The sequence below is a fragment of the Neovison vison genome, chromosome 2 (assembly GCF_020171115.1).
Source record: "Neovison vison isolate M4711 chromosome 2, ASM_NN_V1, whole genome shotgun sequence".
Classification (NCBI taxonomy): Eukaryota; Metazoa; Chordata; class Mammalia; order Carnivora; family Mustelidae; genus Neogale; species Neogale vison.
This window is the reverse complement of record NC_058092.1, coordinates 155,374,384-155,445,932: the sequence shown is the minus strand read 5'-3', so window position 1 is coordinate 155,445,932 and position 71,549 is coordinate 155,374,384. Positions and strand designations below refer to the sequence as shown.

Sequence of the window (71,549 nt, the reverse complement as noted above, 5' to 3'; positions counted from 1 at the left end):
GTTATCAGGGCCATCCCAGGGGCATTATTTACGCTAAGTGTTCAAGTTCCAATCCAGGCGGTCTCTTGTCCAAGCCTCTCGCTCCCACTCCCGTCAAGTGTGCTGTTGCATGCTGTATTATGCCCTTGAAGACACTTCTGTTTGTGAGAATAAGTCCTCACTAAACAAAGTTGTTTTTAAAAAGTTTTGACAGCTGAGTGGCTCAGTGAGTTCAGCATCTGACTCTTGATTTTGGCTCAGGTCACGATCCCTGGGTCGTGAGATGGAGCCCCAAGTTGGGCTCTGTGCACGGTGCAGAGTCTGCTTGAGATTCTCTCTCTCCCTCTGCCCCTCCCTGTGCTTCCTCACTCGGGCACTCTCTCTCTCTCTCAAATAAATAAATAAATTTGACAGTAGGTGTTTACCTCACAGCCCTCCTCTCCAAGATAAATTATTTCGGCAGTCGTACTTTGTCCAGGAGTAGAGTGTGGTTAGCCTTTAAGGAAATAATTAACATTTTTTGAAGTGCTTATATGCCAGGACTGTGTCAAATTGTAATCAGAAAGAGTAATTCTGGATCTTCGCTAGTCTTAGTCAAGGCTTTCTGGTTGCAAGTCATGGAAATTCTCTCAAACTAAGTTACACAAAAAGAAGAGAAATGAGTGAAATGAGGTGAGAATATTCGTGGAACCAAGTGCAAGACATGAGCCTCATGTGGGACTGGAACCAGGGCCTGCAAACCCAGAGAAGGTTCTTCTCTGTTTCTTTTTTGGAAGCTTTTGGTGCCTCAGCTCTGCTTCTCTCTGAGGATCTACCTGACTTTTCTCTCCACAGACTCAGTTTCTTTACTTCTGGAAGAAAATGGCCCACTTGGTCCTCTAAATGTTCTCTCATTTCCTGTACCACCAGCCACTAGGAAGGAACCCCCTCGTCCCAATGGAAAATCTCAGGAAAGTAAACTCTGCTGGCTCAGCCTATCGATGGACTGCTCCCCTCTGGTCAGGGTGCACCCCTGCTTGATTTGGGAGTGACCTTCTTATCAGTTGAGGTTTTGTCAGGGAAACAGAAGTCTTCCTTTTATGTGGGGATGAAGGGTTTTATGACATGGAATTGGAGCACCACCCAGCTCTTGGAAAGAATGGAAGCCGGACAGTCAGGCAAAAAACTGTCCATCACCTTGGTCTGCACAGCTAAGCAGTGGTTTTCAACAAATTACCCCAAAATCATTGTGAATCTCAGGACCTCTGGGGCTACTCTCCTATCGACCTAAGTCCACAACAGAGTGACTCTCAAGAAGTTTGGCAAGGAGCAGCTCCCATGATCAAGAACCTCCTAGAAGCTCCCACTCCCTGGGAGCCTACAGCATGGATGGGTGATTCACAGCTCTTCCCTACCTGTATCTCCCGAATGGTGATTGATAGGAACTTGCCCAGAAACTGCTGTGAACCTCACATCTGCCTACAAATGCTCTAACAATAACTACTTCTTCTCTTCCCCCCCGTCTTCCTGAGTGCCTCTTACTGGCAAGCTCTGACCAAAACCCTACATGGAGGGGGATTCTGGGAAATGCTGTTCCCTCTTGCATTATATAGAGGAGATGGTAGAAGGGGACGGTGGAGCTGAGCCCCACCCCAGACAATCAGCACAGCCACGGAACTACCTGGGATAAGCCTGGCTCCATGCGTACACACACGTGTGTGCTTGTTTGTGGGCAGGCACGTGTGTGTGTCTGTGTGTGTGTGTGTGTGTGTGTATCTTATCTATCTATCTATCTATCTATATCTCCTATTTTGTTTATCCATTCACCCATAGGTGGACTCTAGAGGGTTTAATTTTTTGTTTAATTTTTTGATGTACCCTGCACTGTTTTCCATAGTGGCTATAACATTTTTTTTTCCTATCAACAGTATGCAGGGTTCCAGTTTCTCCACATCCTTACCAACACTTGTTATTTCCTTTTTTCCTTTCAGAAAATAGCAGTCCTAATGGTGTGTGGTCATATCTCATTATGGTTTTGATTTGCATTTCCCTAATGTCTAATGATGCTGAGTATCTTTTCATGCGTTTATTGGCCACTTGTATTTTTTCTTTGTAGAAATGTCAATTTGAGTTCTTCACCCATTTTTAAATCAAATTGTTTGTTTTTCATTGTTGAGTTATAAGAATTCTTTATACGTTCTGGATATTAACTTCTTATCAGATACATGATTTGCAAATATCATGTCCATTCCACTGGTCATCTTCTAACTCCATTAATTGTGTCGTTTGATGTATAGAAGTTTTTAATTTTGGTACAGTCCAATTTATTTATTTTTTATTTTTTTATCTGCTTATAACATCATATCAAAAAATTATCAAATCCAGTGTCATGAATCTTCTCTGTTTTCTTCTAAGAGTTTTACAGTTTTAGCCATTCAGTTTAGGTCTTTGATCTATTTTGAGTTAACTCTTGCATATGGTGTAAGGTAAGGACCTAACTTCATTCTTTTTGCTTGTAAATATCCAGTTTTCCCAAAATCATTTATTGAAGAGATTGCTCTTTCCCCACTGAATGGTCTTGGCACTCTTGGTGAAAATCCTCTGACCTCATTTGCAGGAGTTTCTTTTTGAGTTCTTTAGTCTATTGCCTTGCTCATCTCTGAATTTCTGCCACTACCACACTGTTTTGATTACTATAGTTTTGCAGTAAGTTTTGAAATAAGGAAATGTGACTCCTCCAGCTCTGTTCTTCTCTTTCAAGATTACTCTGTCTATTCATGGTCCCTTGGGTTTTTAAAATGAATTCTTCTATTTCTATAAAAACTGCCATTAAGATTCTAATAGGGATGGCATTGAATCTTCGATGGCTTTGAGTAGTACTGACATCTTAACAATATTAAGTCTTCCAATTCATGAATATGGGGTGTCTTTTCACTTATTTGTGTCTTCTTTAATTTCTTAGCACCATTCTGTAGTTTTTCAATATATGTCTTTCACCTCCTTGGTTAAGTTAATTCCTAAGTATTTTATTCTTTTTGTTGCTACCGTACATGGAATTGCTTTCTTAAATTCCTGTTTGTATTGTTCATTGTTAGTGCATAGAAGTGCAACTGATTTTTGTGTGCTGATTCTGTATCCTGCAACTTTATGAATTCACTTATTAGTTTAATAGTTTTGTGTATGTGTGTGTGGGGGGTCTTTTTGGTTTTCTACATATAAGATTATGTCATCTGTAAATAGAAATAATTTTGCTTCTTCCTTTCTAGTTTGTATGCCTTTTATTTATTTTTCTTGATTTATTTATTTTTCTTTCTAATTGCTCTGGCTAGGACTCCCAGAGCTACGTTAAATAGAAGTTGTATAAGTATACATCTTTTTCTTATTCTTTATCTTGGAGGAAAAGCTTTCAGTCCTTCACTACTGAGTGTGGTGTTAGATGTGGGCTCTTCATATATGACCTTTATTATATTGAGGTAAGGTAGTTTACTTCTATTCCTAGTGTATTGACTGTTTTTATCATGAAATGGTATTAAATTTTGCCAATTACTTTTTCTGCATCAATTGAGATGATCATGTGCATTTTTTTCTCCCTTATTCTGTTATTGTTGTTTTACATTGATAGACTTTTATAAGTTGAACAATCCTTGCATTCCAGGAATAAATTCTACTTGGTAATGGTGTACAATTCTTTCAATGTGCTGTTGAATTTCATTTACTAGTTCTTCATTTAGAAGCTATCCCAGTTTTTACAGATGAGGAAATTAAACCCCAAAACGTGAGACAATTTCCCCACAACCACTCATCTAGTAGTAGTGGAGTTGAAGTTCAAACCTAAGCCTGTCCAATTCCAGAATCCATGAATCCATGAATTCACAAATCCATGCCATTTTCACTATGCCAGGCTGCCTCATATCGCCCCACAGTGGGGCAGGGAAGGGAAAGTGTGGGCTACCAAATACTAGCTCTGTGACTATAAGAAAACTGTGACTTTATAAGAAAAAATAAACTGTGACTTTAAAAGAAAAAGAAAGATTCAATCATTTCTGAGCCTCAGTTTATGCATCTGTAAAATAGGGAAGAGGGTGCCTATTTTCAGAGCTGTTTGTAATGTTTAGATAAGATAAGGAATGTAACACCCTGAAACATCCTCAGTTTTTTTTTTTTTAGATTTTATTTATTTATTTATTTATTTGACAGACAGAGATCACATGTAGGCAGAGAGAGAGGAGGAAGCAGGCTCCCCAATGAGCAGAGAGCCTGATGCGGGGCTCGATCCCAGGACCCTGAGACCATGACCTGAGCTGAAGGCAGAGGCTTTAACCCACTGAGCCAGCCAGGTGCCCCACATCCTCAGTTTTTAATTAACGGCGGCATGTATGGCCTCAGCTACTGAGTCGGGCCTCCCATCTCAAATGCAACTTGCTCCCCAACTTTAGACAGAGGCTTCATGTGTGGCTTTTTGGCCAAATTACTACTGATATCTTTTCTATAAATGTTCCAGAAGGCTTAAAACCTTCAACAAGTTGTCCTGTGACTTTATGTTCTGGCCCCACAAGGAGGTTTTCATTTCCCCCTATGACTCATCTATTCCTTTTTGCAGCCCCCCCACCCAAATACCTTCGGCCATTGACAGTTCCAATATCCTTGTCTCTTGGCTCCCCTTCAGCAGCCTCAACTCATGTCTTGAATTCTTTCACTTCATTTTCTTCTTTTTTGGCAGGCTCGGTGACCAGAGCATGGCTGGTAGAGAGACCTAGCATTTTTAGGAGTGTTTCCCCACGTTCTTCACAAATTCGGGCAGATCATTTCTGAACCCAGCCTGCACATGGGGTAACTAAAGCTTGTAGTGATGATGTTTTTCCAAAACACCCTAATGAGAAAAAGAGAACAAAAGGATGGAAAAGGCAGAAATTCTACTTTCAGCTTTCTGGGCTACACACTCTTCCATTTAATGAGAATTGGCCCATCTCCTTGGAAATGAGAAGCACAGAGCATGAACCCTGAGAAAACCTTCACAGCGCACTTGGGAGGGTACAGGGCACTGACCCAGAGGTATGCAGGGACGGGAGCTGTGTGCTGGCCATTCAAGTTCACAGAAGGTGGCTGTGGGCTGACCACAGGGGAGCCAGTTATGACTTTATCTACAAGGGTGGCAGTCAGAACTGCTATTAAACTACACTTTATATGCAGGAACATATAGACAACTGAGCTCCAAGAGCTGAAGTTTACATAGTGTTTTCCACCCCAAAACCCCAGAGCCCTCAATAAAGCTATAAATACCAGAATCCCATCATCTTTGAAATATAGCCAGTTCCAGGCCTGCTCAAATAGCCTGAAGCCGGAACACACAATGCATGTGTGTATGGTGAAAGAGGTCCTTATGCGTTTTCCGCTGTGGGAGGCCAAAGAGAAGGGTGAATGGAATGTACTGGAATGTCTAGCAAATGACAGAGGCAGATTCTGGGGCTGAACTGCGTAGAGGGCCCCATGGGGCTGAGTTCTAATCTCTGGGACCACAGGGTGGCTAGCACAGCTTCTGTCCTCATCTCCATGGTACCGGTAGTTTGCCTGGCCCCAACTCCAGAAAGAACATGGGAGGCGCCCTTTTCTGGCCTGCCCGGGGGGGGGGGGGGGTTGGGCCTTCACAGCCCTAGCTCTTGCTCTGGCACCTTCCCAAGCCTGAGAGAAGCCCTCCCCACCCCACCACCCCACCTCCTTCCTCCTAGATGGTGGCTCAACCTTCCTCCTTGTGTTCCAGAATGTAGGCTACACACATGCTCTGAACAGGGAGGGCCCAGAGCCGGCACTTCATCTTGCGGACTTACCTATCCTAAGTCACACACTCCTTTCTTTTTTTTTTTTAAGGTTTTATTTATTCATTTGACAGAGAGAGAGCCCAAGTAGGCAGAGCAGCAGGCACAGAGAGTAAGGGAAGCAGGCTCCCTGCTGAGCAGAAAGCCCGATGCGGGGCTTGATCCCAGGACCCCAAGATCATGACCTGAGCCATAGGCAGAGACTGAACCCACTGAGCCACCCAGGTGCCCCACACGCTCATTTCCTAACACTGTTTAGGACCTACTATGTTTAGGACCTACTCTACTCTGTGAGTAGAACTGAGTAAGACCGGCTGATTTCTATCCTCTGTCTAGTCAGAGAGCGAACCACAGAAAAGTAAGTACACAGAAAGCAAGATAATTGCAAACTGTGAAACACTGTTTAAAGAAAAAAAAAAAAAAACAGGTAAAGAGCAGTTTGGAGGAGGGTCTGTGCTCCTTGTATGTGTGGTTGGAGAAGGCTCTCCAAGAGTCAGGTGGGTGCTGGGGGGCATTCCCGGTCACAGGGAGCCTCCTGTGCACACCCCTCCTAGCACAGGGAGTGCTGGGGCGGGAGGTAGGAAAGTGCTTGCACTGTTCTGGAACAACAGCAAGGAAGCTGGGAGGGCTGGAGCCCGTTAGCAAATGATTTCAATGACTGGAAGTGTAGCACTCAGTGTGGGCTGTGTTCTCCTAAGACTTGTGGTCCTAAAAGGAAATTGAAATGTATTGGAAGAGCAGGGGAAGCAAAGGAAGGAGGTTAAGCAGTGATAAGAGCCATGCCATGTGTGAGTGTGTGTGTGCGTGTAACCACCACAGCTGCTGCATGGAGAGTGGAGTAAGGAGGCAACAACGAAGGGAGGGAGATGAGTTTGGAAGCTACGGGAAGAGTCCAGGGGAATGGGGAGCCAGAGAGAGAGAAGGAGACTCCCCACTGAGCAGGGACCCTGATGTGGGACTCAGTCAGGCCCCTGAGATCATGACCGGATCGATGCAGACGCTTCACTGACTGAGCCACCCAGGTGTCCCAATGGCGTAACTTTCTGATATGGAAAAGCCTAGAAACAGGGCAGCTTTGAGGAGTGGAGGGGATGACATCTTAGTCATCAGTGGGTCTCTGGGGTGATGTCTCCACCCACTCCAGCCCAATCCTTCCCTGCCCTCCAGCACACCTGGGCAGAGCTGCTCCACCTGGCATGTGTTTCCCCTTCCTATCCCGCCCTGGCAGCCTCTTCCCTCCTTCTTCGCCATCCAGTGCTCCTTCCCAGCGCATTCTCTCTGCAGGGGGAAGGGTGGGGCACCTCTTGGCACTCAGGTATGTTGGTGTCGCCTTCATTTTTTTCTTGACCCTTAGTTGTCAGCCCTCAGAGGGACTAGACCAATCTGAGATGGGGCAGTGTAGGATAGAGGAGGAGCTTATCCTATATGAAAAGGGCCCCTGGAGTACAACCACCAGCAGAGTACCAAGAGTATGAAAAAGTCCAGCCTTGGAACTAAGGGATACAAATCAGGCATGGAGCAAGGTCAAGGTGTGGTAAGCACCCTGGTGGTTCTGAGTGATGGTCTTACTGGAAGAAGAACTCTAGTGAGCAGCCCTAAGCACAGGAAACTCGTCCCACCCCAAGGGCAGAGGAAAGGGAACAGGCAAGGGCTGGGTAGGGAATAAAGGGAAGATACACAGATCGGTCAACAGCAGAGGACAGAAAAGTGATCTCCCGCGTCTCCAAAGAAAGCCACCTCCCCCCACCCCTTGCCACAGGACAGCCACACCTCCCCACCAGGTATACTGAAGCTCCCGTTTCCTCAGTGCTCAGCACTTGCTGGGGTGTCAAACACAGCAATGTCAGGTCCTGTTCCCAAACACCATAGGAGGATAGCACTACCAGCACTCCCGTTATACAGATGTGGGCAGAGACTCAGAGATATTTTATAGCTGGCCTCAGTGCTCAGAGTTGCCGAGTGGTGGATCCAGGAAGGGTTCCCCGGTGTGTGTCACTCCAGAATCTTTACCCTTTCCATGGGAGTACCTCACCACGGCTGGCTGAGCTTGGGGTTCGACAGGGCTCATTGGTTAAGGCGTCAGTGCCGACACCTGTGGGGCCCTTGGGGACAGGTGGGCCAGGCAGCCACCGTAGCAGGCAGCTCGCCATTTAGCCGGCTCTGAACTCTGGTCACAGTCCTGTCCTGTTCCTCCCTCTCTGGTCTGCAGATCAGTGGCCTCTGGTCCTATTAAATTTAGGTCCACCTAAATCCCAGATCTCTCTGCTGCTTTGTAGCTTAGAAAAGACAAGCCAAGCACTTCTGAGGGGTCACAGAACAGATCCCATCCCAGAACTCTTCTTTATGAGATGTGATTCTGTTCTGCCTGGGTCTTTTGTGTTCTTTCTTACTTCTGGAGGAGTCTTGTCTTAATCCCCAGACCAGGGCTTCTCAACCTTTTCACCCGAGAGCACATCTCAAAAACGATGGCCCAGGTGGAAGTTTGCAGGAATAAAGAGGAGGCTTCTCTGGCTTTATCTGACCGCTGACACCTGCAATTCATCGGAGACACTCCAGCTGAGAAGCTCTGCCCCCGCCCCCAACAAGACACCTCGGTGGGGGCTACTTACAGTTCCATCTCTATTGCCCCTTGACTTAGGTTCCCTTCTTTTTCTTGTTGGAGACAGAATCCCAGAATGACCCAGTTTTGCTTTCTGGTATTTCCACTCTCAACTCTGTGCGTTGGAAATGGCGCCTGCTTTCCCTTCCCCTCTACCCACTCTCCCATCATCTCCTTTGAATCAGAGGCCCTTTGATGCTTTATTTATGTAAAATGTCTAGCATGTGTCTGGCACATAGTAGATATTCAAAATATGTTAGCTTCATCCCTCTCAATCCTATCCTAACATATGTACCAGGAAAATAACTAGATCATATGGCAACAATATATACCAGATTTTCTGGGACAGTCCCAAATTTAAATAATTTTATCTTTTTCAAAAAGGCAACATGTTAAATGTATAATTACATGAAATTTAATTTTTAAGAGAGATTTATTCAAGTATCGTGGCAGGCAGAAGTCTATGATGGTCTCCAGGAATTCCTGCCCGCCCAGTGCCCCCACCCCCCACCCTGTATTTGGCCTGCATAATTCCCAGGACTGTGTGTATAATGGATTTACTCTCATACTCAGGTTATGTTACATGACACAGTTGATCTGAAAATAGTGAGATTACCCAGGTGGGCCTGACCTTTCTTTTTAAAGATTTTTTTAATTCATTTGAGAGAGAAAGAGAGCAAGCGTGCGCATGAGTCAGGGGGGTGGGGCAGAGGGAAAGGGAGAAGCAGGCTCCTAGCTGAGCATGAAGCCTAGATCCCAGGACCCTCAGATCATGACCTGACTGAAGTCAGACACTTAACCAACTGAGATGCCCAGGTGCCCCAGGCCTGACCTCTTTATATGAGCCCTTTAAAGTGGGGTGTTTTCTCTGGCTGGTCAGTGTAGCAAGTCAGAGATTCAACGTTGGTGGCTTGAAGATGTGGAGGGCCATGTGGCAAGGAATAGGGGTGAACTTTAGGGACCAAGAACTGACCCAGCTTACAACCAGCAAGGAAATGGGGCCTATGTTTATGGTCGCAAGGAATTAAATGTTGTCAATGACGTGAATGAGCTTGGAAGTGGGTTTTTCTTCGGAGTATCCAGACAAGAACTCATCCTGGCTGACCCCTGGTTTCAGCCTTGGGATGCCCAGGCACAGAATACTGGACATCTGACTTACAGAACGGTGAGCCCAGTGGATGTGTGAAGCTGCTGGTTCATGGATGGGTGAACCCGGTGGTGGGTAGTAAGGAGAGCACAGATTGCACAGAGCCCTGGGTGTTCTACGTAAACAGTGAATGAATGAATGAATGAATGAACACTACACCAAAAACTAAACTGTATGGTATGGTGAGTAACATAACACAATAAAAATTTCAAAAAATTAAAATCAATTTATCATATATGATGCAAGGTAATGATAAGGGTTTATTTTTGCATACGAATATTCTGTTGTTCCAGAACCACTCAGTAAAAGAGGAACCTCTCTCCATTGAATTGCTTTTGTGTCTTTGCAGGAAAATCAAATGTGAGTCTATTCTGTTCCATTTATCTCTATATCTATTTATTAACCATACTCATTGTCTTGATTACTGTAGTTTTACAGTAAGTCTTTAAATTATGTAGTGTGAATCTTTCAACTTCATTCTTTTTTCAAAATCCTTTTGGCTATTCAAATCTTTGGCATTTCCATATAAATTTTAGAATCAGCTTGTCAACTTCTGTGGAAAAAAAAAAAAAAAAACAACTCTCCAGAAATTTTTACTGAGATTGCATTGAATTATAAACCAATTTGGGGAGAAATTATATCTCAACAATATTGAGTTTTCCAATCCATGAACGCAGTATATCTTTCTATTTATTTCTTTAATTTCTGTCAACTGCATTTTATAGTCTTCCAGTGTACTGGTCTTACACATATTTTGCTAAACTTTTCCCTAAATATTTAATTTGTTGATGCTTCTCAAATAGTGTTTCCATTTATTTTTCCTTTTTCTTTTTCTTTTAAAGATTTTATTTATTTATTTGACAGAGAAAAACACAGCGAGAGAGGGAACACAAGCAGGGGGAGTGGGAGAAGGAGAAGCAGGCTTCCAGCACAGCAGGGAGCCTGATGCAGGGCTCAATCCCAGGACCCTGGGATCATGACCTGAGCTAAAGGCAGATGCTTAACAACTGACCCACCCAGGAGCCCCAGGTGTTTCTGTTTCTTAATGTCCATTTACTTATTGTTAGCATATAGAAATACAATTCATTTTTATATCTTGGGGTGCCTGGGTGCCTCAGTTGGTTAAGCAGCTGCCTTGAGCTTAGGTCCTGATCCCTGGATCCTAGGATCAAACCCTACATCAGGCTCCCTGCTCAGCAGTGAATCTGCCTCTCCTTCTCCCTTTGACCCTCCCCCCTGCTTATTTGCATGCTCTATCAAATAAATAAGCAAAATCTTTTTAAAAATTTCTTTTGTATCTTGACCTTTGCAACATTGCTAAACCCACTTAGTTCTAGTAGTTTTTCAGTAGATGCCTTGAAATTTTCAGTCAATGATCATGTCATAAACAAATTAAAAAGTTTAACTTTTTCCTTTCTAATCTGTAGGCCTTTAATTTCTTCTTCCTGGCTTACTGCACTGACTGGGACCACAAGTAAAATACTGAATAGAAGTAGTAAAAAAAAAAATTCTGTCCTTGTTCTTGAGGTTAAGGGGAAAGCATTCAGTTTTTCACTGAAGTGTGCGGTTTTCCATAGATGTGCTTTGTCAGGTTAAAGAAGTTCTTGCCATTCTTAGTTTGCCTAGAATTTTTAATCGTGGGTGGGTCCTACTTTTCTTTCTTTCATGCTATTTCTTCTTCTATTGAGATAATCATAGATTTTATCTTTTTTAGTATTACTGATAGAATGAATTGTACTGATTAATTTTCTAATGTTAAAACACATTTGCATTTTGGGGAAAAGCCCCTCTTGGCCATAAGTACTGTTCTTTTTATATATGGAAGGATTTGAATTGTTCAAATTTTGTTAAGGATTTTTGCTACTGTGTTCATGAAAGATATTGGTCTGTAACTTTCCTAAGATCTTTGCCTTGTTTGTCATCAAGGTAATGCTGGTCTTAGAGTATGAGTTGGAAAGTGTTGCCTTCTCTTATATTTTCTGGAAAAGCTTATATAAAATTGTTATGATGTCTTAAAATTTTGGTAAAATTTCTTGCTTACATTTTTGGTAATATTCACCAGTGAAGGTATCTAGACCTGGAGTATTCTCTGTGAGAAAGTTCTTAACTATGAAGTCATTTTATTTCACGGACACAGGTCTAATCATTTATCTACCTCTTCTTGCTAGAAGAGACTTCTCTTCTTGAGACTTTTAAAGAATTTGCCCTTTTCATGTAAGTTGTAAAATTAATTGGCATAAAATTGTTCATAATAATCACACACACACCCTTTTTTTAAACAACATGGGGCTTGAACTCATGACGAGATCAAGACCAGGCTGAAATAAAGAGTCCTATGCTTAATTCACTGAGCCATCCAGGTGCCCCAACCCTTTTTTTCTTTAATGACTAGGGATTTATAGTGATGTTCCCTCTCTCATCCCAGAGCCTGGTGACGTGTTTCTTCTCTCTTTTGCAGATGAGTTTTTCCAGGAGTTTATCAATTTTATTGATCTCACGGAAACATTTGGATTTTAATTTCATCTATTATTTTTCTGTAATCGGTTTTACTGATTTCTGCTCTCATCATCATTATTTCCTATCTCCTGCTTATTTTGGCTGTAATTTGCTCTCCTATTTCTAGTTTCTTAAGGTGGAAGTTTATGTCATTAAGATGTTTCTTCCTTTTTGATACAGCCATTTGGTGCTGTAAGTTTTCCTCTAATCACTGCTTTCTTCTCTGAGTTGCATTCCACAGCTTTGATATGTTGAATTTTATTTCCATTCAGTTCAAAATGTCAGTTTCTGTTTTGACTCTTCTCTGACTCATGGAATTAGAAGTGTGTTATTTAGATGCCAAGTGTTTAAGAATTTTCCAGAGATTGGAACCCCTGGCTGGCCCAGTGAGTAAAGCATGTGACTCTTGATCTTGTGGCTGTGAGTTCAAGCCCCTCATTGGGTGTAGAGATTACTTAAAAATATAACTTTTTTTATAAAAAGAAGAATTTTACAGAGCTCTTTCTATTATTCATTCTAACATAATTCCATTGTGGTTGGAGAAAACAGTTTTTATGACAAGAATCTTTTTTTAATGTATTGAGATTTTTTTTTCTTATAGTTCAGAGTATGGACTATTTGGTAAGTGTTTTATGTGCCCTTGGAAAGGTACTATATTCTGCTGATGTTGGATGGGGTATTCTATAAATATCAGTTAGATCACGATGTTAATAGTATTGTTCAAATTGTCTATATCCTCTCTGGTTTTTTTGTCTATTTGCTTTATTCATTGGAGGAGAGTGTTGAAGACTCCAATTATAATTGTAGATATTTTGACTATTTCTTTTCAATTCTTTCCATTTTTTATTTATATATTTTGAAGCTCTGTTAATACACTCTGCATACACATTTAAGAGTGTTACATTTTCTTGAATTTATCATTTCTAATTCTATAATATTCCCCTTTGTTTTTTTTTAAAGATTTTTATTTATTTATTTGACAGAGAGAAATCACAAGTAGATGGAGAGGCAGGCAGAGAGAGAGAGAGAGAAGCAGGCTCCCTGCTGAGCAGAGAGCCCGATGCGGGACTCGATCCCAGGACCCTGAGATCATGACCTGAGCTGAAGGCAGCAGCTTAACCCACTGAGCCACCCAGGCGTCCTTTCCCCTTTGTTTTTGCTGATATCTCATTCTGAATGTACTATATCTGAATGGATATTGCCTCTAATTTTTTAAATTAATTTTTAAAATCCCAGTATCATTAACATACAGTGCTACGTTAGTTTCAGGTGTACTATGTCTTGATTCAACTGACTCTGAAGTTTCATCTATTTGTGTGTCTTTGCTTTTTTTTAAAGATTTATTTACTTATTTATTTTAGAGAGAGAGAGAAACAGAGCACAAGTAGGAGGGGCAGAGGGAGAGAGAGAGAGAGAATCTCCAGCAGATTCCCTGCTGGTCATGGGGCCCAACACAGGGCTCAATCTCATAACTCTGAGATCATGACCTGAGCCAAAACCAAGTCTGATGCTGAGCCAACTGTGCCTCCAAGGCACCCCTTTTTGTGTGTCTTTAAATTTAAACTAGGTTCCTTGCTTTTTTAAGTTCAATCTGTCAATCTTTGCTTCTTATTAGAACATTGACCTTTAATGTAGTTGTTAATATGATTGGAGTTAAATCTACCCTCTTGCTATTTGTTTTTTTATTTGTCCCACGTACCATTTGATTCTTTTTTCCTCTTTTCTTGTCTTCTTTTGAATTTTTAAAATTATTCCCTTTACCTCCACTGTTAACTTAGTTATTCCGCTTTTATTTCATTTTTAGTGATTGCCCTAGTGTTTCCAAAATACAACTTTGAGTGATCACAATCTGGGCTGCTCTTTCTTTTCCTTCTGCACCTCCAGTTACAAGTGTTTTAGATCATGTGACTTTGTCCCACAGCGTTTAGTATCCTATCACCTGGGTCTAGACTCTTATGTGAGCTGAACCACTTGTTCACATGAAGACAGAGTGGATGCAGATGAGAGGAGCAGGGTCATGCCACAGCAGCACCAAGGTCTTGACCCCTTTGGTCAGGACAGCAGTTCAGAGCAGAAGTTCAGCCATACCAGCAAAGCACAGGTCCAAAGGACTCAAGTCTTGTGTCAAACTATTAGCTCAGAGCTGGAGAGAGGGAAGAAGGGGCATTTAGGAAACATAGGAAGAGCTGGGTATCGTGTTCAATTTGACATGGGCCAAGACCAAGAGAGACTTGTGCTTTAGCTGATGGTCACAGTCAGAGATGACATTGAGAATGTCAGCACTCTGTGAGTTCCATAAAGAGATTTGAGCTTTTAAGAGACACAGAATCGCCAATTTGAATAAAAATATCTAGATTTCAAGGGACAAGCATGCTCCAGCTGATATCTGTTACACATTTAAAATTACTATCTCATCCAGAGTTAAGATGGCAGAGAAGTAGGGAACCCTAATTTTGTCTGGTCCCTGGAATTCAGCTAGATAGTTGTCAAATCCTTCTGAATACCTGCAAAATTAACCAGTGAGCTGAGAAAAGAATTGCTGCAGTTCTACAAATAGAAAAGCAACCACTTTTTCAAGGGAGAAGGTACAGAGATGTGACTCCAAGGTGATATATATCAGAAGATTAACTGCCCTGGGGAGGGAGCCAGCTTAAGGAGGCTACTGGAAAGTGTTATAAGCAGCAGAGTGAAAAATCAGAACTTTTAGAAGTCTGCTCTAGTAAGGAAAATACCTGCCTGAAAGGTGCACAGGAGGTGAAGCTGGGCAGAATCCTAGGTGGGACAGTGTGGTCTCAGCATCCCCCAGGTCACAAAAAGAACAGGTGTGCCTGAGTGTGGCAGAGTTCCCAAGCATTAGAACGGGGAAGCCAGTTGCAAACAGTGAGTCCAGGTGCTGGCTTTCTTGCCATATACTATGAACAACAGCCTGGTCAGGCTCCAAGCAGGGTCCCGACAAGAGACAGAACCTTGGCAAGACCCTCCTCACTCCCCCAGGAGAAAAAGCATGGGTGCAGGATGCAGGAGTCTATAAAGTCTGGAGAGTCCAAACAGGGTTGCATGCCTGAGATAAAAACTCTCAGTCACTGGCTAGATGAACACAGAGTGCAGTGGGAAGCCAGAAAGGCAAGAATAATTGACTGCTTTTCTGTGAGGGTGTGAGGAGCTGCTATTTCATCCCCCAAATTTGTGCTGAAAGCCTTCAGGCAGCAAAATAGCACCACACTGTACAATCCAGAGCCACTTTCACTGAGCCCAGCTCCCTGGCAAGGGGGTGTAATACCACTTGGGACAAAGACACCTGAGAATCAGTGCAACAGGTCCCTCCCCAAGAAAATCAGCAGGAATATCTGGCTAATACCAAGGTTACCGATCACACAGAACTGAAAAACTCCAGTGCTTGGGGAAAAGAGTATATAGAATTCATAGTTTTTTCTTATTATTCTTTAGTCTTTTAAGTTTTATTTTTTCCCTTTTCCTTATTTTATCAATTCTTTTTAAAACTCTTTTTTAATGTTCATATTCACATTTGCATTTTTATATATTTTTTTCATTTTTTGTTTCCTTCCATTGTATTCAATTTTATTTTTGTATATGTGTAGGTTTTTCTTTCCTTCTCATTTTGGGATCTAGTTTTTTTTTAACAAACAGACCAAAATACACCCAGGATCTAGTTTATTGTTGTGTTCTGTTCAACCTCTTGTTGGATTTTTTTCCTCTCTCTATCTCTTTTTATAATTTCTGTTCTCTTCTGCTTTGCTTAGTGTATATATTTCTGGTGGTGGTGTTGCTATTTTCGTATTTTCTCTCTCTTTCATCTGTTCTTTTTTGGACATAATGATGAGATGGAAAAACTCACCCCAAAAAAGAACAGGAGGCAGTACTCAACTGCCAGGGATTTAATCAATATGGATATAAGTAAGATGTTGGAATTACAATTCAAAACAATGATAATAAAGATACTAGCTGGGCTTGCAAAAAGCATGGAAGACACTAGCAAATCTCTTACTGGAGAACAAAAGAACTAAAATCTAATCAGGTCGAGATGAAAAAGGCTATCACAGAGATGTGATTAAAAAAAACATAGGTTCTAACTGCTAGGATAAATGAGGAAAAAGAGAGAGCCAATGATATAGAAGACAAAATGATGGAGAATAAAGAGCTAAGAAAAAGAGAGATAAACAACTACTAATTACAAGGTGAGATCAGTGATACCATAAAGCAAGAACAATATTAAAATGATTGAGGTCCCAGAGGAAGAGGACCTATTTATTAGTTCCCTTTATTTATTCCCTTAACCTGGAGGAGGAAACAGGCATTCAAGTTCAGGAGGTACAGAGAACCTCTCTCAAAATCAATAAAAATAGGTTAACACCTCCATGTATAATAGTGAAGCTTGCAAATTTCAGAGTTAAAGAGAAAATCCTGAAAGCAGCTTGGGACAAGAGGTCCTTAACCTACAAGGGTAGAAACATAAGCCTGGCAGCAGACCAGTCCACAGAGACATGGCAGGCCAGAAAGGACTGGCATGATAAATTCCATGTAATGAATGAGAAAAATATGCAGCCAAGAATACTTTATCCAGTAAGGCTGTCATTCAGAATAGAAGGAGAGATAAAGAGTTTCCAGGAGAAACAAAAGCTAAAGGAATTTGTGAACACTAAACTAGCCAGGCAAGAAGTATTAAAGTGGATCCTTTTAGAAGTGAGGGAGTGGATAGTCATTTATCATCCTAGTGGACACCACAAGAAAGCTGGGATAACAATCCTCAGAGAGACTAGATTTTAAACCCAAAACTGTAATAACAGATGAAGAAGGACACTATATCATAATAAAAGGGTCTATCCAGCAGGAAGATCTAGCAATTGTAAATATTTATGCCCCTAACTTGGGAGCAGCCCATTATATAAACCAATTTATAAAAAAATTAAAGGAACACATTTATAATAATACAATAATAGTAGGGGGCTTTAACACCCCACTCACAGCAATAGATAAATCATCTAAGCAGAAGATCAATAAAGAAACAAGAGCTTTGAATGACACACTGGACTAGATGGGCTTCACAGATATATTCAGTGCATTTCATCCTCAAGCAACAGAATACACATTCTTCTCAGGTACACATGGAACATTCTCCAAAACAGATCACATACTGGGTCACAAATCAGGTCTAAACTGGTACTAAAAGATTGAGATTATTCCCTGCTTACTTTCAGGCCAAAATTCTTTAAAACCGGAATTCAGTCACAAGAGAAAAACTGGAGGGAACACAAATACATGCAGGTTAAAGAGTATCCTACTAAAGAATGACAGGGTCGACCAGGAAATTAATGAATCAAAAAAATTCATGGAAACAAGTGAAAATGAAAGCACAACTCTTCAAAACCTTTGGGATGCAACAAAGGCAGTCCTTAGAGGACAGTATAGCAATACAAGCCTTTCTCAAGAAACAAGAAAATTCCAAATACACGACAGAAATTTACACCTGAAGGAGCTGGAGAAAGAACAGCAAATAAGCCTATATCCAGCAGGAGAAGAAAAATAATAAAGATTAGAGTAGAAATCAATGAAACAGAACTCAAAAGAACAATAGAACATATCAAAGAGCTGGTTCTTTGAAAGAATTAATAAGATCAATAAACCCCTGGCCAGACTCATCAAAAAGAAAAGGAAAGGACCCACAAAAAATCATGAATGAAAGAGGAGAGATCACAACCAACGCTGAAGAAATACAAACAATTATAAGAACATATTATGAACAGCTATATGCCAACAAATTAAGCTATCTGGAAGAAATGGATGCATTCCTAGAAACACATAAACTACCCCAAACGGGAAGAAATAGAAAATCTGAACAGACCCATAACCAGCTAAGAGATTGAAGCAGTAATCAAAAATCTCCCAACAAATAAGAAGAGTCCAGGACTAGGTGGCCTCCTAGTGGAATTCTACCAAACATTTAAAGAAGAGTGAATACCTATTCTTCTGAAGCTGTTTCAAAAAATAGAAATGGAAGGAAAACTTCCAAACTCATTTTGGGGCCAGCATGATCCCAAAACCAGACAAAGACCCTATCAAAAAGGATAATTATAGACCAATATCCCTAGTAAATATGAATGCAAAAATTCTCGCCAAGATACTAACCAATAGAGTCCAACAGTACATTAAAAGGATATTCACTGCAAGCAAGTGGGATTTATTCCTGGGTTGCAAGGGTGGTTCAAAATCTGCAAAGCAATCAATGTGATACATCACATTAATAAAAGAAAGGACAAGAACTGTATGATCCTCTCAACAGATGCAGAAAAAGCATTTGACAAAATACAGCATTCTTTCTTGATTAAGACTCTCTGCAGTGTGGGGATAAAGGGAACATATCTCAATATCATAAAAGCCATCTATGAAAAACCCACTGAGTATCATTCTCAATGGGGAAAAACTGAGAACTTTTCCCCTAAGGTCAAAAACATGGTAAAGATATCTATCACCACTGCTGTTCAACATAGTACTAGAATTCCTAACCTCGGCAATCAGACAACAAAAGGAAATAAAAGACATCCAAATCAGTAAAAAAGAAGTCTAATTCTCACTCTTTGCAGATGACATGATACTCTATGTTGAAAACCCAAAAAACTCCACCCCAAAATTGCTAGAACTCATATAGGAATTCAGCAAGGTAGCAGGATATAAAATCAATGCACAGAAATCAGTTGCATTTCTATACATTAAAAATTAGACAGAAGAAAGAGAAATCAAGGAATTGATCCCATTTACAATTGCAACAAAACCCATAAGATACCTAGGAATAAACCTAACCAAAGAGGTAAAGGATCTCTATTCTGAAAACTATAGAACACTTACAGAAGATATTAGAGAAGAACACAGAAATAGAAAAGCATTCCATGCTCACAGATTGGAAGAAAAATATTGTTAAAATGTCTATGCTACCTAGAGCAATCTACACATTTGATGCAATCCCTATTCAAATACCATCAACATTTTTCACAAAGCTGGAAGAAATAATCTTGAAATTTGTATAGAAGCAAGAAAAGACCCCGAATAACCAAAGAAATGTTGAAAAAGAAAACCAAAGCTGGCAGCATCACAATTTCAGACTTCAAGTTCTATTACAAAGTTGTGATCTTCAAGACAGTATGGTACTGGCACAAAAAAACAGAACCACAGATCGATGGAACAGATTAGAGAACCTAGAAATGGAACCTCATCTCTATGGCCAACTAATCTTTGACAAAGCAGGAAAGAATACCCAACAGAAAAAAGACAGTCTCTCCAACAAATGGTATTGGGAAAACTAGACAGTCACATGTAGAAGAATGAAACTGGACCATTTTCTTACATCATCCACAAAAATAAACTCAAAATGGATGAAAGACCTCAATGTGAGACAGGAATTCATCAAAAGCTAGGGAACACAGGCAGCAACCTCTTCAACCTTGTCTATAGCAACTTCTTGCTAGATATCTCTCCAAAGGTAGAGAAATAAAGTCAATAATGAACTACTGGGACTTCATCAAGATAAAAAGCTTTTGCACAAAAAAGGGTTTGAAACAATGGACAAAAGCAAAAGACAACCAACAGAATGGGAAAAGATATTTGCAAATGTCTTATCAGATAAAGGGCTAGTATCTAAATGTTATAAAGAATTTATCAAACTCAGGATGCTTGGGTGGCTTAGTTGGTTAAGCGGCTGCCTTCCACTCAGGTCATGATCCCAGGGTCCTGGGATCAAGTTCCGCATCGGGCTCCCTGCTCAGCGAGGAGTCGGCTTTCTCCTTCTCTCTCTGTGTGTGCTCTCTTTCTCTCTCTGTGTCACATAAATAAATAAAATATTTTATAAAAAAATTTATCAAACTCAACACCCAAAGTACAAATAATCCAGTCAAGAAATGAGCAGAAGACACAAACAGACATTTCTCCAAAAAAGACAAACAAATGGCCAATGGACACATGAAAAAATGCTCCTCATTACTCAGCATCAGGGAAATACAAATCAAAACCACAATGAGAGGGACGCCTGGGTGGCTCAGTTGGTTGGACGACTGCCTTAGCTCAGGTCATGATACCGGAGTCCCAAGATGGAGTCCCGCATCAGGCTCAGAGCTCCATGGGGAGTCTGCTTCTCTCTCTGACCTTCTCCTCACTCATGCTCTCTCTCACTGTCTCTCTCTCAAATAAATAAATAAAATCTTTAAAAAAGAAAAAAACCCACAATGAGATACCAACTCCCACCACTCAGAATGGCTAAAATTGGTAAGTCATGAAACAACAGATATTGGCAAGTATGCAGAGAATGGGGAACCTTCTTAAACTACTGGTGGGAATGTAAGCTGGTACAGCCACTCTGGAAAACAGTATAAAGTTTCCTCAAAAAGTTAAAAATAGAGCTATCCTGTGATCTAGCGATTGCACTACTTGGTATTTGCCCAAAGGATACAAACAGTGATTCAAAGGGGCTCCTATACCCCAATATTTATAGCAGCAATGTCCACAATGGCTCAACCATGGAAAAAAATAAAATATTAAATAAATAAATAAATAAAACCCTGCCCTCAAAAGAAAAGAAGGTGGTTCAGAGTCACATTTTAAAAAAGAAAAGAAAAGAAATCTTATCATTTGCAACAATGTCTATGGAACTAGAAGGTATTATGCTAACCGAAATAAGTCAGTCAGAGAAAGACAATTATTGTATGATTTCACTCATACGTAGAATTAAAGAAACAAAACAGCAGATCATAGGGAAAGGTGGGGAATAAAATAAGATGAAATCAGAGAGGAAAGCAAACCATAAGAGACTCAACTATAAGGAAAAAACCGAAGGTTGCTGGAGGGGAGGTGCCGGGAGGGATGGGGGACCTGGGGGATGGGCATGAAGAAGGGCACAGGAAGTCATGAGCACTGGGTGTCACATGCCACTGATGGTTCACTAAACTCTACCTCTGAAACTAGTAATACACTATGTTAAATCATTGAATTTAAGTTAAATTTAAAAAATAAAAATAAACTTAAAAAACAAAATTTCTATCTCTTCTACATGGCCCGGAAGTTCTATGAAGATAGCAATCATATCTGTCTTTTTCACCAACGGTGCCTGACACAAAGGAGGTACGCAAGTACCTTCAAATGGACGATGATATGAAATCAGGAAGTGTGTGTTAAATTTCAGTCCCACCACTGAATGGTCAAGCACACTTGAGTAATTAATGTTTTCCATTTTTTACATTCCCTTCTATAATGTAGAGTAAGCGTAATCCCATTTTATAGGAGTTTTGCGATGATTAAATTGGGGAATATTTGACTAGTATATGATTCTCATGGCAAACACTTAGGGGAACAAGAAATGTGACTTTTTGTTGTCTCAGCCCCCATTCTGCTGGATAATAGAAATTTATTATCTACCAGCTAAGTGTTTTTTCAGTCATTTCCAGACAAATACCCCTCCCCCTCCCTCCTCACCTCCCCGGAGGTAACCTGAGTTCCACAGGGCTTTGCTCTATGAGCGCATGTGTCTGTGAAAGGGCACTAAGCCTCTAGTCTCATGTAACCATCATCTTCACACACACTGGCATCTACTGACATATCTGGTTTCCAGTCTGACTTCTGGTCATATGGTTCTTGTAGATTCTGACTAAAAGCTTTAAGTTTGCCAGCTTTCTGGGGGTAGATCTGAGCCACACAAAAAAACATTCTGGTGCTTCTGGAACACTTGTGGGGAGCTCAGGGACCCAACTGGGCTGCCTTGCCTTGTCCATCTGGACACCACATATAGCTCTTTCAGCTCTCCTGCGTTTTCACCCACCTGGAACCTCCATGAAGCTCATGGCTTCTCAGGCTACTCCTGAAAATTAAAGCTCTGATTCTCTCTGCTTTCAGATCCTCTGATCTCCACGAAGGGTCTGTTCTTCCCATCCCTTCTTGCGGGACCGGTATGGGGACAACAGACTGCAACACCTTCCTAGTGACAAGCCAACACTCAACTCTCCAGCTCTCCTGATTCTGTGTTGTCTTCTTCTAAGGACACTTCTGTTGTTTGGTTATTGTTTCTTCCTAAAGCAGGAGAAACTGATTCCAACTGCTCTTATAGTCTTCTAAAAACTATTGCTTATGACATAAATTAGGCACAATGAGTTATTTCAAGCTCAAAACTTTCTTACTCTCAAAGTTTGAAAATTATTCTTTTTCTCTTAAAATATTGTCTTTGCCTTGAATTCAAAACCTCACTTGGAAGTCACAAGCTAAGACTTCACTCCCTTTTTTCTCGGTCCTACCATGACTACCATCCCTTTAAGATGGGTATGGAATTTCAATGAAAGGATCTTGAGATAAAGAGAAATAACTGAAAAGAAATTATTAAAAATATTGAGATTATTTGACTAATGTATCAAAATATCACCCAGTTAAACGTACATAAAAGATGTGTATGAGTTGGTCACAATTTCTTTATTTAGCACTGTTTCACTAAAAGCTTTCAAATCAATGCTCTTAAACTTTAATCAATGCATAGTGTAAGCACTTAAAAGTCTCTCTTTGCTCCCTTTGTTTAAAAACAAAAAACCCTGTTCTCTATTTTTAGCAAGTCCATTACTTCTGTGTTTTTTTTTTTGCTCTAACTTTGATACCTGCCTTAGATATTAAGTTCCTCTCGAGCAGAGATAGTATTTTTCCTAAATACTACTCCATTTCCTGAGAGATTGGTTCTGATAGCTCTTCCATCTTCCTTTGTCACTCACACAAAGACATGTGGCTCACTTTCCCTCCTATTCTCATATCCAGTCCTATATTTGAGCCCAAATAGACTACTTTCAGTTCACTTATTGCCAATATCTCTAGACGATAACATGTAACACATGTTGGGGCGGCAGGAAATCGAGAGTAATAATACCTAATGTTTGTTGAACACTACATACTGCACACTGTTCTTAATGTTTTAGGTGTGTTACTTCACGAACTTGTCCCAACTGTTTGAGGTTATGCTGTTATTATCTCCACCTACAGCTGAGGAATCTGAGTCTCTGAGAGATTGAGTATCTTGTCAAAAATTTCCCAGCCGCAACCAGGATTCCAACCTGTATAGTCCAGCTCCAAAGCCCATAATTCCAACACCTACACTGCCTCAAAACTCAGAAGGCTTGTCAAATTTCTCTTAAAACTTGAGGGATCCTTAGGTAGAAATAAGTCCAAATATGATTGACATTAAGAAGCTACAGTCTGGGGGCACCTGGGTGGCTCTGTGGGTTAAAGCCTCTGACTTTGGCTCAGGTCATGACCCCAGGGTCCTGGGATCGAGCCCCGCATTGGGCTCTCTGCTAAGCGGGGAGCCTGCTTCCTCCTCTCTCTCTGCCTGCCTCTCTGCCTACTTGTGATCTCTGTCTAATAAATAATCAAAATCTTAAAAAAAAAAAAAAAAGAAGCAGCAGCAGCTACAGTCCACTTAAGTGTATGGTGACTTCCTGCTGTAAGTGGATTGGACAGGTGACATGGTTTTGAGTTATCTCCAGCACTTTGCCATACAGAAGACTCCCTGCCTGGTGGCCTATGTGTTCTCTCCCCTTGTGGTATATCTTTGCTGGGGAGATGGGTGAATAAAGCTGAGTTTGAAAGCACTTTCACATAATGGTCTACAACTTCTTCTCTGATCTTTCTTTTTTTTTTTTTTTTAAAGATTTTATTTATTTGACAGAGAGAGATCACAGCAGGCAGAGAGGCAGGCAGAGAGAGGGGAAGGGAAGCAGGCCCCTGCTGAGCAGAGAGCCCGATGCGGGACTCGATCCCAGGACCCTGAGATCATGACCTGAGCCGAAGGCAGCGGCTTAACCCACTGAGCCACCCAGGCGCCCTTCTCTGATCTTTCTTATTCCTACCAATTAACCAACTTGTTTACAAACCTTGAGCGTTGGCCCTTTGTATTATTATGGGAGACTGTTAGACTTCGAGGCACTACCAAGTACATTCTAGCATCCCATTGATTTCCTGTCTAAAAGAATATTGACTGCAGCAAATAAGGACACCATGGAGCCATGACTTCTGCTGTGGTCAAACAGAGGAAGCACGGAGCCCAGCAAAGGAAGTCAGTGGCCCATTCATGTTGGTGGTTAGGGTGAGAGCAAAGGGAGAGGTGAAATTTAAGAGGTCAAGCTATGGGCAGAAAACAGACTCCGAGAATTAAAAGAGCAAAAATAAAGAGTCGTCAAGGCTATTATTCAATAAAAACAGCTTGAAACCATGTCAACATCCAGACAGAGTTGACTGAAGTCCCCAACTAAACAAGGGCATTACCTTAATCACTTGAATAAGCAGATGGGTCAACCCAATATTGTCTTTTTGAACTCTTTTCTGAATGCCTACCTTTTCTGAAAGGAAAAGAAGGACATCGTAATGTCATAAAGGCAGAGGGTATTTCATGCAACCTAAAGATAGGAGCGTAGCTGGGTCTCAGAAATACGAAAGGTTGCGGGCCCCTGAGAAGACCCTCTTTCTTTTCTGTCTCTGCATTTCTGCTGGACTCACCACTTGTCTGCTTCTTTTGCTTTCTCTATGATCACAACAGCTCATTAACTTTGATGTTGGAGGCCCAGCTCATCTGGATTCTTTCTCTGGATTCCTGTGCTACATTCTGGGAAGAGAAGAATCTGATCGACGCAGCCTGTTCAGGTGACTACCCTTGGACTAAACAACTGTGCCTAGGTTTGGGGTCAAGTTGTGTTAGCATTGCTGATGAGACTCCACCACACAGGCCAGCGCCTATCCTTCAGTCTCACCATCTCCCAGGCCACTCTGCGCTGCGGTGAGGGTAAGATTAGATCGTATATATGAAAGGGTGCCATGAAAATGTAAAGCACTATTACAATTTTCATGGCTGAAATTTGTAACCATGGGGAAATATTTGAAGTTGTTTTTATGGTAATATTTATTTTTTTTTAGCATATGTACTGGTATTTTTTTTTCTTTTTTCCAATTTATTTATTTTCAGAAAAACAGTATTCATTATTTTTTCACCACACCCAGTGCTCCATGCAAGCCATGCCCTCTATAATACCCACCACCTGGTACCCCAACCTCCCACCCCCCCCCCCCCGCCACTTCAAACCCCTCAGACTGATTTTCAGAGTTTTTATGGTAATATTAGTTTCCACGCAGTATAAAGATACTCTGGATATATATATATAAAGAGCCCTGTAAGTTGGAATCAATTTGTTTCATCTGACATTTTGTTCTGAACCCTTTTGCTTGCAAAGGATGCAGCGAGAGAAGGTGGGGCTTTCCAAGACCATCCTGATCTGTAGAGAAGAGACTCGGCCTTGGAGGAGGGGTGGGGCAATCACCATGTAATCACCACGTGGTACTCACTTGAAACAGAGACTGTTAAGCACCAGTCAAGGGTATCTGAAGAGGGAAGTGGCTGGATTTTTAGATTCCTGTATAGAATCCGTCTTCTGGAGAAGAGGCCAATTGTATGCCCTGGAGAGATGCTTTGTGTTGCTAGTGGTAATTGTTCCTCATTAACTTTGCCACAAAGCAGCTTTGGTGCACCATGCATAGCAGTGGATGTGGCTGCTTTTTTTCTAGTTAAATTCAAACTACTTTACACCATACGGTTCCTGGGCTGTAGATTTTTATTAAATTTCCTGAATCATCCTGCACTATAAAAAAACAAACAAATACTTTAAAGAAAAATATCGTGTTTTCATTTAAAAATTTCAGAGATTCTTATGCTTGAGAACACAGCACCTATTTTTAATTGATAAAGCCTTAAATACCCTTCTATCTCATACTTGAAATTTAAAGGACAAAGAAGATTGTTTTACTTGTAACTTGCTGTGTTAGTTTGAGTAAATTACTTTTTTGGGTGGAGAGGCAACACCATCCTGCCTCCAGAGTGTTTTGGAGACACTTAAGCATAAAAACTGTCTGGGAGGGGTGAATCAGTTAAGCACCTGACTCTTGATTTTGGCTCAGGTCAGGATCTTAAGGTCCTGAGATTGAGCCCTGTGTCCAGCCCTGCGCTCAGAGCAGAGTCCGCTTGTCCCTCTCCCTCTGCTCCTACCCCACTTGTGTTCTCTCTCTCTAAAATAAATAAATAAAATCTTTTAAAAAATCCTGGAGCACAAAGGAACTCATGGCAGAATGTTTTCCTCTGCCTTGATGACAGTGCATTGTGGAATTTTAATTATTAATGTGCTGTTCCAATGTGTCCAAATTTTTTTTTTTAAAGAAACAAGGCTATGGAAAATAGAGTACTTAGGATGACACTAGAGGGATTCATGTTCATAACAAGGAATTAAATATGGAGCCATCTTTCTAAAAATCCATAATTAGTTTAAAAAAAAGTTGGAGATGAGCAAAGGAAAGAGAACCACATAGAAATAATTAAACACGAAGATGATCAGAAGTAAAGGATAATAAGAGAAGATATGCATTCCTAAAAAACAAAATTCAACTGAGTAAATTTTAAAAATCTTATTGGTTTTATTCAGTGATTTATGAATAGGTCAGTATCCCATCAAGCAGATAGAAAGGAGTTCTTTGGAGCTATGCAAAATGAAAGATTTAATAGGCAGAAGGAAGTGAAACAAGGAAGTCATACTTGGACAAAACAATGGGTTGGTAATTACAAGGTGACTTTCTCTAGGAGATGACAAGGCTCCATTAGGCAGATTACCTAATGAGTGCTAATCAGGCAATTTCTGATTGACTGGTTCCAGACTCCATTTCTAGGAGAGCCAAAATTGTAATGAAGTCTAAGTTTGGTGATGTGGGTCTTAGCATAAGTTACTCTATTTGAGCCTGTTGTCTTTAACAGAACACACACACACACACACACACACACACACACACAAGAACAAAACGAAAATAACCTATCTGAACCTGAGACTTAAAAGGAGAAAATTTCCATGTGGATCTGTTGATACCCTCTGCAGGAAAAAAAGAAAGATTTCCACTAGAGCTATACTATAAGTTATGGGATGGATAATCTTGAACCTACAGCCAGTCAGTTGGTCCACAAAGACAGAAAACTTAGTAGGAGCCAGCCAATGGTGGAGAAAACACAATGCAGGGGACAAGACAGACCTGATTACATCTTTGAGGAGCTTCTTATCTAGAGGAGAGAGATACACAAATAAAATGGCAGATGATGATAGCGCTACAGAGAAATAATTCAGGGTGTTTCTAGGACCATATTAGAGGCACACCCAACCTGGAGAGTGGCAGTAGCCTGGACAGCCTCCTGTTCAACAGTGCTGAGAACAGAGAGCATAGCTTGTCTGCATTCCTGGCCTCCCCTCTACCATCCACCAATTACTCAAAGCTCAGAGGGAAGTTGGCAACTGTGGCATAAAGGAAATGCTTGAATTTGAAATCAAACCAGCTCTAGGTCCATCATCGCAAGTTGCAAGACCTCGAGCTTCCTCATCTCAGTTTCCTTGCTTATAAAATGAGAATAATAAAATATGTCCAAGATTCTAAGTGATTATAAGATGCCTATTAATTTAATAAAAAATTTTCAAGGACTGGGTAAGGAGAGGGAGAAATTTCTCTCAATTATAGGGACTTCCTGATTTCAGCCACATCAATATGTAAAAATATGCCCATCATAAGTTTGAGGAATTATGGTGACCCAAGATTGTTTGTGAAGATTAAATGAGATTGGGGCACCTGGGCGGCTCAGTGGGTTAAGCCTCTGCCTTTGACCTCAGGGTCCTGGGGTCAAGCTCCACATTGGGCTCTCTGCTCAGTGGGGAAGCTGCTTCTCCCTCTCTCTGCCTACTTGTGATTTCTGTCAAATAAATAAATAAAATCTTTGAAAAAAGAAGAAAAAAAGATTAAATGAGATTATATGTGAGACTATACTTCCACACTGTGCTATGAACTGAGCATCTGTGTCCCCCCCACACACACAATTCATATATTAAATTCATATATTGAAATTCTACTCTCAATGTGGTGGTGTTAGGAGGCAGGAACTTCAGGAGGTAATTTGGTCATGAGGGTGGAACCCTCATGAGTGGGATCAGTACCCTTAGAAGAAAAGACATGATCGCTTGCTCTCCTCACTCTCCTTCCCCATCCACATAAGGATACAAGATGAGAAGTCTGCAAATGAGTAAATGGTGTCAGCAGACACCAGGTCTGCCAGTGCCTTGATCTTAGACCTCCCAGCCTTACTCACCTCACCCTCTGCATGGCCCCACCTTCAATAATATATAAGTGACTTGAAAAAAATGGATAGGACATTCGATCCTGGGATCAAATTTCTTCATGAGTCACTCTTATTAAGTATGACATATTGCTATTAATTACTAATACACAGAGTCTTTTAGAACCAAAAGGAAATTTAAAGTTCAATGAGGGGGCGCCTGGGTGGCTCAGTGGATTAAGCCGCTGCCTTCGGCCTGGGTCATGATCTCAGGGTCCTGGGATTGAGTCCCGCATCGGGCTCTCTGCTCAGCGGGGAGCCTGCTTCCCTCTCTCTCTCTCTCTCTGCCTGCCTCTCCATCTACTTGTGATTTCTCTCTGTCAAACAAATAAATTAAATCTTTAAAAAAAAATAAAGTTCAATGAGTTCTTTCCTTAAATTTTATCACACAAAAAACTGAGAAACAAGACTTTTCTACCCCTATGGCATATGGCAAATTTGGGACAGAAAGAGGGCTTTTTTTTTTTAAGATTTTTTTTTATTTATTTAACAGAGAGATCACAAGTAGGCAGAGAGGCAGACAAAGAGAGAGGGAGAGAGGGAGAAGCAGGTTCCCCGCTGAGCAGAGAGCCCGACGCGGGGCTCGATCCCAGGACCCTGAGATCATGACCTGAGCTGATGGCAGAGGCCCAACCCACTGAGCCACCCAGGTGCCCCAGAAAGAGGGCTTTTTATAGGCAATGTTGACAATTGTTAGTAATTATGGTTCTATAGAGTGAAATGCTGGATCTAGCTGGGTAACCTCAGCTCATATAAAGCAGCTGTAGAATACCAATCCCCCAAGTGAGCAATGCCTTAGCAACAATGCAGCATGAGACTAAGCTGATAGGTTGTGGAACTGGGGTGGTGGGGATGGAGGACGTGTGAGAAATGCCGAGGTGTTCAACTCTGGTGTATCAGATGAGCTTCCTCCCCAAGGGAAACAAAATCATGCTCAGCCTGAGTGACAGGGTTATTGGAATTGTAGGTCCTCTGTAGAGGGAAAGATTTACGTACCCCTCCAGCAGCCCTCCTAATGTCCCTAAGCAGTTTACCTTGGTCTGAAAATGACAAAGAGTGGGCCTCAGGTTTATGACTGCTTGGGGAAGGGGGCTGTTTACATTGGAATTGTAAGAGGTTATTACTTTCTTTGCGGTCACCAGGAGGCTGGGCTGCACCGAGCAATCACAAAGCGGAAATGACAAGAAATGCATCTTCAAGTGCATTCAGTCATAGACCCACCTATACTCATGCCAGGCTTCCACAACTTGATACTGTAGCCACTTTCCTGAAGGCTTATCAAAGCCCTGCAGGCAGGATCCAGCTCATTATGGCTTTATCTATAGACGGTGGATTAGGACAGGCTTGTCACCATCTCCCACCTTGGGACTTGATACCTGGTTAAATAATTATTCTAAGCTCTCTGAAGCTGAAGGGAAGTCAAGTCAGGTCTCTTATCCTCCGTGGGGCTCTATCTGGCAGGAGGCTGACCTGCCTGCGCTTCAACCTTAAGACAGCCTGAGGCCAGGCGGCTCCGTGCAAAACCACACGTTAGAGTCTCAGGATGTTGAAGCCGGAAGTTGGCGATACAATTTGTATTCAGGATTACTTCATTTAGTTCACATACATAATTTGACTCGCTTAACAGATGCAAGATCAGAGACTAGAAAAGCGTAAGCATGTTGCTCCGTGTGGGGCGACAGGTCAGTAAAGGACCTGGCAGTCCCAAAGGTGGGGGCCACCCCTCTCCCCCAGTGTTCTACCTGTGAGGGATCCCTGTCCTTAGACACGGAGCCGGAGTCAGGGCTGCAGCCTTTTCCTGCTATACCCCGCCAGCCAGAGCAGCCCCCTCACCGGGTGACTAGCAGATGCCGAGTCTCCACGCCTTGCTCGGTGGCGCCTATCTTGTCTTTGTTTGGAGTAATGGAAAATCTGAGAACGGGGGAGGCGTGACTTCAATATTCATATCATTTTTAAACAAACGATTTCCTAATTTGTGTGTTTCATCCCTGGTGACTCTTCCGTAGGCAGAGCCTGCCGCGCCGCGAGCCCTTCCTTCTGCCTATCCCCACCCACCGAGCCCGCGGCCTCCCCCTCGCCATCCTTCCCTCCGCAGCTGAGAGAGAACAGCGGAGAGCAGACGAAACAGCTAGGGCCGCGGGTGGGAGGCTGTTCCCGGAGCTCGCGGCTGGCATGGAGATTTCCCCATTCATAAAATTAACACCTCTGCTCGCTGACTTCCCGCCGGCCCCAAGCAGCCCCATCCGCCGCGGGCTAGGACTGGGTCCCGGGTGCTCTGTTCCAAGGGCCAAGGGGCCTAAACTGACGCGTTTCCGCGTTTCTCCAGGGAGTCCCGTTTTAGAAATCCTATCTTGTGTCCTCAGTCTGTATGGACGACGGGAATCGACCGCGGATGAGAACTCGGGGTTGAAACCAAGACCGAAAATGGCTTGTGGTTCCATCCGTAAATAAAACCTCACCCTTTGACTTCAGGCTGTCCGACATTTTGTGACTTGCATTTTTTGCTCCATCGTAGATTCAGGAAGCGCCTGTCAAACCATGCCACCTATCCATTTGTAAACAACTGGCTTTTTAGGGCCCCTTCTACCCTTGTATGGTGATGGGTGGGAGCGCGGGAGCAGGCACGGGAGAGGATGGCAGGGGCGGGGCGGGGCAGGGCGTTGCACTAATTCGAGGTGCAATCTCCATCCAAATAATACATTAGTATTAACAATGATCCTCTCCACGAAAACCTTAAAATTGGCCCTTGACTCCCGTCGCAGCAAAAGGCGAGCCCTTATTCGCTGAGCTGACGCCTCCTCGGCTCCCCCCGCCCCCCACTACTCGCTGCTCTGGAAATTACAACTCCTCAGCACGCCGCGCAGGGAGGCGGCGGCGGCGGCGGGAGGGAGGCGGGGAGGGGATTCCCGAGCCAGCCGGGCACTCGCCCTCCGCCCGCCGGCTGCAGCGTCGCGCGGCCAAGGTCAGAGGCGCCGCAGGAGCGGCAGCAGCGAACCAAGGAAGCGGGTCAATCCTTGCGGAGGGGAAAAAGCCCCAGGGCGCATTTGCCCCGCACCAGCAGCCGCCGGAGAGGGCGGCGAGCGAAGGTCCCCGAGCCGGCCGGGCTCCGCCGAGACAGTCGCTGGAGCGGCGACCCCGCACGCCAGGTGGCGGCCCCTCGGTCCGCGCCCGGGGAACCGGGGCTCCACCGCCCGCTCTGGGCGCTGTCCGTCGCCTCGTGGTGCTGAACCCAGCCCCACAGCCGAGCGGCCTGCTCACCCGCCTTCTCGCTTACGGATCGCTCTGATTGGGGCGGGGCAGGGGCAAAAGGGAGCCCTTGAGCAGCTGCCCACTGGAGACGAGGGGCTGAAACAGAACAGCTAGAAACGGCAGCCCGGCCGCTGGTCCTGATGTGCAGAGGAGACGCGCGCTGCAGCCGGCGGCGGCGCTAGTGCTGATTCATCACCTCAAGCGCCTCACAGGCCATCGCGAGGGCAGCCGACTGGCTCTGGACTCTGCCCGCAGGTTGAAGCCGCTGGCGCAGGAGCCTCGCAGGCAGGAGGTGAGGACCCCCTCCCGTCTCTTGCCCCCAGTGGTCCTAGGGCGGTGGCCCCAGGACAGAGAGAGGGGCGTGCCCCCGGGCTGTGAAGTGGTCATGTCTGTGTAATGCCCTCGCTTGCAGTCTCTCCGGTGCTAACCACGCTTGGTCCCCTCCGCCTGTCTCTGGAGCTCGGGTCGTTCCACATCCCACCCTGAGCAGCTCGGTCTGCCCGCGCCGCGATGGAGGAGGAGCTGAAGTGCCCCGTGTGCGGCTCCCTGTTTCGGGAGCCCATCATCTTGCCCTGTTCCCACAACGTCTGCCTTCCTTGCGCTCGTACCATCGCTGTGCAGACACCAGACGGTGAGCAGCACCTGCCCCAGCCACTCCTGCACTCCCGGAGCTCCGGGCTACCGGCCGGCGCCGCTGCGGCGCCCCCTCTGGACCACGACGCTGCGGCTGGCCCAGCCTGCGGCGGTGCGAGCGGGAGCGCAGCTGGCGGCCTGGGCGGCGGTGCGGGAGGTGGCGGGGACCACGCGGACAAGCTGAGCTTGTACAGTGAGACAGACAGTGGTTATGGTTCCTACACCCCGAGCCTCAAGTCCCCCAACGGGGTTCGCGTGCTGCCCATGGTGCCCGCACCGCCTGGCTCCTCGGCCGCCGCGGCCCGGGGTGCCGCCTGCTCCTCGCTATCTTCCTCCTCCTCAAGCTCCATCACGTGTCCGCAGTGCCACCGCAGCGCGTCCCTGGACCACCGAGGCCTGCGCGGCTTCCAGCGCAATCGGCTGCTCGAGGCCATCGTACAACGGTACCAGCAGGGCCGCGGGGCAGTGCACGGGGCGTCCGCAGCCGCTGCAGTGGCCATCTGCCAGTTGTGCGACCGCACCCCGCCTGAACCGGCCGCCACGCTATGCGAGCAGTGCGACGTGCTCTACTGCGCTGCCTGCCAGCTCAAATGCCATCCATCCCGCGGACCCTTCGCTAAGCATCGCCTGGTGCAGCCGCCGCCGCCGCCCGCGCCTGCTGAGGCCGCCTCAGCATCCCCAGGCGCGGCCCAGGGCGCCCCCAGCGGAGGCGGCGGCTGCAAGAGCCCGGGGGGCGCCGGCGCAGCGGGGGGCAGCGCGGCCCGCAAGTTCCCTACGTGCCCCGAACACGAAATGGAGAACTACAGCATGTACTGCGTGAGCTGCCGAACCCCGGTGTGCTATCTGTGCTTGGAGGAGGGCCGCCACGGCAAGCACGAGGTGAAGCCGCTGGGAGCCATGTGGAAACAGCACAAGGTGAGCACAGGCTGGGCGGGGCGGGGGCGCACAGGTGCAAAGAAGAAGGTGCGAGAAGGATGCCTGGCCTCTTCCCTGGAGAGATGGCAGAAGGCAGGATTTACTTCATTCATTCATTCCCTCATCGTTTATTTGACAAACGCTGAAATGAATCCAGATACTCTGAACCAGGTATCGGGAAGGAGAAGAGCATGCAAAGATGACTTAGGTGATCCCCTTCCCCCTGACAGTGTATGATTTTGCACAGAGGGCACCCAGAATGCAGAAGCAGAGCTTTTTCACTCCCAAAGTTGACTTATAAATTACCCTGATAGCCCTTCCGGAATTATGACATTCAGGGCCCCCTTCCTCAGTGGAAAAAGATTTTTTAGTATATGTGCTGCCGAAGCGAGCACGGAAAAAGATTTTTTAAATGCAAGTGTTCCTACCCACTTGCAGGAAAATGTCTGATGTTTCCCCACTCTTGGTTCATCTTCCCTGAAGGCAGCAAGGATTCTATCCTAGCCGTCAGTGAGAGGACACACTCATTCCTACAGAGCAGAATTCCCCTCAGCTTCCAGAGCAGAAACTTGCCTACTTTCTCAAGAAGTCTCCAGCATTTTCTAGCCCCAGAATACCTCTGGGGAAGACGTAATTCCTTGTTGGCCTTATTTGAGAATTTGGGTGTGTGCCCTTTTAAGAAGGGAACATCATTTCCCCCCAGAGACTTTGCCTTGCTGGGACTCTGCCCCTAATGGCAGCAGAAGTATGGGGGCCCTGCAGAGCAAGCCATACTTTCCTCTGCAGGCTGCTGCACGCCTTCTTCCCCAGTGACTTGCCTGGGGCTGCCACCTCCCTAGTGAAAAAGGAACAGACTCTAAGTGCCAACTCTTGCCTGTCAGTGTGTCCTCAGTATCTGTCCTTGGGAGGGAGAATCCTCAATATCAGGTCACATCCTTGTTCAGGTTCCCAGGCAAGAGTGGGGCCAGTTCTCCTAATGAATTTTCACCTTAATTTTCTATCCAAAAGCCAAGCCATACAACTGGACTCACAGTACCCGAGGTCAATGATTCTGGCCTAACAGAGTTAGGTCCCTTGTCTGATGAACACAACTATATCTGAAAATTTGTACACTTATCATTCAATATCCTCTTTCCAGTAAACTCTCACCCCCCAAAGAGGCAGAGGTCTCTGAATGGCCCATCAGGAACTATGTATTCTGCTTGAGGAGGAAAGACATGGAAAAATAAGCAATTTGCCATGCTTACCTTGCATCATCCAACTGGAAATGGACAAAAAAGGTAGCATACATGAGAAGAGAAGGAACTAAGCATTCCTCTCATAGATTTGCTGTATTTAGTTACTATATCATTTCATCTGCTACAATGTGTGTAATATTATTATAATTTAACATTTTCAAATAAAAAATCAGAAAAGAAATGGGGAAAACATCAGACATCCACCTTGGAGTAGGAAATTTGACAAATAAAATCTTTTGCAAAAAGGCTGTGATCAAGACAAGAGGTGTAGGTTCACATTCAGATTTCACGAGCTCTTATATTTTCACAGCCTAGAAGCCAGAATTAACTCTAGGTGTTGCCATCTAAATCTTTAGGCTTAGTGGAGTGGAAACCAACGTGAATTGAGAGGAGCATGCAGTCTTAAAAGAGACTAAGACTCTTGCCAGGAAAAGTAAGTTGGATAATGATCTATGGTTTCGAGAACCAAGATTATGCAGGAAAAAAAAATCATTGGTCATCCCTCCCTTGGTATCCATAGCACTTTTAGAACATTTCTATCCTCAACCAACAATGCAAAGTTATGAGGAAATATTTTAAGCACAGGTGATATTTGCTCAACAGAGTGGGAAAGTTATCTGTGGGAAACAGGACTACGCAGAGTCTGGTGTCTCAATTTTATATGCAATGCCACAGCTTCAAGGAACTAAGGCATCCTCCCAAATCCAGAAGGAATGATGTGAGATACTTTTCAAGAATGAATAGAAGTTCTCCTGTTATCTTTTAGCAGGTGCCATTCTTCTACAGAAAGGACAGTCGTTGAATGCTCACTATGAGGAGCTCGATGAGGGGCCAGGGAGCGCAAGTGGAATGTTTGGTCTGGTTTTGTGGACAGGCTTCTAGACCTCCACTGTGAGGGTAGCTACTTTTGAAAGAGAAACTGGAACACTCAATTTCACAGGCCCACCGGGACAGCTTAAGTTCAGTGAAACTTAAAGCCTCTGTTATCATCATCCAAAAATCCCAGCAGCCATGACAAAGCCTTGTGGTACTATCAGAACTAGATTTGGGACAGAAATACTTCCCTAACATGCCTGTGACTTCAGAAGCCTTCATTAAGGCCCTGCTCTAATTCCTCCCAAGCGTGACCGGAGTCTGTCATCTAATTAGTGATTTTTTAGCAAAGAGACATCTAAGTGCCACTGAAATCTATTTTAAAACAAGGTTGATTATCACCTTTTGAAAACAGTGTAAAAACTTTAGGTTTAGGGCCACCTGGGTGGCTCAGTGGGTTAAGCCTCCACCTTCAGCTCAGGTCATGGTCTCAGGGTCCTGGGATCAAGCTCCGCATCGGGCTCTCTGCTCAGTGGGGAGCCTGCTTCCTCATCTCTCTCTGCCTGCCTCTCTGCCCACTTGTGATCTCTGTCTGTCAAATAAATAAAATCTTTAAAAAAAACTTTAGGTTTGGGCTAAACACATTTTTACAAATTTAATTTCTTATTGAAGTATAATTGGCATATGATATTCTATTAGCTTCACATGATTTGACATTTATATACATTGTGAAATGACCACCATAATACATCTAAATTACCATCTGTCCCCATACAAAGTTAATACAATACTATTGACTGTATTGCCCCAGCATGTACATTATATTCTCATGATTTAGTTATTTTATAACTGAAAGTTTGTATCTCTTGATTCCCTTCACTCATTTCACACACACCCAAACCCCTTCCACTCTGGCAACCACCCCTCTATTCTCTGCATCTATAAGTCTGAGTTTTCTTTTATTTGTTTTGTTTTTTAGAATCCACTTTTAATTAAATCATGTGGCAGTAGTCTTTCTCTGACTTTTCTTTTTTTGAAGATTTTATTTATTTATTTGACAGGGAGAGAGAGAGATCAGAAGTAGGCAGAGAGGCAGGCAGAGAGGGGGAAGCAAGCTCCCTGCTGAGCAGAGAGCCCGATGTGGGGCTCGATCCCAGGACTCTGAGATCATGACCTGAGCTGAAGGCAGAGGCTTATCCCACTGAGCCACCCAAAAACCCCTTTCTGACTTATTTCACTGAGCATAATACCCTCAACGTCCATCCATGTTGGCAAAAGTGGCAAAGTCTCATTCTTTTTATGGCTGAGTAATATTCGCACACGTGTGTGTGCACATGCATGTACCACATCTTCTTTATCCATTCATCTATTGATGGACCCTTGGGTTGCTTCTATATGTTGGTTACTGTAACACATTTTTAGATGGTTCTTCTGGAAAAGTATTAATCATTTCAAAGAACTTCTGATGTGAAGAAACATGTTGTGAAAGATAGGACGCAGAGGGGAAGCTTTCAGGAGAGCTTCTGTCTTTTTGCCTATTCATGATGGAACTCTAATTGTCCTGAAGCAGGGGGAAAGGATCATTGTGAGCTCTTTCTCTCCCATAGAGTGACATGTCACAGAATGTCAACCAAGTCTTCCGTAACATCTGTTCGGTGCAAATGGTTAACCCTGAAATTAAAATGAGTAGAAACTGGGGCACCTGGGTGGCTCAGTCTTTAAGCATTTGCCTTTGGCTCAGGTCAAGCATCTGCCTTCAGCTCAGGTCATGATCTCAGGGTGCTGGGATCAACCGCATCAGGCTCCCTGCTCAGCGGGAAGCATGCTTCTCCCTCTTCCACTCCCCCGTTTGTGTTCCCTCTCTCGCTGTCTCTCTCTGTCAAATAAAATCTAAAATAAATAAATAAATAAATAAAATGTAAAATGGGTAGAAATTGATTCCTGAACTGAGGTATAAAATGCAGGATAAATCCTTCTTTAGAAACCTTTGGAGAGGGGCACCTGGGTGGCTCAGTGTGTTAAGCCGCTGCCTTCGGCTCAGGTCATGATCTCAGGGTCCTGGGATCGAGTCCTGCATAGGGCTCTCTGCTCAGCAGGGAGCCTGCTTCCTTCCTCTCTCTCTGCCTGCCTCTCTGCCTACTTGTGATCTCTCTCTATCAAATAAATAAATAAAATCTTTAAAATAAAAAAGAAAAAGAAACCTTTGGAGAACCCTGGAAAATAAGACAGTATTAAAACGAAATCTTGTAGGGTGCCTGGGTGGCTCAGTGGGTTAAAGCCTCTGCCTTTGGTTCAAGTCATGATTCCAGCGTCCTGGGATCAAGCCCCACATTGGGCTCTCTGCTTGGCAGGGAGCCTGCTTCCTCCTCTCTCTCTTTGCCTGCCTCTCTGCCTACTTGGTGTCTCTGTCAAATAAATAAAAAAAAATCTTTAAAAAAAATCACCCTGAATAAGGTCCAGTACATTAAAAAAATAATAATAAAAATTAAAAATAAACGAAATCTTGTTGATACCCTAGGATTACCGTTCCTAATGAGTCATCACTTCACAAGAGCAAAGGAGGTGATGAGGTCTGGAAATCTCAGGGAAAACAAGATGTCAGGCTCCTCTCATGTCCTGAGGTTCTGCCAAATGGCACGTGGCTTCTCAGCACTGTGTTCCTACCTTGTTTTAAAAAAAGGGATAAGGAAAGGCATTTCCCCTTTAGAGCCTCAGAGGAAAGATTCCTCCATTAAAAGAAAAAACACAAAAATAATAAAGGCAGAACATGTAATCATGGCTGAACTATGATCAGAAGTACACTTACTTGAATACTGGTCATACATTCTAATTTGGAGACGAAAAAAATTTCTGCTTTAGGTTTTTCTTGTAGAATTCTATCATACATTTGTATCTTCTTTTTCTTTAATAATACGATATAAATATATTTCCTGTCAGTTAACGTACATCATTTCTGATGACTGCATGCCATTCCTTCATAAGGATTTAATATTTTATTTGATCAAAGAGTCAGTGCCAGACTTTAGGTTGTTTTCAGTCTTTTGCCGCTATAAACATCTTTCTAATCAAATCTATGCCTATGCTCTTAATTATTTCCTCAGGTTAAATTTCTAAATATGGAGATGCTATGTGAAAAGATTGCTGGCCTTAAGATATTTGTTTAATGTTGCCAAATTGCCTTCCATAAAGTTTATACCTATTTTCTCCCAATAGAAAAACTATGTAAGTAATAAAAAATCCATGTAGAAGGAACCATGGGGAGTGAAAATAAGGTGGATTACCTTGTTTCTCATAATTAGTTTCCTATTTTCATCACATTATTGTTAGATCGATTTTTAAATCTAGATCTAGATTTTTATATTTTTAACTACTAGTTGGCGATCTGCCTTCTCTCAAAAGTTGGTTTGATCTGAGCAGCTATTGCCCAAGTACCCCTCTTGATTTGAAGGCCTATGAAAAGACTAAGCCTTCAGGACTGACCTGAGGGCATTTTAGGGTGGGGTTGAATGGGGGATAGAGAGTTCCGTAGAAAGAAGTACTTGGTAAAACTCTTTAGGGAGGTCTGAGTCCTACCACTCTATGGCTAATTGCTGTACACTAGCTGCCGATTCTAAGACCAGTGCTTTGGAAGGGCAATGCATCAGGGTCCTCAAAGCATGTGGCATGGAAATATGCACAATCTGAGTGAAAGCTTAGATTTTTGAGAGGTTGAATCTTTGACCACCTCCGAAGTTCTCAGAAATGAAGGCTAAGGTCTAAATGGCTTCCATTCCACCTGCCCCAGGTTGGAAGAACCAATGGGTAATCTGCTTCAACTTCTGGAAACATGAGCTTATTCTTATAACTAAAGTCTACCACATCCTCCCAAACCACCCTCTATGCTAACATCACCATGTTTTCAAAGCCACCTGGGCTATATCCCAGCCCCACGTTTGATTTAATTCCAAGCAGGTTGGGAATTCTGGAAGAATTATTAAAAAGAACCCTTATGTTAACAGCCTTTGGAAGGTATACCTCCCTCAGCATTCCACACATTTGGAAAACAGAAAGTGGGTTTCAGAGAAGAAGGCAAAAACCCATAAACTTGAACTGCTTTTACCTTCATTTTGAAGACTGTTTGTAGACATAGAAGGGTTTAGAATTTAGGAAAACCTTGAGGAATGCAAAAGGACATTACCAGTGGTAGATCTACTTCCTACTGTCATACCGTGGTGTCATTCCATGGTTGAGGTTTCGTATTTTAGGTATCCTTTGCATGAGATATTCATGGTGATGAGACTTTAGCTGTGGATGTTAACCATGTGGAGTGTTCCAGAGGGGAGCTTTCTCTTCCTCTCTGAGACAAATCAGGGAAAGGGTTGACAAACTATCGCCCACCATCTGTTTTTGTAAATAAAGTTCTATTGGCACACAACCATGCTCATTTGTTTATATATTGTCGAGGGCTGCCTTTGCCAGCAGTGGTAGTTGGAAGAGGGGAGTAGCTTCAACAGGGCTCCGTGGACTGCAGAGCCGAGAATATTTACTGTCTGGTCCTCTGTAGGGAAACAGTGTTCTGCCCTCTTGACTAGGACCTGTGACCACAGTGTGGTCCACTGAGCAGCAGCACCCAGGAGCTTGTTGGAAATGTAGACTCATGAGACCTGCTGCAGTCATAATCACGGACTCAGGATTTGCATGTTAGCAAGATCCCGTGTTGACTCGTACGTACTTTAGTATTTGAAAAACCCTGACGGGGATGCTTTCTGGGGCCCAGGGCACTGGGCCCACCATTCTAACTGCGCAAGTCATCTGAGAAACAGGGTGCCCCCTCAAGCCTGAAGATACTCGACACATGGACCCTAGGGAGTCTGCGTAGACTGAACCAGAGAGTCTTACTTAATCACTCTGGCACTAAACAGAATCTTTGGTTCAGCAACTTCTGCATGCGGGTAGACAAGGCAGTGTTCAAGGACCATAGGACCCAGAGGAGCAGGAATCTCTGAGAAGTCGAAGTGTGTGCAGAGCCATCTGGGCCCTCCTGGGCTCCAGCATGGGTGTCTTGGGAGAAAGAAACGCTGGACAACTGATCTTTGCTGCTTTCCTGGATTGAAGAGAAACCCACTGACTTTTGGTATCTCTGCATTTCCTTTTGGTTTGCTAATTAGTTGTTCTATAAAGAAGCAAAAAGAGTGCTTTATCCACTCTTGAGCCAATTTTGAAGGGCCTGCCTAGGGAGTGGTGGAGGTTGGAAGTATCAAAACCATGGAACCTCAAGGGGCAAGGGAGAATCCAGGTGACATTGGAGAGGAGGTGGGGGGGGAGGATGTGAATTTGCCCCTCCTCGCTTGGAACTTCCTCTTACAAAGCAAGAACTGTGCAGGGTTTACAATTTTTAATTCCTGGAATAGGCTGTTTTCCAGCAGACATCATAAATTCCAGCCTCCTCATTGTGCAGATGAGGAAATCCAGGCACAGGGGCTTGCTGAAGTTACACCGCAAGTTGTGAAATGATCCTGGAAAAAAGATGATCCTTTAAATTTCTTCACTGTACATTTTGATTAACTATAAAAATGTAATAGAATGCTGTGTACGTATCTGAACAAAAGCACATATGTACAGCATCATCTAAAGAGTAATTATGAATGAAAGAAATATTTTTAAAGGTACAGAGAGTGGGACACAACCCCTCTTTCATTCAACTGTAATAGAGCAGCAGAAAACGGAAATTAATGGGTGAGGAAGAGACAAACATCCTGTTTAGAATAAAAAGTATAAAAGAGTTTGAGGAGTGCCTGGGTGGCTCAGTTGTTGATCGTCTGCCTTTGGCTCAGGTCATGATCCCAGGCCCCTGGGATCAAGCCCCACGTCCGTCTGGGCTCCTTGCTCAACGGGAAACCTGCTTCTCCCTCTCTCACTCCCCCTGCTTGTGTTCCCTCTCTCACTGTGTGTCTCTCCCTGATAAATAAACAAAATCCTTTAAAAAAGAGAGAGAGAGAGTTTGAGGGCTGGAGGGAACAGAACAGATCACATAGCACCCCTTCTTCATTCTCCAGGTGGCTCTAGAGGGGTTAAGTGGTTTGGAGGTGAGAGTAGGGAATGGTCCAGAAGGGACAAAGACAGGTGAGGTGGGGCTGGTGAGCTCGAGAGTGTGGAAGAGGTCTAAATGACAGACATAGCAGACAGGAACCCTGGCACCTGCCAGCAGGGGCCTTGGTCACATGTCATTTGAAAAATCTGTTCAGACGGTACATCGTTTTTTAAAATGAGGTCAAGGTTGTGCTAGGAGAGTAGGCAAATATTTGTACAAATATTGTCCAAACTCTCAATCCTTGTTAATAATTTGATTCTAGGTGGCAGTAGTAAAACAGGGAATCCAATAAAACATGAATAATCAGAAATGAGAGACCTCTTAAAATGAAAACTGTGGCTTATCATCACTCAATAAATTATGTGTTGCCATATGGCTAGCATTACCCATCAGCTGAATGGTATACCCACATAACTAAAAGTAATTTCTAGTACTTAACTATGGGTAACTAAAAAGCTGATGGTGCCTTTTGACCTTTAAGTCCTTTTTCTGAACTTATGCATCTAATGAGCATTTATTCTTCAATTCAACTAATTATTTATTCAATCAACATGTAAATCTTGAAGGTCTATACCACACCATGTACCATTCTAAACACTGAGGCCATGGAAGGATGTGTTCTCTTCCCACAAAGAGCATAAACATAGTTCCGAGAGAAAGAAGATCAACAAATGCACAAATAAATAAATTGGGCAATTTTTTATATTGCATGATTTCTTAGTGGATATTGGATAATTTCTGATATCCATTAAGATGGGAGTAAAATAATGTGATTAGAAGGACTTCTTTGGGGGAGGAAGGTGAAGAGGACTCAGGTCCTGGCAGGCCACAGGGAACAGGTTGGATTTTATGGTAAATGCAGGGAGACAGCTGGAGGCCCTTAAGCTGGGGACTGATGTTTGTTTAATTTAAGTTATTCTAATTGCTGTTTACAAACTGCATAGTAGGGGGACAAGAGTGGAGGCAGGAAGACAACTGGAGGGCTGGGCTATAAAGATGGGGATTTGAATTACGAGAGAGACAGCAGTAATGGAAAAAAGTTTACATGTTCATATCCTGCTTGGGATTCTCTGAGCTACTTAGATTTGTGGGTGGATGTCTTTTATTGTTTTTGGAAAATTCCCTTATATTAAATCTCTAGATAATTCCTTTACTCTGTTCTCTCTCTTGTCCTTCTGGAATTCCAAGTACACTTATGTTACACTGATATTGTTCTATAGATCTTGGATCATCTGTTGTTTTTTCTTTAATCATTCCTCTTCTCTGTGTTACATTTTCAACAATTTCTATGGACCATTCTTAGAGCTCACTGATTCTTTCCTAGGCTGTGCCATGTCAATTGATTAGCCCCTTTCCAGATTTCCTGGGCATTTTCCAGTTGTCCTCGCCTTCTCCAGCAGTAGAAAGCTTCAGACAGTTTGGATCTATGACTGTTTTCTCCATCTCCCCCAGAAAGATAGGTATTTTCTCTTTTCTCTTTCTCTAGCTACATGGTGTCTTCACCTTGCTCAGAGTAATGGGGTAGATGGATGGGAGTTGCTGCTTGTCCCTAGTGGCTTAGGATTTTTTCATGGAAGGGAGAAGGGTCCTCATGGGGCTTTGTACTTCCTTGCAGTGACTGTCACATTCCTCTTGCAAGTCAACTTCTGGGGTGCAAATGTTTCCCTTTTTTAATCTGATGGTCTCTTTAGATTGTGTAACTAATCAGGTTTCACTTTTCTCTTCAGCTGTTAAAATGCCTAGAGCCAAATATTTGGTGCCTACATAATAGCTTTAATTATGTTACAGATTCCAAGACTTGTTTCTGGCTTCCTTTTATGTCCCCACCCTTCTCTTTCTCTCTTCTAAGGTAGGCACTATTGAATTCTACAGACCCCTGCAAACTGCCTTAAATACCCTTTTGAAACAGACTCATAAAGAAGCAAACAGTGGCCTGCTTGAATAAATGAAAGAGAATAAGAAACCTCCGGAAAATCTCATTAAGATAGTACCCTACTTCTGAGCAGTAGGCAGTCACTGCTCAAGAAATGCTGCTTGAAAACATTCAGATCAATGAACGGGGACCTTGCCAGTCGTTGGGACATGTGATTGCTCCCTTTCAGTCCCATAGAACAGACCCCAAATGACTGTACCTGCTCTGGACCATAGGATCATTCACCCTATTTCACATCTTCCGGGGACATCACCGCATACCAATAGCTTGTTGGAGGGTGTGACAATTACCCCCAAATCCGTTTCCTTTACAAGTATTTGCAGCTTATCGCTGATGAATGTTTGTCTTCCTCACAGAGGGGCAAGTCAGGATACACTGAAGGCAAGAAATCCTGGTGGGGGTGATAGTGTCAGGAGCTGTGAGAGGTGTGACATTTTCGCCTATGTACAACTATCAAATTCACTTACCGTAAGGTCGTGGATGCACGCAGAGGCCGTGAGACTCCCGGGTCCGACAGGAAGAACAATCTGTCACTCATAGCAATAGCAGTAGTCAGAGTGTCAGCGTGCTTACTCTGAGCCCCCGCCGACACTGGGGTCGTATGATAGGGCCAGATGCCACCTGCACGCATAGTAGGTTGTATCACAGGAGAGGAACCCTGAACCTGTGGAGCCCGAATCCTTTATTAAGGGCGGTCAGTGTGGGGCACCTTGCTCCAGAGAGGGACGGCATCTCTAGCTTCCAAGGGGGCTGTCTATATAAGCATTCCTGGAAAGACTTTCCAGAAAAAAGGGTAAGCTGTGCCTCACTAGTCAGACTTACAGAAATGAGAGACCCATGGAGAAGTCTCTTCTAATAGTATTAAATCAAAATTGAAATTTTCCTTGAATGACTTCTGCTTCATGTACATCCTGGGTGACACAGGCCCTCTGGTTCCCAAAGCTGCTTCCTTCCATTGGGGGACACAGGCTTCAGAGCCATCTGGGCAAAACAGGCAGGACTCATGCCATCATCTGCCACGTTTGGGGTTTGCTGGGTGTCATGAGGAGGATGGCAGTGGTGCTGGCGATGGTGATAATGGTGGAATCTCTGTGTGGTCCCCAAAATGTATGAGTTAAATCTGCACTGTTAAGGTACCTTCATTCCTGAGTCTATTTATGTTTTCTCTAGCACACGAAGGACAAATGTCATCTCATGGCTCTCTGTACTATCCAATCAAAACATTCCATTGGAAAAGCGTTTCTTGGGCACCTTTACAACTCACAGGCTGTGATGGGGGCTGTGGATACATATAAAATAGGCCACAGGACAGCTCACAGCCAATTGGAGAAGGAGGATCATTTTATAACCCATCCAGTGTACATTAAACTAACATTAAAAGTGGAATGAGTGCCATATTTGAAACGTGAATGAACCAGGGAGGGAACAGAGAGGAGAAGGCAGTTAATGCTGCCTAAAGTTTCAGAAGGGGAAGAGGAAAAGAGTAGTGAGGGGAGATTGAAGAGAAGATGATGCTTGAGCTGGTGTCTTGAACAATGAGGAGTTGTATTAGTCAAGAAAGAAAGAAGGAACCTATATATATATATTCCTATATATAGCAATGTGTGAGGTGTTAAGATGTTTAAAATCTAGTTCCTACTCTCAAGCAGCTTATTATCCACTGGTTGAGTGCCGGGGATTAACATATATTCACTTGAGGCAGAGGGACATTGAGAAATATGATGTCATTTCTGATTTTTGTTTTTTTTTAAAGGGATCTTGAATTACCCATTTTTTAGTATCCAGGACTTACTGAATACATCGTAGATATGGAGTGGTAAAAAAAAAATGATGTGATACATGAATTCCAGAAGCCACATTAAAGGGGCTATCTAGCCTGAAAGGCTAAGAAAGACTGAATGTTAGCTAGCTTTATTTCAATTTCAATGGAGAGCAGGAGTAGCCTGGCTATATTCATTTGGAAGATTCTAGTAAATTCTTATCATTTTTTCAGATTGTTATATTTACCCTGTTTGCCAGTAAAACCTGGTAGCAAAAACCTCTGACCATTTCAGCTTAAGGGTGGGAAGAGAGGAGACCAGAAAAAAAAAGTGAGACAGCTAGATGAGAAAAGAGATTCCCAGGAAGAAGGAGGCCATGAAAAGGAACAGACGGAAAGGTTGATGAAGAGGGTGATCTGGAATTGGTCCTTAGCTCCACTCATTAGATAGACAGAGAGTTCATGTCTCCACTGATGCATAAGAAATAAAGAACAATGTCAGAGCACAAGTCACCGGTGCTGAAAGCGTATGGAACCAACCACAAGTACGAAGGAGCACAGAGTAGGGAGTCATACCAACACAAGGGACGACTACGAGAAAAGAGGGGAGTTGAGGCGGGTTTAGACAACTGGAAGAATTTGGAGACATGAAAAGGAAGGAGGTGTCCCACCGAAAAGGCAAATGTACTTTTCTGTAATGTGACCATGGAAAGGAAAATCAAAGGCCAGTCAATTCTTGTCAGATATGATTTTCCCAAAGACAATTCTATTATGGTGACCGGTAACTGCAGTTGGCCTGATCCTAAAAAAGCAGTCTGGGTTACTGGGTGATAGTAAAGGTGACAGTCACCTGCCTTTGCTCAGCGAATGGTTTTTGTTCATTGGCAAAGATAGGATTCTGGTCCCAGGGCTTTGTGGACCTGACATCCTACCTCAGCCTTGTTAGGTACCATCCACGCATGATCAGAATTACTCTCTTGTCTCTGGGCTATCTTCATGCTTGCCAAATTTTACCAACTGAGTCTTCCCAGTCTTTATAATCGCTCATTCTAATACGTCAGACAGCTTTAAAACTAAAATCCCATCTCAATTAGCTTTTTCTTATTTATACCTATCAGTGGTGTCTTGCAGCTAACAGACCTACCAGGTGTCTGTCTTTATTTAACCAACTTTATACATCACACGCATAAATAGCACTACGCTGAACGTCCTGATGGCAAGAACTGTGTCGTATTTATCTTTGCATTCACAGTACCCAGCAGAGCAGCTGGCACCCAACAGGCCATAAGAAACATTTATTTCATAAAGGAATAATGATAACACCAAAATGTATTCTAATAGCAATGCCACAAATAACTATTCTGGTGCAGTCCCTATTAACTCATGGTGAATCAAGAAATAGAGTGATTCATGAAGGGGAGAGCACTCCAGCCAATGGCATGGAAAATGAGGGGAGGAGGGATTTTTCATTTTTCTGGGCCCCTGATCGAAAAGAGCCATCCATACTCATTAGCATGGCAACCACCACCTCCGCCCGCTTCCTTTTATGTGGAAGTGGTATCAGAAGAGGGAGCTGATCTCATAGCACGAAAAAAGCTAGCTGGAAATGTTGGTGTGACTTTTCCCAGATGTTAGCATTGCTATGTCTTTTTTTTTTCCACTAAGTTCTTAAATTGTAATTCCAGTATAGCTGGCATATAGTGCTGTATTAGCTGCAGGTGTGAGTCTAGTGATTAAACAATTCTAGACGTAATTCTACACATCACTTTAGCACTGCTGTATCTCATCTCAAGACTAGACTGGGCAGAAGTTGTCTGAAGTGACATTACTGAAATATTTGGTGCTGTGGAATGTGAATGCGGGGAATAAGAACATTCATTTTGGAGACAACAGTCCTAAAACTCTATCTCTTGCCATGGAATGACCCTGTACTAAATGTGATAATGCACTTGAAGAACTTAAGGCAGTGCACACCTCGTAGTAAGTGTTCAAAGGCGGAAAGCCACCCTTGCCGTCACTGTCATGATTATCAGTGTGAGGGTCAAGGCCGAGTGTGGTGTGGCAGGGCACCAGGGCAGAGGCCATGCCCAGGAGTCCTCCTGTGGTAGGGCTGAAAGGCAGCACCATCCTTGGTTGGGACCATCTCATACCATCACATTAAATGGGTGCCCCAAAAGAGCCATCCCAGGATTGCCTACACCAGCCATCCAGTTCTTCACTGGCTGAAGTAATGGGGAGGACAGGAATTGAAATCAAAGTGTCTAGGATAGGCTTGGAGCTCTGTCTTTGGGTCAGTTTCTGATGCCTCTGTGCATCAGTTTCCTCATACTGGAAGGGCTGATGTAGGACGAAGTGAGATGAAGTAAGTAAAGGTATATACCGTACCTTCAAAACACTCCTTCATTACAGACCCTGACTCCTTTCCTGAAGGTACTAGGAAGTTGACCTGCTTCCCTATAACCCATCACCCATATTTATGATGTGAGACAGACTCTGTGTGAAATGATTCCATGTCGTGAATATGTATGAAAGGGTATGTGGCTGGATAGAGGCGTATACAGAATTGTATGTGCTTGCTAGGGATACTGAAACAAATGGTCACAAATGGGTGGCCTAAAACAGCCACAGTTTACCAGCCCTGCTGACACCTTGATTTTAGCCCTGTAAGACTCCAGAACTGTAAGAGAATAAACCCAGTATTGATCTAAGCCTCTAAGTTTATGGTAATTTGTCATAGCAGCAACAAGAAACTAATACACCCTAAGGACTCACAACCAGGGCAATTGAATAAGTCTGAGAAGCCAGGGAAAGGGAGATCCCCTCAGAGGATTCTTTTACTTTGCATTAGCCCTGGATGGGGGCAGTAAGGGGGAATGGAGTCTTCACAGATATAGTTCTTCAGTGCGGACACGGTCATGGCAGCAGCCTCCATCTAGAGATTTCAGGTTTGGAGGATCACAGAACAGAGCACTGGATCAGTATCTAGAGCCCCATTCAAATACCATGTCTCCTCCTTAGTGGCCCAATGGCCAGAAACACAGGATTCGGTCAGCCATGTCCTCACATGGCCTTTCCTTGGTACGTGTGCAAGAAGAGAGAGGGAGTAAGATTTCTCCTGTCAGTGGGGACAGAGCATATCCTCTACGCTGTCTTGCCTCAGGGGACCCCCCTCCAAATCTGGGCCACATCCTCTGGAAAGAAGCTGCCTAGTAAAGTAAACCATGATTGCTTAGTTCTTCCACCAAAGATATTTTCTGCTACTTGGGGGGGGGAGTTGCAGGGGTCCCCTTAGCCTGTGACCCACAGTAGACACAGAAGAGGCCTGACACCCAGCCTTGCTCCCCTCACAGAAAATACTGGTCTAATCTTCCCCTAAGCAGACTCCTAGCTAAGGGTCCTGATTCCTTGGCATCAATCCTTCACACCCTGTGGAACAAAGTCTCTATGACCTAGCCCCTTGGGAGTGGGCAATGGGTCCTGGGAGCCAACCGGGAAGGATAGATCTTACGGGATCAATGAATCTGGGAGGTCTGGCTGCCACTACCTCATTAGGGAGAAGGGGTGTCCCCATTCCCATCTTAGCACCCTCTATGGGTCAAGCTCTCCCGTCTCCCAGGACCTCCATGCCCTTGCCTGTCCCTATGAGTTGTGCCCTGGGAGAGGAGTGCTAGGTTTTCCAATCTCTGGCTCTGTCCCTACATCTGTTTTAATAGTTAAGGCCCACCACTGGGTTTCTAAGCCTCAATTCAGGCTGACCACTAGGACAATTTTGTTTATTTGGCTACTAAGCTCTTAAAGCCTGTGGCTAGTTTTGGAGGAGACTGGGAAACAGAGCTGCTCTCTGACAGCTGGAGAGGGGATGCTGCTATGGAACAGGGCTTCCCCAGTTGTTGACAGGTCACTCAGAAAAGGGAGTGAGCAAGGTAAGGTGGAAGAACGCTTCATCTTCAAGCAGAAGCCAGGCATAGAAGGGCATCAGTATGTCCCACCTAGTATGATGACATCTGGTGGGTCAGTAGTGGAAGAGTTAATACCCAGAAGTCATGAAAACCATCTCAATCAGCAGGGTAGGACGAGGCCACCAGTGCCCAGTACCATATGGGGTCTGTGCCCTAGAAACCAAACGGTGGGTTCAAGTGGCCACATGGCCATTTTAATTATGCCCAGCATGTGGGAGAATTGAATCTTGCATAGCTCAAGGGAGCTAGTCAGACAAAATCTAGAACAAAATCAACTCACTGACACAGATATTCATGCAGCACATTCTAGGTGTAAGAGACAGTACTGCCCACACAACAGGCACAGAACAAGCTTTTCAGGCATCAGCCAACAGAACAGGAAAGCTAAGGCACTTCTGGGCCATGTGTCTCAAAGGCAGTGAGCTATGCCCTAGAAGCTGGCCCTGTTTGAGATCAAAGGGCATACTTCATTTGGGGAGGGTAGCAAAATCTTCAGAGGGAGGTGGCATTTGGAAAGGGTCTTTACAGATGGATGGGATATTAGCAGGCAACAGCAAGCAAAATGTGAGTGAGAGAGCTTATGAGACAGAGGGCACAGCAGGAGCCTAGGTGGGGAGGACAGAAGCTCAGGGGTGGCAGAGCTCAGTTTGACCAAAGGTGGGGAACCACATGGGCAGCCCTGGGAGGTGATGCTACAGGGAAACAACATCCAGAGCCTTGGATACTGAGCAAAGGGCTGGACCTTGATTCAATGCAGGGTAGAGAATGTTGGTGGGAAGGGAAATGACATGGTCAGAGGTGCATTTGAGAGACAATGGTCAGGAAGTTACTTGGATACGCGGGATTCAGTTTTCTGGCATGACCTTTAAGTGGTGATCTTCAGCATGTAATTAGACTTTGCCCCCATCATTGCATGTGAGCAGCACTGAACTCAAAGCCCCACCTTACACCCCAGGAATTGGGCACTAATAATTCTTCTGGGGGCCTTACCTTTTCTCATTTAGCAGTGGGGTCTACAGTGCTAAAAGGAAGGATCCCCTAGCTCATGGGGAAAATGTTCTTCAAATTTCAGTGATGATGTTACATGCACACAATTAGATGTCGTGATAAGATGGGTCTGGGGGCACCTGGGTGGCTTAGTTAAGTGTCTGACTCTTGATTTCTGCTCAGGTCATGATCTCAGAGTCATGGGATCTAACTCCGTGTTGGGCTCAGTGCTCAGTGCGGAGTCTGCTTGAAATCGTCTCTCTCCCTCTGCCTCTGCCTCTTCCCCTGCTTGTGCTCTCTACATAAATAAATAACTAAATGAATAAAGAAATAATAGATAAACAAAATCTTTTTAAAAAAATAATAACAACAACATGGGTCTTATTCCTCCAACCTCTTCAAGCCCTTGGACGATACATCCTTGAGAGGGGCATCGAGTTTCTAGAGCTTTTACATTCAAACAAGAATGGCTTCTAGTAATCGGTATCACCTTGGGCAACTTCACAAGGGAAACATTCAGTAAGCGTCCACTGTGTGTAAGACATGCCACTTTCTACCATCTAAAGGTATGTGCTAATCCATGTGTGCACTCCTTTACAGTCGCCTTTTACTGGAAGCTCGGTTTCTCCCTGTGTGAAATGAGAGGCTGGAATGAGCCATGTCTAGATCCTTGGTTCTAACCTCCTGCCCTCCTGCCAGGTAACTGGATATGAGACAACAAAGACCAGGTTGAAAAGGAAGCAGTTTAGGAGCCCATGCACAGACACCATAACAAACATAGGAGAATTATCTCTGAGGCCATTTGAACCCTAACTTTAATAGATCCCAGTTAAAGATGCTATGTATTTATCTGAGAGAGAGAGGGAGAGAGAGAAAAAAAATAAGCAGGGGGAAGGGGCAAACAGAGAGGGAGAAGCAGACTCCCTGAGCAAGAAGCCTGATGTGGGGCTCCATCCCAGCACCCTGAGACCAAGACCCAAGCTGAAATCAAGAGTCGGACACCTAACCAACTGAGCTCAGACAAAATCTAGAACAACAAAAATCTAGTTTTGGAGGAGACTAGGTTCCTGTTCTGGAGGCTGTGAGTCCAAGATCCAGGTGCTGGCTGAGTCAGTTCCCACGGAGACCTCTCCTCCTGCCTTACAGACGGATGGCCAGCCACCCCCTGACTATGTCCTCACATGGCCTTTCCTTGGTACATGTGCAAGAAGAGAAAGGGAGTAAGATTTCTCCTGTCTGTCCCTCTGAGGACATGAATGCCATCATGGGAGCTCCAGCTCATGACCTAGTTACTTCCCAAAGGCCCATGTCCAGATATTGTCACATTGGGGGCTTAGGCCTCAACATATGGATTCTGGGGGAACACAAACCTTCAGTCAGCAATAATTCATATATAACAGGCCAGGGTTGAACAATTAAAGAGGATTTCGGAAATGCTTGGGTTACATCACAAAGCATAATCATGAGACATCTTTGGAGGGAGGTGTTATGACCATCCTTCCTATCTTATAGGGGAGGACAGTGTAGAACAAAGAAATGAAGATGACCCAGCTACCCAGTGACAGAGGCAGGATTTGAACCATACTAGCCCAGAGTCCTTGTGCCTTGTGCGTTATAAGGCCCTGTGCCACCATCCAGAATGGAAGACGTGGGCCCTGTGTTCCCAGAAGCTGCTCCTTGGAGAACTGCTGCTTAAGATGTGATGCTGGGCCAGACAGGCTGTTGCTCTGACCCAGCTAGGAAATGCTTATATTAAGCTGTCTGTGTGCACAGGCTTTACAGGAACATAATTCTAACCTTAAAAGAATAGGATAAAATGCAACTTTTCAATTCAGATTAAAACCATTCAATCATGGGGTACATGGGTGGCTCTGTCAGTTGGCTTTCTGACTCTTGATTTCAACTCAAGTCTTGGTCTCAGGGTTGTGAGTTTGAGCCCCACGTTGGGCTCCAAACCGGGCATGGAGCTTACTTAAAAAAAAAGAAAGTAAACCCATTCAGCCATGAATCACTATATTGTACACCTAAAACTAATAGAACATTGGCTGTTAACCATCCTGGAATTAAAATACTTTCCAAATCCATTCAGTCATAAAAACATTCATCTTCTGCCCAGGTATTTCCTCTCTTTTCAAGAGTTTGGTATAGTCACCATATGAAGAGTCAACACAATCTATTCTCATTTCTCAGACCACAGGCTCTTCTCTCAGACCAGAAAGGGACAATTTTCAGTGTCCACTACTAGTATTCCAAACAGTCCCCGTGGAAAAGGAGAAGCACATGTCTTAAAAAAACAAAAAAAGGAAACAAAATAGAATATGCTTTAAATCCTTAATACACAGCCAACAAATAAACCACTTGCCTCTTAAGAAATGATCTCCACATTCACCCCAAAAACCTTTGCTCTTTTTCCACTAGAACACCCAGGTCCAGCTTCCATAATGCTGTCCCCTGCAGAGGTAGAGGTGTAGAGGTGACTTGTGCCCATTTCACACATGGAACAATCAGGATCAAGACAAGTACAAGTGTGTGCTTATAGGGCATCCCCTAATGCCCACCCCTGACCCTGGCACTCATATTTTCATCAGAGGTTCTTCCACACTACTGGGCCCTGGGCCGGTTTGCGCTCAGGTAGCCCCTCCAGAAGACATTGAGAAAAAAGGGCAGGAAAGATAAGACAGCAAGGCTGATGGGCCTGGCAGCAGTGTCTATGGGCTGTGAGATTATTCCCTTTTGAGCTGGATATTGGCCTGAGGTCACTGGTGTCCTTCAAAACCACTCTGTTCTTGGGCTCCCTGCCAGGCTCCTTGGTCTACTTGCCAAGGAGGAAGCAGGTGGACGGGCCCTGCGGTGGGTTAGGCTGCTGGGAGGCTGGCACTGGCTGGCCAGAGCAGGGACAGAGTGGAGCTGGTGCCAAGGGCCGGCTGGAGGGTGGACAGCCCTCACTGAGGCGGCCTCTCAGGGCTTCTCACTGGCGAAGGGTGAGAGCAGTAATGACAGAGCTAGCAGAGCCTGTCCTACGTTAGCATGTACCTCCTATCAGGCCTATCACTCTGCTTTTCTTAATCAGCCAATGAGCATTTTCTGCGCCCCAACTTTGTGGTGGCACCACTGGCTAGACAAAAGACAAAGACAAAAGAAAAGCTCCCCAGCATCAAGGACTATATTGGTTCACGGGAGATGGGCCCCTCCCTGGGGAAGGAGCTGGTGCAGACCCTGTGGGCCCCACGCTTTGGGAGACTGGAACGGGGAAGGAAGTGCTACGCTTTTCTAGACCCTGATAAACTTCAATTAAAAAGACTTGGTGTTGGGGCGCCTGGGTGGCTCAGTCGGTTAAGGGTCCAACTCTTGATTCCAGCTCAGGTCATGATCTCAGGGTCATGAGACTGATGCCTTCATCAGGCTCTGTGTTCAGTGGGGAGTATGCTGGAGAATCCCTCTCCCTTTGCCCCTCCGCCCACTCTCATGCAATCTCTTTCTCTCTCTCTCAAGTAAATAAATAATTTTTTTCTAAAAAATAAAAAAATAGGGGCACCTGAGTGGCTCAGTCATTAAGCATCCACCCATGGTTCAGGTCGTGATCCCAGGGTCCTGGGACTGAGCCCCACATCAGGCTCCCTGCTTGGTGGGAAGCCTGCTTCTCCCTCTCCCACTCCCACTCCCTGTGCTTGTGTTTTCTCTCTTGCTGTGTCTGTCAAATAAATAAATAAAATCTTAAAAAAAATAAAAATAAAAAATAGCGGCGCCTGGGTGGCTCAGTCGATTAATATTTCTGCCTTCAGCTCAGGTCATGATCCCAGGGTCCTGGGATCAAGCCCCACATCGGGCTCTGCTCAGCAGGGAGCCTGCTTCCTCTTCTCTCTGCCTGCCTCTGTGCCTACTTATGATCTCTGTCAAATAAATAAAATCTTTAAAATAAATAAATAAATAAATAAAATAGAAAATAAATAAAATCCCTGTTAAAGATCCCATGGGGGCCCATGAATGATGCTGACTTCTCTGTCTCCTTTGTGGGTGCAGCTATCTGGGAATGGGCTGAGTCGTCCTGGGACCTGTGCCCCTCCCAGGCCGGGTGGAGAGACCTGGCTGGTCCAGAACAGTAGTGAGGGGCCACCTGGGGGGCTTGAAGCTTGCACTAAATAAAATGTAAAATGAGGCTCCTCAGTTACATTCGTGGCCTTTCAGTGCTCAGTACCACCCATGGCTGGAGGCTGCCGGCTGCCGAATTGGACAGAGCGGACAGAACTCCTTTCTCATCCCTGTAAGTCTCATTGGCTCATCTCTGTGCATCAATCCTTGCAGCAGAGAAGGGCACACACTGGGGATGGGGATTAAGGAGGGTGCGTATTGTGATGAGCACTGGGTGTTGTACGTAAACGAGGACTCACCGAATTTTACTCCAAAAAACAATATTGCACTCTCTGTTCACTACCTAAAATTTAAAATAAAAAAAGGAAAGAAAGAAAGTCCAGGGCATACCCTGGGTGAGCCGTGGGGGGAGGAGCCTAAGCTACTTGGGGCAGGGGTAGGGATGGGGAAGGCAGTGGAGAATGCAGAAGCTTCTCCGAGCAGGACTGAGCCCAAATCTCACCTTGACCTCACCTTGAGTGTTGGTGCTCCCTACATCTGAGGCCCCCTGCTTCTCTTTCCACATGTCTCCCTGAGTCATCTCCTCCACTCCATGGCCTCACTGACTAGTCCTCAGAGATGCTCAGGCAGGCTGTCTGTACAGTTCAGTGGACCTCAAAGTACATTAGATCCCCTCTGAGGGTTTCATAAAAGACAGGCTCATGGCCCTTCCCTTCCAGTTTCTGATCAGCAAGCCCGGGGATGGGGCCAGAGAAGTTGCATTTCAAACAAACCCAGGTGACAGGTGCCCCTGAGGCTGCTGGTCCAGAAACCACACTTGGAGGATATCTTGGTATGGTCTAAAGATCCTGTTCATTGATTCATTCATTCCACAAGTATCCACGCAATGCTACCATGCACCAAGGGCTCCTAGATGTGAGCAAACCAGGCGAGTTCCCTGTGCTAGGAGGCTTACATTCGAGTGAGGGGAGACAGCCAGTAAACAAAGCTGTGTGGAGGGGTGATGAACGTTATGAAGAACAAACCACAGCAAGGGAACAAAGCTATTTTATAGGATCATCAGGAAAGGCCTCGCTGATCAGGTGACATCTGAGCAAAGACCTCAAGAAAGCAAGGAAGGTGCAAAGATATGACCCTGGCCTTTCTGCCCATCTTCAGCTTTTTAATCAGAACAATGTGACTCGTGGTTAATATGCTTAACAATCAAGGTCATCAGTCTCTGTGACAGCTAGGTTTGAAGGCAAATTCGATGGTGTATGTGTGTGCATTTTGTTAAAAAGAAGCCTGATGCTAAAGGCCTTACATTTCATCTGGGCGGGGCACCTCGGTGGCTCAGTCATTAAACATCTGCCTTTGGCTCAGGTCATGATCCCAGCGGCCTGGGATGAGCCCTGCTTCAGGCTCCTCCCTCCGAGGGAAGGCTGCTTCTCCCCCTCTCACTCCCTCTCCCCCTGCTTGTGTTCTCTCTCGCTGTCTCTCTCTCTCTGTCAAATAAATAAATAATCTTTAAAAAAAAAAAAAAAAAGATTGCATCTGGGTTGCCAGTTCCACCTCTGGGCCCCATCTATCCACACCCCTCTCTGCGAGGTGAGGGGTCCCAAAGGTGATAAGGGGACTGCCGCAGAGCCGGTTTCCCACTTCTAGACGAGGCCTTAGGGTTCCCAGGGCAGATGGCTCCAACCCATTTCTAGGGCCTTCAGGCTTCTTCCCTGCCCACCCCCACCCCCGGCAAAAAGGCGACTGAATAGGGGCGGGGTTGCCTGGGACCTGGGATGTCCTTACAGAACCGCCCTAGGTCCAACCGACGAGACACAGAACAGCCACGGGAGGAGAGGCTCGGTGTGCCTTGTCGTCCCGGTTCCGCGAACGTCTGGGGCAGGCAGGCCAGCCTCAACCGACGAGCCGAACGCTCCGTACCTCTCTGCAGCTCTGGGGTCCAGACAGGAGAGGGTGGGTCAGTCACATGTGTCCACCGTTGCCGGAGGAATAAGCAGTGTTTAGGGCCACGACTCAGGAGCCTCTCCGCCCGCACAAGGAACGCGGGCTCGCGAGCAGCCCCGGCCCCTCGCCCACGCGCAGGCCTCGCCGGAAGCGCCAGCTGCGCGCTGTCCACCCCTCACTCTCCTTTTCAACACGTGGTATCTTTTTAGGCCCAACTGTCCCAGGCCTTAAACGGGGTTTCGGATAAGGCGAAGGAAGCAAAGGAGTTTCTGGTCCAGCTGAAGAACATCCTGCAGCAGATCCAGGTGAGCCGAGCCTAGCCCCGGGCCGGGCGGTCAGGGCAGGACGCAGGCGGCAAGGGGGAAGGGACGGTCCCTGCAGCGAGCATGTGGTCGGTGAGGAACATAGAGGGTTTAACTGTCCTACCGCGTAACCTCAAAATATCGCTGTGTCACTTACGAAATCCATGCGTGTGCGGAGCACCCACGCTGGGTCACACGCGGAGCCGAGCACAGGCCACGCATGCACCATCCCTGGCCTCAGCGGCCCGTGGGCAAGAGTGCGCATGCGTGCGCTCTACGTGGATGCGCATGCGTCTGCGGTACGTGTGTGCGCGTGCGTGGAGGGCCTGTTCACGCCATGAGGAGCTCGGAAGGTATTTCCTTGTCTGCACGGAGAGGGGAGAGCCCCGGCACTGCGTTCTTAATCTTAGATTAGGTCCACACTCGTGACTGCCTTTTAGTTTAAGCAGCTCTCTAAAGGCCGTATGTGCCAACACAGCCACACTGTGGGGTGCGGGGGGTGAGAGCCACAGCGCAGGTTACTGCGCGAGGTCAGAATCCATGCTGGTCTCAGAGACCCCGAAGGATCCTAAGACGGAGACAGATCCTGCAGCCGGAGCTCTGTATTGGGGGTTGTTTTCCCGTCTTCCGATTACAGAAAGCAAAAGTATATATTGTACAAATTTTGGAACGTAGAGAATAGACAGGACTAAGGAGTAGTTCACCGTCATCTCCTCACAGTAGGGGACTGCTTCATGCTTTTGATAGGTTTCTCGTGACTGACACACATGTGTGTGCAAGCAGTGTGGAATTGTGCCGTACGTGTGTGTGCACGCGGTGTGGAATTGTGCCGTACGTGTGCGTGCACGCGGTGTGGAATTGTGCCGTATGTGTGCGTGCACGCGGTGTGGAATTGTGCCGTACGTGTGCGTGCACGCGGTGTGGAATTGTGCTGTACTTCACTTACAGCCTCCCTTTTTCCCCTTTCTACTCTTTCATGAACATTTTGCACGGCTCCAATGAGCAAGGTTTGAACTATGTGCCAAGATTCGTGGTACCCCTGCCCTGACTCACATTAACATTGTTTCCAGTGTAATAATGTTACAGATGTCTCTGCCAAGAACTTCTCTGAAATACTTCTTTGTGTCTCGCTCTGGGCACAATTCGGCGTGTCTTCTCCCTAAAGCTCTCTGCCTCCCCCAGGAGAACGGACTGGACTACGAAGCCTGCCTGGTTGCTCAGTGTGACGCTCTGGTCGACGCTTTAACTCGGCAGAAAGCCAAGCTGCTCACCAAGGTCACCAAAGAGAGGGAGCACAAGCTGAAGGTAGGTACCTAGGTGATGACATCCTGGCCCTCCTCACAGCCTCTGCACCGCACATGCGGATGCACCCAGTAGGCGCTGGGTCAGTATTAGGTGAGTGAAAGAATGGGTGAATGAATGAATGAATGAATGAGGTGAAGAGGGGATGAGCAAGCTGACCCCGCACCTGATCACACTCACGTGACTTTCCCCAAAGCCATGCTGTTCCTGCAAAGCTGAATTCGGGTGCCCTGACTCCTGCTCAGGTCAGAAGTACCCTCTCCCATCTTCTCTGAGGTCTTATTGTTTGTCTAAGGGAATCTGCTTCTCACCTTGTACAGCAGAAGGGACGAGTGATGGTGGCGAGGCCATGCTTTGCTCAGGTCATCAGCTCTGCCATCTTCTTCAGGCCCTCTCTAATATCTCACACCCTCAGTAACGAGCAGTAATAATATGACCAGTGTCCCCCTCACAGGACACTGGGCTCCTGGTGTGAGCAGGTTCACGAACACTGCATCGTTGGAGGACTGCTTCATTGTCTTTGGGGGGGGGGTTCAACCTATTTTGTAGATATTTCCCAAATGAATTAGGAAATAATACTTCAAGGAAAGAAGGAAGGAGTGTTGGGGATGATCCATGTTTTCAAGTGAAGCAGCTGAACCGATCGAATTATCCATGACCACCAACAGGAGAGAAGAAAGAAAGAAGTTGGTCACTGGTTCCACAGGCAATTTCAGACTGTGTACTTTCTCGGCTATCCAGAGCTCAGGAACAGAGTTCATTCTGTTGGGCATTGGGTCAGCTTGTTGGGAAGTAAGTCCATTTATCCCCCAGGAGAGAGGGCCCATGGAGCTCAGGAGCCAGCACCCAGAGGAGAGGACACAAGGTAGTCACCTCTCCCAGGGTTTTCTCCGTGCGACTTCTCCAACCCCCTCTACAGCCTGGCTCTTCCTCCTCTGAAGAAATGATTACTGGGGGTTCTTTTCATCGCAGATGGTCTGGGACCAGATCAACCACTGCACGTTGAAGCTGCGCCAGTCGACGGGGCTGATGGAGTACTGCCTGGAGGTGATCAAGGAGAACGACCCCTCTGGCTTCCTGCAGGTGAGGCTGGGCTCAGAGAACAGAGACAGGCTTGGCTTCCCATCTCCAAGTCCACCACCGCTCCCCAAACTAGCTGAAGTTTGGGGAGAATCCCTTCCAGTGAACTGAGCAGATACTCCTCTGCTCAGAGATTCCCGAAGACCCAGGTTCTCATCTTGGCTCTGACTCTCAGTAGCCGTGACCATGGTTCTGGGTCGTTGTTAAAAAAGGGAGTCAGATGTCATCATTTCTAGGGCGAGAATGTCATGAGTTTATGCTTTGGCTTCCAGAGACCCCTGCTCAACATTTTCCCCACAAATGGGAGAGGACAGTCTTTGCCAGACAAGCTGGAAAGACTGTAATGGAGAAAGTGAGTTAGCAGAATCCTCATGGCCCATTATCTCAATGGGCAGATGTAGACGGATGTCCACTGCCCATAGAGCCCATGCAGCCTTGCTGGGGCATCCCCCCAACAGCCAGGCTGACTCAGGGCCACGAGCATCTCTCAAGAACATGACAGTGATTCAGATGGTGGCTCAGTCCTCTGTCTGCAGGGAAAATGATGAATCCCCTTGGCTAGTCCCCAAAAAGGGCACACAGGATCATGGCTCCTCAGGGGCACGTGCAAGTGTCAGAATGAGCAGGACTTTCCAGCAGAGGAGAGCAGAGCTGGGGGCTTGATGGGGAGTTTGAAACAGAGCAGTTTGGAGAGAACATTATGAGCTTCGAAATTCTGGGGCTATAGGAAGCACTTCCTTCAGACCCCGGAACAAACCACTTTTATGTTTCACTTTGCAAAGTACTAGATCTAACAAAAGCAGTACAGTGAAGAAGGCTTTTGCATATTTAAAAAAGTATCATTGGCTTCCCAAAATGGCTTGGCCTGATATCTTTCAACAGCAAGTTCTTCTTCACATGTAGATGATCGCTTTTTCAGAATACGATTCAGACGGTAACAGTGCATTTTTATTTGCCCAGTGTCATGCTGGCAGGGATCCTATCTTCTCCACTGTGGCCTGAGAGCCCATGGCCAGCGCAGCTCCTTCCCTGTCCCCAAGCCACAGACACCAAGCCCCTCCTCCTTTCCCACCACTTACTGCATGATTTTTCCTTTGCAAATCAAAACCCTAAACTCTGTGCTCCCCTTTAAGATCTCAGATGCTCTGATCAAGCGTGTCCAGGTGTCTCAGGAGCAGTGGGTCAAAGGCGCCCTGGAGCCAAAAGTGTCTGCGGAGTTCGACTTGACCTTGGACAGCGAGCCGCTGCTGCAGGCCATCCACCAGCTGGACTTCATCCAGATGAAATGTAGGGGTGAGCCGTGGTTGGCCCAGTTCAGGCCGCGCTTCTTTCAGAAGAGGCATCCACTCTGAGGGGCAGCTCAGTGTCACTGGAAGACTGGTGACAGGCAGAGGGAGCAGAGGGGGAGGGGAGGGGATGCCAAAGTCACAGGCCCAGGTTCAAGTCCCAGCTCAGCCACCCACTAGCTGGGTGGCCTAGGGTGGGGAGCACCCCAGTCTGAGCCTCAGTTTTCCCATTTGTAAAAGAGGATTCGTTATTTATTCAGACACTTAGTGAGTGTGCCATGTGTCAGTCGCTATTCTAGGTGCAGGACACAGCTTTGAACAAGTCAACAAACTCCTTCGTAAGATTGAGCTGATATTCTAGAAAAGGAAATAGACAGTACCCAAATATATCATACAATGTCCAATGGAGAGAGACGCAGTACAGGAGAAGAATATTCCAGGTGGCAGAGGGATGGCAACTGCAAAGGTCCTGAGGCAGGAATCTGTTTTCTGGGTTCCAAGAAGAGCAAGAAGGTCAGAGGTGAGAGCAGAATGAGTAAGACGGAGGGTGTTAGGAGGTGGAGGAGAGCCATGGGAGACACAGGCTAAGGGTCAAATATTGCGTGATTTGCACCATGTCGCAAGATTAGCAAGTAATGGCCAGAACCAAAGCCAGAGTCCTATTCAAAAGGCTCTCTCTCCGGGGACATCAAAGGTACATTCCAGAGAGGCCATAAAGCTGTTTGTTTTTTTAAAACCAAAATATCAAAGGACAGGGTGCCGCCCCCACAGAATCTATGAGGTCAGGAAATCCTTACCTGCAAAATATGTGGCCATTTTTACATGAAGGACGATACAAGTGTCTTGCACATCTGCGTGCCCACTCCCACACTCGTTTGCACCTAAGGCAAAGTTTGGAAATGCCGCCTGCGAATGGGATGTGGTTCGGAGGAACGGGGAGCCTGGCAGAGTGTAGGGAGGTGCAGCAGAAGAAGGGGTGGCCCTGGAAAGGGGGTGTGAAAGGAGGAGACTTGGAACTGCTCCCAAGGCTCGGATGCTGCTCTGGGATTGGGTGGTGGGTTCACAGAGGAAGTGGGAGAGGCAACAGCAGAGCCTAGGACGGAGAGGGGACCTCTACATGCTTGTAAACTGAGGCCTGGGGAGTCAGCTCCTCTCAGCCAGCCCTGAGACCAAGTCTGTAAACAAGACAGGGCTGCACCCAGCTAAACTACCAGTGCCACTTGTAAGATGGCCCAAATCCCAGGAGCCAAACCGAAATCGCTGGTGTTTAGAAATCCGGTGTTGTGATTTTCCCTTTGGCAGCTGTCAGTGTGGACTGGATTTATCTCTAAAATCTCTTGAGCCTGAACAAAGCTAGAATATAAACACTTTCTCCCAATCTTACCATGGTAGAACTTAGGATACATTTGATTCACATCCCTAATTCCAAGGGTTGGCTGTTGGCTACTCCAGGTTGCCTCTCCCTCCCGCATCTGGATCCCTGGGCCTTTAACGTTTAAATGTGTCTCTGGGCCAGATGTTTAAATGTGTCTTCAAATTCTGCATGCCCCCCCCACCGCAAGGGCACCTTCCCAAGCTGCAGTATAAGCCGCCCGTTGACCACAGAGAGGGTCCACACAGGCCTTCTCGTGGCCAGGAGGCACACGGGGACATGTAGAACCTGACTCTGTGGGAATCCCTCGTGGGTCCCTCATGGATCTGAGAATCAAAACCAGGGGTTCTCAGTGGGCACGTGGGGAGGGGGTCCTTAGGGCTCCAGACACAGAGGCGCGGACACCATGCCTTTCCCATCGCCCAACCCGACTCCAGGACACACTGGGAATGCACAGTCACCAGTCACCTGTGCTTGCCCTCGCCCCCACCCGCCTTGAAACAGAGACTCCCGGGGCTGAGGTGTGCCTACAAGAGGTTGGGAGGGACCGCAGGGTGGCCACCATTCCTTTTGAGGCCTGGGGGCTGCTGCCTTGGGGGAGGAGAGTCGACACAAATGTCCAGTGCCCTGCGAGGGATCTGGGCACTGAACCAGCGGTTCCTGTCACAGTGCCGCCCAGCCCCCTGCTGCAGCTAGAGAAGTGCTGTACCCACAACAACAGCGTCACGCTGGCCTGGAGGATGCCACCCTTCACCCACAGCCCCGTGGACGGCTACATCCTGGAGCTGGACGACGGCGACGGGGGCCAGTTCCGGGTGAGGCCCTGCTGCTTGTTTGGAGGGTTCCTAACTCCAAGGCCTCTGGACTAGCCTGTGGGGCTGCCCTCAGCTCCAGTGCTGCCCCCAGAGGGCACTGGCCCAAAAGCAGAGGGCTGGTAGGTCTGGACCCTTGGGAGCTGGGGCCATTCCAACAAGGGCTAGGTCTGGGAAGCCCCCGCAGGCAGAGGTGGCAGCCACAAAAAATTTAGGACAGCTTTCCTGTGAAGACTGACACAGGTCTGAGGCCAAGGAGGAGCTCAGAGAAGCTGTCACCTGCACAGATTAACTTCCCAGTTCACCCCACCAGTGTAGTCCTACCTGTTATTCCATGTCCTCCCAGATACCCTCACTCGCACAGGTCCCCACTCCCTCAATGCCCTGTCGCTCCCTGCCCTGTCTGCCTCGTGGATTGTTCTACCTGGCAAAGTGCTCTGCGTGTGCAGACAGACACTTGGTATATGGTGGTTGGGTTGGGATGACCTTCTATGCTCATGTTCCCTGTGATGAAATATCATGGGGTTAATAAAGGCTCTTCGTGGCCACAGATGGTCTTCTACTCCCCCATCTGGTAGAGACCCCAGCCCAGACCCCCTAAGAGAGCTCTACCTTGAGATTTCATACAGCGAAGCTCAGGTCACTGCCAAGGTGCTTTGTGGGCAGGAGACCAGGGAGCATAAACTCTGGGTCTTCTGAGAGTTGCTCCTTTTCCTTCCTGAGGACACTAAGACACACTAGAGCAAACTAGTGCCACCACGAAAGTTGTGCTGTCCTGGGGAGCTGTGCCATTTAACAAGTCTTGCCGAAGACCAATACTCCTTTTGGAGTTTCTCTCAAAGGAATTTAAGCATTTGTTTCATTTTGTTTGTTTGAAAGGTCGCCTACAAGAACATAAGACTTGGGGAAAGAACTACAGCATTCCCTTGGGAATTGTTGGGTCCCCTGTGGCTCTGGGCATTTTAGGGAAGAGAGGAACAGAGGTCGGGTCACCAAGGAATGGCAGCAGATCATTCACTGGGCTCAGAACCTCAGAGGTCTGACTGTGCAAAGGAGCAAAGACCGGAAAGAGCTCCTGGACCAGAAATAGGGAAAAGAGCCCCTGTTTCTGAAATGGGAAGAGAAGACTGTTCTAGGCTGTGCAAAGAAGCAGCCACAAATACAGATGGCCTCTCTGCTGTGAGACATGACCAATAACGAAAGCTAGATACAGGGGCTAGAATTGATGAGGAGTCACACATTATAGGAGGGAGAGTGTTGGCTTTGAATGCAGACAGGCCTGGACTTGAACCCTGGCTTCCACAGTGGTTCACTCTGATGCTGGGCAGGTTTCCTACCTTCTCCGTGTCTCCTCATACATAAAATATAAAAAAAACCAATAACACCTTTCAAGGATTGTGTGAGGATTAAAATGCCTGATACAGAGCATTGCACACAGCGATTATTATTAATAACTTGGAATAACAAAGGGAGCGCCAACCCCCTAAACAATCAGATAGGAAACTTGTTCAGACAAAGTAGAAACAGTGGCACAGGAGGAGGGCCAGGCTGTGCATTGGGGGAAGTTAGGTGGACAAAGGTGAGTTTGAAGTGAATGGGGAGCAAAGTAAATCCCTACTGAAGGCTCTTTGGGGTCCCGTTCAGAAATGTGTCACCCTCTCAGGAGGCTGTGAGCAGCACAGTTCTGGGGGGAGGGGCAGCACAAGACAGGGAGGGGGCCTGGAATGCCCCTTTCAGTCCAAATCAACTTGAACCCACCTGTGCTTGGTCACACGCTTCTGCTGTCCGCTTCTTCCCATTGAATGTACTGACCCTTCTTCTAAAAATATTGGTGATTTAGTCTAGTTAGATGCCTAGCACATGTTTCCTAGCTTAAATTCCCAGAAAAACCCAAAAATCTTCTCTTGCTCCAACCAAGGAGGAAGTGGGGTTTCTGTACCTCCACCCCCTTGGGGAGACCTGTCTGACTGACTAGCCTCAACAGGGCCAGGACATCCTCAGGCAGCATGCCGGCTGGCTGCAGACCCGCTGTCCCTCCCTGCCTCCCTAGGACCCCCTCACACCTCCCCTCCACACAGGCAGAGGGGCTGGTCTTCCAGGGGTGGGACTCTGTGCCCGACTTGGACACAGTCTGCGACCCTGCAGCCCTCATCCAAATTCCTCTGATTCAAGAGCTCTGTGGGGCCACTAGCTCTTTGAATGTCAATATGTTGCTAAGAGAAATGTTCCAACTAACCAAGGCATCTCGTGAGTACTCTTGGCTGTCTTTTAGGAAGTGTATGTTGGCAAAGAGACCCTGTGCACCATCGACGGTCTGCATTTCAACAGCACCTACAACGCCAGGGTCAAGGCATTCAACTCCTCTGGCGTCGGGCCTTACAGTAAAACTGTCGTCCTGCAGACGTCTGATGGTAAGCACTCAGGGCTCGGAGCAAGACCAGATTCAGGCACTAGGGACAAGCTTCAGAAGGAGTACAGGTGGGAACACTCAGCTGCGTAGGACAGAGGAGTGGAGGGATGGAGGGAATGTGGCAGTGGAAGTGTGTGTGTCTCCTCTGGCTCCATCCCTGCCCTGCTCACTGTGGCCCCTTGCCTGCACGTCCCCTCCCCGACAAGCCACCAAAAAAGAGCCGGTTCTTCACCCCACTTGCTGGACTGGGAAGGGGAACCAGAAACTGAGAAGCTCAGGGTGATCCAGGGGCTGAGAATGGGTAAGCGGTCCTGGAGAAAAGGCCACTGGTCCCTGGGCATGATGATCCCTTGAATACCTAGTGCGAGAGCCCAGATCTGAGGCTTTACACACCTCGCCACAACCTTTCAGGTCTCTGGCAACGGGAGCGCATGAGCATTTGCGGGATTTTGGTCATCTGAGTCCTTAGCAGGGAGTGATGACTTAAATAAAGAACATGCCAAAAAGCGTCTTCCCCACTCACCCAGACATGCCCCAGCTTTGGCTGCAGCATCCTGGCATGGTGCCAGTCCTGTTTATTGTCATCATGTATCCCAGCATATCCTCTGGGTGCCCTGAGGGAAATGTGACATGCCTGGTTAGTCTCCCAAGGACAGAGGGGAGGGAGGGCAGCAGCAGATGCTCTCGTCAAGGGCACAACGGGAGTTGCTTTTCTGAAAGTGGTGCAGCCCGCAGGCTCATTTTAGAAATCATGAAGAGGTCACCAGCTCTCTGGCCTCGGGGGCCCCCTAGCCTGGAGAGCAGTTGTTCTTGCCCCATGCACTGTGGTCGTAATCTTAGAGCAAGTGCCTCATTTCCCCCGGTTTGAGGGCTTGGAGAACGGAGGAGGCCACTCGATGGGCTGTGGAACATGAGGATGGAGCTTGGTGACTTTGGTTACATCGCTTCACCTCTCTGGATGTCATATGCCACACCCACCGTCTTTAACTTACAACCGTGTGGAGCATAAGGGAACAGTGTCCAAGACCCGGACTGCACAAGATGCATTTAGGTCTGGGCTCTGACACCCTAATGTCTGCATTCCTTGGCAAGGTTGGGCTCATGGGATTGAGACGCTGGATGAACACAGATCTGAGAGAGAGAGACAGAGAGAGTGTGTGTGTGTTTGTGTGTGTACATGTGTGCCCGGGTGTTACTCCTACAGGGAAGAACATTCAACACAGGATGCCAACTTTCTGAGAGATGCAAATGAGGCTTTGAGCCCAGGGTAGAGACCGCTAGAGATTTCCATCCCTGACTCTGCTTCCCTCCTCTCCAGTGGCCTGGTTCACCTTTGACCCCAACTCTGGGCACCGGGACATCATTTTATCCAATGACAACCAGACGGCCACGTGTAGCAGCTATGACGACCGGGTGGTGCTGGGTACGGCAGCTTTCTCCAAGGGCGTGCACTACTGGGAGCTGCACGTGGACCGGTACGACAACCACCCGGACCCCGCGTTCGGGGTGGCCCGGGCCAGCGTGGTCAAGGACATGATGCTGGGCAAGGACGACAAGGCCTGGGCTATGTACGTGGACAACAACCGCAGCTGGTTCATGCACTGCAACTCCCACACCAACAGGTGCGCCGTGGTGGGGCATGCAGGGGCGAGGGCCCTGCCAGCAGCGCGTCCCTGCAGCCATCCCTGAGGCCAGGCATCGGCGGGAGGTTGGAGGGGAGAGGTGTTGCAGCTACTTGGCTGTCCAGTGTCCCTGTGGAAGTGAGTGTTTGCCTGCAGAGCCCGCCGCAGAGACTAGAGCAGCCCCAGGGCACGTGGCTTTATGGGACACTCAGCAAACCCCACAACCAGGTTTTGCCAGGCCGCTAGGCTGTCCTTCCCTTCCCAATTCTGCTCCCCTTCCCTTTATGCACTGTTAGCTGGGGCCCAAGTCCCCGCGCAGCCGGCGCCCTCAAGGCTGTGACCAGGTCTCTGCAACGGGAGCAGATGCCATTAGCCAGCTGCCTATTCACAAACCACAGAGGGGCTCGGTCCAGAACCCCCAGCTCTATCTCTACCTGCTTAAACCAAACAGGGCCCAGATACACTGCCCACAGGAGGAATAACAGGAAGCACTTTTTATTTGATTTTATTTTTTCAGTGTTCCAAGATTGTTTATGCACCACACTCGATGCTCCATGCAATACGTGCCCTCCTTAATACCCACCACCAGGCTCACCCAACCTCCCACCCACCGCCCCTCCAAAACCCTCAGTTTGTTTCTCAGAGTCCACAGTCTCTCATGGTTCGTCTTCCTCTCCGATTTCCCCCAACTCACTTCTCCTTCCCTTCTCCTAATGTCCTCCATGTTATTCCTTATGCTCCACAAATAAGTGAAACTATATGATAGTTGACTCTCTCTGCTTGACTTATTTCACTCAGCATAATCTCTTCCAGTCCCGTCCATGTTGCTACAAAAGTTGGGTATTCATCCTTTCTGATGGAGGCATCATACTCCATAGTGTATATGGACCACATCTTCCTTATCCATTCATCTGTTGAAGGGCATCTTTTCTCTTTCCACAGTTTGGCATCTGTGGCCATTGCTGCTATGAACACTGGGGAACAGATGGCCCTTCTTTTCACTACATCTGTATCTTTGGGGTAAATACCCAGGAGTGTAATTGCAGGGTCATAGGGAAGTTCTATTTTTAATTTCCTGAGGAATCTCCACACTGTTCTCCAAAGCGGCTGCATCAACTTGCATTTCCGCCAACAGTGTAAGAGGGTTCCCCTTTCTCCACATCCCCTCCAACACATGTTGCTTCTTGCCTTGTTAATTTTGGCCATTCTAACTGGCATAAGGTGGTACCTCCCTGTGGTTTTGGTTTGAATCTCATGGCTAGTGACAATGAACATTTTTTCATGTGTCTGTTAGCCATTTGTATACATGGCACCTGAGGCTTACAGTATCTCATTCAGTTCTCACCAGTATACAAAAGTCTTTTTACAGATTCTAGGAAGGGCTTGGGCTAAACAAGTGTCCCCAAGTCACAGCACTACCTCGAGGCATTGTCAGGACTTAGCTCAGAGTCCCGCCTCCGCTTCTGTGTGGGGTTGGGGAGCAGGTGGGACCCTGGGTAGGGGGCTGCGATAGGGGAGCCCTGCACCGACCCAGGGCAGAGGCCCCACTTGGGTGGGAAGCCCGCGTGCGCGCCTCGGAGCGGTCTCTACCGCCACCCGGTGGTCAGTGTCTGAATAGCACCAGGGGCCGGGTCCAGTTCCTTTTCTCCACCCTGGGCTCAGCACACCCTGGGGGAACCTGCCCTCTTGGGAAGCCCTTTTCCAGTCAGCGCCCCAGGTTTTTCCCGCGACCTTCCTCATGACCTTGCTCTCTGCCCTGCCTGCAGCTGGTGAGCTTGTGCCCCATCAGGAAGAGGGTAAAAGTGGGTTTTTTTGTCAGCGTGGAGCCTCTGAGCTGGGGGTAGAGACCTCAGCCCTCAGCTGAGGGAAGGGCGTCTGGTGGACCTGCTTCTAACACGGAGAGGAGGCAGGTCGGCCAGGGCCCCCGCAGCACAGTGCGGCTCACCAATGCTTCTCGCAGAGCGGATGTGAACTCCCACCGCGGCCAAATGTGGGATCAGGGATGCTTATCGGAGCGTCACAACTTAGCCTCAGGCTCCACCGCTGGTGCCCACAGGATGGCGACTCCAACAGGGGACTTGGTCACGAGTGTCTGGGCCGTTTCTGAGATGAGCTGAAGCCCCATGGACCTTCTGAAATCTCCTGGAGGCCTGGCTGTCTGTCTCTTTGTGGCTCTCAACTTCTCACGGGTTAAAGCTGTCCAGGGCACCAAGTTCGTTCCTTTCCTTGGCGGATAAAGGAGCCTTCCCTCCCCACTCCAGGTTTCCAAGTGGGACCTGCTCATCAAAACCCGAAAACTCCCTGGGGGTTCAAGTCTCAGGGACTGTGAGGGTAAACAGGACAGAATAAGCTGGTTCCCCCAGGGTAAGGAAGCAAACATGAGGGGTAAGGCCTTCCTGTGTGATCCTTAACTGGTGAGTGCGCTTCAGGAAAAGTCTCATAGCCCAGAAGAAGAGCTCCCTGCATGGCCAGTGGGGGGCTGTGTGTCGGGGAGGATATTCCGAGCATTCTTTAAGTGACTCGGAGCCATCACCTCCATCCCAAGCTGGGTGTGGTTGGTGATGGGGCTTCCTGGGGCTTCTCTTCCCAGGACAGAAGGTGGCGTGTGCAAGGGGGCCACTGTCGGCGTGCTCCTGGACCTGAATAAGCACACTCTGACCTTCTTCATCAACGGGCAGCAGCAGGGCCCCACTGCCTTCAGCCACGTGGAGGGGGTCTTCATGCCGGCCCTCAGCCTCAACCGTAATGTGCAGGTACTGTGTATCCTCAAGGCAGGAGCCCATCTGGTGGCTCCCCTCGGGGCTCGGGGGCTTCCAGAGGGCACTTGGATGACGTGGGCTGTAAGGCAGCTGACTGTCATGTGCCTGGGCAGAGAGCCACCTCCCCTCAGCCCACCTTCCCTGGAGATGGTCTCTCCGGCATGATCAAGTCTCACTTACTCACTTGAAATAAGCAGAGGCTCTAAGCCGGTGGTCAGGTGTGTGCTGGGCCTTCTGGGCGAGGCTCTCCCCTGAGAGGAAAAACACACAAGTGGGCTGGAAGAGACTCATCCGAGGGGCTGTGAGTTTCCTTCTGCTCCCTCTGGCTCCCATATGAAGTAGGCAAGAAAGATGTCCTTTTAGATCTCAGGGCTGGGCCATCCCCAGGGAGGACTCAGGAGGCCGCAAAAGGATAGAGACAGAATGCGAGCCCGGGTGGGTGTATGTCAGGGGGAGAGTAATGTGGAGGCAGCACCCTTGGCCTCTGGCAGCGCCCTACTCCCCCAGGGGTCCTGCTTTGTGGTGCCCACTGGCTCTGAGTACTGACAGGGCTGTGTCCGTCACTGGTGGATTGATTTGTACCTCCGCTCGCTCACGGGAAGGCTTTGAGGCAGCCTGAAACGTGGGCTGTCCTTCCACCTGGTTAATAGAACAGGTGCCGGAAAGGCACAGGGGCCATGGAAAGAAAGCAGAAACAAATACATAACCACGAGGGCCATACGCCTGCTGCAACAGAGCCTCGGCCTTGTCTGGGTTCCTGGCTGCCAGGACAAAGTGGGCCGTCCGGGCACAGACCAGCTCCTCGGGGCAAACTGGTAGATACTGCAGGAGTGAAATTGAGCCACACAGCAAACAGTGTAGCCCATGAGAGAGAGAAGCCCTCAGGATGCTGCCTGTGGCCACCCACTGTGCTCTGTGAGGGGTTCTCATGGTGGCCTCCCCCACCCTCACTCAGCCCGCCTTCTTTTTCAGGTCACTCTGCACACGGGACTGGAAGTGCCGACAAACCTGGGGCGGCCCAAGCTGTCCGGCAACTAGCCTCCCAGCTCCAACTGCTCACCGGCATCTGGGAAGAGCCCCCCTGCCCCTCACTACGTTCAAAGAACCCACAAGGGTAGGACGATCATGTCACAGGTGCAGCCCCAGCAGCCACTGAGTAACTTAGAGAAAAGTTTTCTTTGGGAGATGCAGAAGAGGTCTGCGAGCCATGCTTGTTGGGGCAACTGGTTAAACTGGCCACTTGCAAAAGTAACCACTGGTTGATGGTGAACGTGGGTATGTGTCCCTTTCATTTCTCCTGGACGTTGCAAATACTCCCAAAGAAGGACCTTTCTCATGTTTCCTGCCATCTGTTTTCAAAGCTCGTCTTTTGGGGGAGGGAGGCACCAGGAGGGCAGACCGGCACCCCTAGAGCAGGAGGCAGGAAGACAGTTTGGATTCCCATGCTCCAAGCGTTGACCCTTCGCCGGGACACCACTCAGTCCCAAGGCTACAGGTTCTCACCTTCGCCAGGAAATGTGATCCTTTTGCTTGTAGGTCCTGGAGGTTCCACTCGGTTATGCCCTTGCAAACCTCATCCAAGGTCGATAGAAAGGGGCACTGATTTGGACCTTCACCACTCCCACTGAACTGCTGAGAACCTTTTAAAATGGTTTTCTTTGGTCCTTCGTTAATCAACCAGTCTCTCTCTCTCTTTCTCTCTCTCTATCTCTCTCTCTCTCTTTCTCTTGCACGCATGCGCGCGCGCACACATCACACGCACGTAGTTTGCTAAAATTCATTCACTCGGTTGTTCGTTCTTAAACACAAAGGAAAACACGGACATCGGAATGATAATGTGAGGAGTCGTCACCTGGTGGCTCTTTCTGGAACTGCAAGCCTGTCTGAGTTGCTCTCTTCCGGGCCGGGGGTACCCCCTCCCCGACTCAGACTCAGAGCAGGAAAGGTGGGGGGCCCTGGGGAAGCCGCTTAGAGCCGCCGCCCCTTGTTTGGAGACCCACCCTACTGTCATCCTGGAAGCAAGAGGTGGCCCCAGGGGCAGGCGTTGTTCTGCTCTGGTGGGGGAGGGGAGCAGGTCCTCGAAGAAGGCAGGAAACAGCAATATCAGCGAGTTCCTCGCCCCTCAGTCTCCTGGGAGGAGCTTGGTTGTCCGGAGCTCTAGAGGCCCAGGTGGGGCCTCCTTGCTGGGAACACAGACCTTCTCCCAGGAGACGCGCAGGAGTGTTTTGCGTCTCTGGGAAAGAGAGCTCGCTTTCAGGGCTCTGAGCCTGGAGCCTGCCTTGCTCTTGTCCCTAGAGCACCTTCCCGTCCTCTTCTTCTTTTCCTCCTTGTCACCTGCCACCTCCACTTTCCATCTGGTAGTGAAACGTTCTGTCTCCTTTTTAAAAGAATCTATTTTATCAAGCATTTTATTTTGTCCACTTGTTGGATCGGATTTTTATAAAATTCAGCCCGTAAACCGGCAGCAACTGTGTTGACTCGGTTCTACCTGCTTGTTGAGACGCTGCCCTTGCTTTCTGAGTCTCCCCGGCCGATGCTGTGTAGACCCTGCCCCTAGCAGCAGATCCGACAATCCTACCTCAGAGCCCACGCCCTTGGACTGCAAGCCTGCCTTGTCTCTGCCTTGTGGGCAGGTGTGGCCGGCTAGGCCAGCCACCGGCATCTTCAGGAGCTGCCTGGTGCTGTCTCAGCCTCCGTGCCCGGTCCTGGCAGCCACCTGCCAGGGATGCTGAGGTCCTGCCTCTTCATTCTCTGCCTGCTACGTGGTTCCTTGGGTGCACGGAGGCACTCCT

The 71,549-nt window shown here is 46.4% G+C and overlaps 1 protein-coding gene across 2 annotated transcripts; it reads left to right on the top strand.

Moving 5' to 3' along the window:
- Positions 1–31,985: 31,985 nt before the first annotated feature.
- On the top strand, positions 31,986–69,795 carry TRIM67 (tripartite motif containing 67). 2 transcript variants are annotated; one of them, XM_044236545.1, is made up of 12 exons: positions 31,986–32,110; positions 32,228–32,738; positions 32,802–33,023; positions 56,022–56,117; positions 57,297–57,419; positions 58,389–58,499; positions 59,630–59,789; positions 61,824–61,969; positions 64,239–64,377; positions 65,695–65,998; positions 68,589–68,751; positions 69,730–69,795. In XM_044236545.1, exons 1-12 carry the CDS (start codon positions 31,986–31,988, stop codon positions 69,793–69,795), a joined length of 2,166 nt encoding a protein of 721 aa, XP_044092480.1. The 2 variants fall into 2 exon arrangements, with proteins under 2 accessions (XP_044092480.1, XP_044092479.1); XM_044236544.1 differs by having other exon boundaries at positions 31,986–33,023.
- The last annotated feature ends 1,754 nt before the right edge of the window (positions 69,796–71,549 follow it).

Excerpts from the sequence above, each read along its gene's own strand:
- TRIM67 (XM_044236544.1), top strand. The coding sequence starts at position 31,986 with ATGGAGGAGGAGCTGAAGTGCCCCGTGTGCGGCTCCCTGTTTCGGGAG. Across the intron at positions 64,378-65,694 it reads CGTCCTGCAGACGTCTGATG|TGGCCTGGTTCACCTTTGAC; the intron begins GTAAGCACTCAG and ends CCTCCTCTCCAG. Across the intron at positions 65,999-68,588 it reads TGCAACTCCCACACCAACAG|GACAGAAGGTGGCGTGTGCA; the intron begins GTGCGCCGTGGT and ends TTCTCTTCCCAG.